Below are 72,089 nucleotides of genomic sequence, written 5' to 3'. Positions count from 1 at the left end.
CCATTGGATATTCTATATTCATTACCAGCAAACCAGGAGTGCATTAAGGACACACAGGGTATCTGCGTTCGCAGCCTTTTTTTGTGTGAGACTTTATTCTCCCATTGAAGAGGGCTTATGGAAGTCTGAGCGCAACCGTTAAACAAAATTCACTTATCTTATAAAAAAACAGGTATTGTTTTGCTTTGCAGAACTATGCATCCAGCATAACCACGGCTAGTAAATGGTCATCACGTAGTATTATCTTTCATTCAAAAGAAGGTCATACGAGGTGCGTTCAATAAGTTTCCAGACTGTTGTCGTAGGGGCACTTTTATTGATAGTACACATATGAAAATCTAGTCCCCTTCGAAGTAATCTCTTCCGGCTACAATGCATGTGTTGTACCGTTTCAACAACTACTGGAAGGCCTCATGAAAGTCCTCTTGTGTGAGCATGGCAATGACCATCGTCTCAACCCTTTTCATCTCATCAATTGTCTTATAACGACAGCCTTTAAGGTTTTCTTAGAGCTTAGGGAATAATCAAAAGTCACATGGAGCAAGATCCGGACTATAGGGAGGGCGAGGAACTGTCTTGATGCCCATCTTGGTCAAATAGTCTGTGACAAGGATTAAACTCCCTTGAGACAAACTTCACATAAATCATTCACATCTTGAGTTCCTCCCAAATAATTGTGTGTACAGTTCCCACACTGACATCAAGCTGTGCCCTTATTGTCTCTAGAAACGCACGACGGTCCTTATCCATGAAATTTTTTATTTGGCCAATCAACTCTGGCGTTCTGACTTCCTTACTCTTCCCACACCTCTCATCATCCCTCAAAGACTCCCTGCCTGCTTTAGAATTTCTCATGCCACTCAAAAACTGATGCTCGATTCATGCAAGATGGTCCAAAAGCAGTCTGAAGCATTCCATATATTCATATGGCATTTTCCAAATTAAAAACAAAATTTTATTACATACCGTTCTTCTGAAGTGTTTTCCCGTCCAGATTGCATTTCTGAAATTCACCAGCTGTGACAATCAGGTTTTAGTAGGGTGTATTCTAATTCCTGCTGTAGTTGTCCATTTGAACTTGAAATCATAAATATTGGTTAGTCATCTGATAAGATCTACAGCAATAACATACTGAATTTTCAAGAGTCTACGACAGTTTTACATGCATGTACAAAAAAATTTGAAAACTTATTGAAGGCACTTCATAAAAAACTATGGTAAAATAATTAATCAAGTTGAAATTGAGGTCAATGAATTGCTCGATTATATTCAACTGACGAATCAAACCTATACTCAACTGACAAATAAACACAATACACTTATATAATAAAATAGGTACTCTTTTGCTTTGCAGCACGATGCCTCCAGCGTAACCACGATGATCATCAATTAGTATTGTCTTACATGTGAAAGCAGATCATAACAAAAATGATGGTAAAATAATTCATGAAATTAAAATTGATGTTAACCCATTGCTCTACTGGCAAAAAACTTTTTTATTATACATCGCATCGTCACTAACGGTGCCAAATTATGACACTGAAGGCAAGTTCCTTCCTTACGAGAACACTGAGGTAGAAGGAACTAGGAAATGAAACGTGTCGTGTGAAATGGTTGACGGTGCAATTTCCAATATTTTTATTTATGTCATTTTAAGTTGTGAGGTTACAAATAAAACAAAATAATTTAATAAGTGAAATAACTCCGAAATTATTTATAGAGTTACTTCCCTTTAATTCATAGATTAAAAAAACAACATAATTTTCGAATTTTCAATCATCAATCTGGTTCCTGTTAACAGCAAGTGAATGAATATCACAGTAATATTTCCTCACCTAAATCTGCCTAAATGTGATATTATCGTAGAGCAAAGAAGTATCGCTTATTCAATCTTAGTTTGAGTCACCGTTGTAAACGTGCGCTATGTGCTTTCACTGCACAGGCCGTGATCGTTAGTTCGTCTAAATAAAACTAAAATCCAGTTCAAAACAAGTAACAGGATGTCATTTGTTGCAAGTAACAACGATACTCGCTTCGTCCTCTACTCAATAAAAAAAAAATGCTGTGGAGAATTCTAAACACGAACACATAAATATGTCAATTCAGTCGAGCATAAACAGAGTATAAGGCTTCAACTGTTGAAATGTAGCATCCCTCTGCCTGTTTTACAAGTATTTTAATGGTAGGTGTTCCGACGAACTACAAACCCTTATATACCCCCGACAAACCCGACAAGCAATAAAATCCCAGCCATACACAGTAGAAATCATCAGATGTAAGAAAGCCTTTCTACTCTAATAGTTTCTTCGCTAGAACTGCTAGACTTCCCTAACTGTGCTGGCATACAGAAATTCAAATGTAAATACAAACAGATATCTTGCTGCTCGACTCCCTATATAGTACATCTGTAAATTATGTCCCACATCAAAGTAGAACTGTGCTTTATTTGGATGCAAAATAAAAAAATACCCAACTGATAATCAACCCCCAGAAAACCAAACTGCCTGTATTACACCCAAGGGAGCAAGTCTAACTTATCTCTCATGCTCATCTCTTAGAATATATACACTTTCGACAGGAAATCCTAAATGTCTAGGTTTTTGTTTTCTTATTCGATCACTCAGATATCCACTTGGATAACGGCTCACCGGTATCATCTTAAAGAGGTTGCAGATATCATTTTAATTTTCATAGCTTGTCTGCAGATTGGCATTTCCCAGTATGAATCCCTATTTAATGAAACACTTTTTTAAAGAGAAATAAAATTTTGGGTGGCCAAAAATCAAATTAGAGACTGTCTCCTCTTTTTATCACAAACATGGCACCCACTAAACATGCAGTCTATTACATGTTTACAAGAAGCACTGTCTCGCAGTGATTGTAACGATTTACATTGCTTGAAGCCATGGAGACAAACATAAGAGCGACACATTACATAATACTAAAGCATTACAGACATAATTCCTTGCATAAAAGTCTGCATTAAAAATCTCTAAACACAATCGAAACAAGCATGAACTGCCAGGGTAAGCAACCAAAATACTATGTAAAATAAATACAATTTATCTTGTATTGTCTGGAAACTATTTCATAAGGATACAATTAAGAGTGAAAGTGTCATGCTGAAATGTATAACTCTTAGAGAGTGCCTTCTTATCTGATCACTCTTAGAGAGTGCCTTCTTATCTGATTATACTATATAAAAATGGAAAGTCAAGCAGACATGTCTGTTGACCAACAAAAGTCAACTAAGTAACAACACTAAGCGTTCTATTTCGAATCTCACACCATATGTGCTGGTTATTTTCATACTTTAAAATGTAATTTTAATTCATTCTAACTATAAATCAGAGACCAAACATGAAAATCTTCAAAGTGGCATAATCCTGAATATATACAGTCACAACAGATTGTAGGAAAATTGTAGTGGATGCGAAAATTACTTGCTTAAAAAAACTCATGTCTGTGTGTTTTGTAGGGTTCAGCTGCTAAGCATCATGGCGATGTGCAGTTATTTTTATTCTAAATAGCCGCGCACTTGGCCTAAAAATATGTAATATTGAAAAGTGATTGTGAACAGATCTGCACACAACGAGATATGAGGCTACTTTTACGTCACAGTAGATTTATTAATTCTCTCAAAATTGGGAAATGTTCCCGTTTCAAACAGAGCTGACACTTTAAAGAGGACGTAAAATTTAGTATAATTTTTGCTCGGTCGAAAAATATGCATAAATATTATATTTTAATTCATACGGAAACTAAGAGATGTGCATGAGAACGTTATATGTTGTATGATTTTCTTTCTATTCGAAATTTTAAGAATAAATGTTGAATTTCAAATGTAGTAAAATACACAACTAATAATATTACACGTTTGACTACTTTTGAAAATTTGGTCCGTATTTCGATGACCAACTCTAAAACATCATATGCAAATACTTTTTTTCTTTAATAAAATTAAAACAATGATTTATATTCACAGTACAATATCTCCGTTTTTAATGCGAATAATTTTGCAATATCGTACGAATATATATATATATATATACAGTAGAACCCCGGGACACGGCATTAAATATTAGTAACAAAATACAAATTTTTTTAAACTCTGACTCCAATTTTGACTCCTTAACATTTATTGTTTTGGGTTCAAATCAAATTAAAAAGTTTGATCCATGTCCAAATTACAAACATCTAAACTTTCAAGTGTTTAGACCCAAATTGGCAGAGGAATTTGATAGAGTTTTCAAAGGTCAAGTGGTTAAACTTTGACTCCTTGACAGCCAAATTTCTGGCCGAAAACCGATTAAAAAGTTTTTCCCAAATCTCAATACCACTTGTGTCAAATCTCGAGTCTGTAGAAAATTGACAGAGTAGTTTGACAGAGTAGTTTGGTACACGCAGACAAACACACACAGAAAATTGCACTTTTCTTTATATATATATATATATATATATATATGTATGTATATGTGTGTGTGTGTGTGTGTGTGTGTGTGTGTGTGTGTGTGTGTGTGTGTGTGTGTTTGCATATTTTAACTTTTATATCTTTTTAATTTTTTTTTTTTTTTACACAGTGATCACCACTTATCAAGGCCCGGAAGCCACTCAGGGATAAGGGTTATTGCAAGTACATTAAGTTAGTGAGGATATTTGCTGAAGTGTTTACTTAAGGGGGCGGTTCATTAGGAATTTGTTAACATTGGACTTGAAGACATCCAAATTGTAGTCTGGAGGGAAGCAGGCAACGGAACAGAGTTCCACAGGCGTGCAGTTCCAAGAAAGAAGCTTTGTTCATGGAATCCGCGTTTTGATTTAGGCACAGATATAGAGTGGGGGAAATTTTTCACAGTGGATTCAGCTAGACGGGTGTTTCTCGTGAAAGATTGGCGAGGGGGGACCAGAGATTGGAGTTCAGACGAGCATCTGCCATGGAAATAACGATAAAACAAGGACAGGCTCGCAACGTCTCTTCTGTGGGAGAGAGGTTGCAGGGTAGAGAAAAGGGCATCCCCCACTAAGCCACGCAGTCTATTTTGTACTCTGTCAAGGCAGGATAGGCTGTTTTTAGCAGCTCCTGCCCAGATATGGCAACAGTATTCCATCCTTGGACGTACTTTGCTTTTATATGTATATATTTAATAAATAAATAAGAATATAAATATATAAAGTACTAATAATAGCAGGGGTGATAAGTAGTTTTTTGGCTTTTTTATGGAGGTCACCACTTATCAAGGCCCAGGAGCCACTCGGGGATAAGGTTTATTGTGTGTACAGTAATCACTGAGATAGTATCGTAGTAATAGTTAGTATTGGGGATTTGATAAGGTGTCATTACTTAAGGGGGCGGTTAATCAGGAATTTGTTTGTGTTGGACTTGAAGACATTCAAGTTGAATTCGGGGGGTGGGGACAGGCAAGCGGCAGAGAGTTCCACAGCCGTGCAGTTCAAAGAAAGAAGCTTTGTTCATGGAATCTACGTTTTGATTTAGGCACAGATAAAGAGTGGGGAAAATTATTGACAGTGGTTTCAGCTAGTCGGGTGTTTTTCGTGAAAGATTGGCGAGAGAATGGAGCTCAGACGAGCACTTGCCATGGAAATAACGATAAAAAAGGGACATGCTCGCAACGTCTCTTCTGTGGGAGAGAGGTTGTAGGGAAGAGAAAAGGGCATCCCCCACTAAGCCACGAAGTCTGTTTTGAACTCTGTCAAGGCAGGATAGGCTGTTTTTAGCAGCTCCTGCCCAGATGTGGCAGCAGTACTCCATCCTTGGACGTACCTGGCTTTTATACAGATAGAGAATTGCATCATTAGTGAGATATCTTTTGGAGTAGTAGAAGGATCCCACCATTTTCCCAGCGACCTTGGCCACAGACTTGATGTATGTGTTCCATTTCAGACCAGGAGTAAAGGTCAAACCCAGAAGCTTATCAAAACATAGGGCCTCCCCTAGACGAGAGCCATTCATTTCAATCGATGCCAGATGGGGATCAGAAAGTTTATGATGCAATGATAGGAGCTTCGTCTTAGATGCATTAAAGGTAATTAGCCACCTCTTCCCCCACTGAACCACGCGCTCAGGATCTGAGGAGAGAGAATCAGAGAGAACGTTGTCATTTACGGCCTTTGATGTGTTGCCATAGATAGTCGTGTCATCAGCATAGATGTCAACGAATGATTTTAGTATGTGTTTTGGGAGATCATTAATGTAGATCAGGAAGAGAGTTAGGCTCCAGCATTAATACTGTGGGCCTCTGATTTCTGCCCATCAACCACTACTACTCTTATGAGCCTATCAGAGAGAAATGATTTAATGATAGAGAAAACATTTCCAGTTATACCGTAGCTGGAAATCTTGTGAAGTAGGCCCTTATGCCATACCTTATCGAAGGCCTTTGATATGTCAAGAGCAATTGCCCTAGAAATGAAACCTTTGTCGAGAGATTCGCTAATTCTATGTGATTATAACTATTAGCACGTCTGTTGTAGATCTAGCAGAACGGAAACCATATTGCGCGTCACTGAGAAGGTTATTTCTGTTGAGGTGGTTGACTACTTCTCTATTTAATATGGATTCCAGCAACTTACTCATGACACTCAGGAGACTTATTGGTCTGTATTGAGAGGGAGATGACTTATCACCTGAATTCTTAAATACAGGGCATACTGTTGAGGTTTTCCAGGGTGTTGGAAAGCACTTCTCTTTAAGGCAACGCTTAAACAGTTTCGTAAGTATGGGGGCAAGTTCTGGTTGAAGTTTTTTTAATACTATAAGTAGTCAAATGGATTAATCCTAATCTTATAAATACAGCACCAGTGAATTAAAAAAATATATCCATTTTGAAACTGGAGACAAGATCGAATCTCACAGATAAGGAAGACAAAATTTTGTAACATGAATAGGTTAGTCAAATTAATCATGATCAGGTAACTAGATCCATTATCTGGAACATTTTTTTGTTCTAGTGATTAAAGGAGGTGGTGTTTAATAAACACTGCAGGGATTGCTGATTTAATATACTGTTTATTTCTAAAATCCCCGTAAACAATTGATGATCCCTTAAATTAACATTAGAACTATTGTGAATTCGAGAAAGCAAGTTGATGCAGTGATTGCAGGTGATTAAATGACTCACCGACTAAATTGTTTTCCAATGAATGATAAAAAAATACAAAAATTAAGTAAGTTTTTTTCATATAGTTTTAAAGGTTAAAAAACTTCTAAGACTATGTACACACACACACACACACACACACACACACACACACACATATATATATATATATATATATATATATATATATATATATATATATACAGTCTCTTTTTATTAATTTGCTAGTTAAATGCGTGCGTGAAAAAGTGTATTTACTGTATCGTTTGTTTAAACCAAGCATTTCTCGCGTATGCTAAAATGAGAGGCGCGCAGACACGTGTTTTATGCGCAGTCGCCTCGAAAGGCGGCAAAGCGAACGGATAACCTTTTCATTTCATCGCCATCTCCCTTCTCTACTCATTTTTTAGAGCTCCACATTTGCAGGCAAAGATTAAGCCCAATTACGGACAATATTGTATCTCTTGGAACTACTTGCTGCGGAAATGTCATGGGAAAAGTACGCATAGAAAGTGGTGTTGGGGTGGAGCAGGAAAATATGGTGAAATGGTTTGATTTGTAAGCCTGAAGGCGGCCGAGGTTTGATCAGGCCAGTTGTGTGTGTGGTAATAAAAAATTGCAGAACTTTCGTGTTACATTCCCCAGTGTAGTATAATCGACATTAAATAAATTAGCAAATATATCGATACTGACTCCCAACGAGGAGATAATGCATGGGAGGATGATATAATGATGACGTATATATATATTACGCTGATACCGATAGAAGGAAGTAATGCTTAGGATGATGATACCATGTCGAACGTACAACTATATACTACACTACCCCTTCACCAAAATGAGGAGGTAAATCCTGGAAGCAGCTTTTCCTGCTTTACAAAGTCCAAAACCGATTCAAAATCTAGTAGACGATGCCCTCTTCTCCACCTTGCAGTATCTGTTTCACAGAAGAGACGTTGGTAGTCTTTTTCTACTCCATCGTTACATTCACGGCACGTGCTCGACTGAGCGCCAATCTATTGTTTCGCCTGTAAAACATTCACAACAAACACTCGTCTAGTTGTACCCGTTGTCAATAAATTTCTTTTCTCCCTATGTGTGCCTAAAATTAAACGGGACTTCCATAAACGAAGTTTATTTCCTAAATCTGACCGTCTGTTGAACACAGTACCACAGGGCTGCTTCCTGGCTGACTATAGCATTGCCGTTTTCAATTCTAATGTAAATAAATTCTTCTCGAGCCGTCTTCTTAAATAATCAGTTTTTATACGTTACAGCCATCATTACAAATTTCTTCGGTGTCCATCCCAATAACCCTTATCCTCAAGTGACTTTTTGTTGTGTGTCAATAACGCGGTTAACGCGGCATCAGCTTGAACCAACTTGCTTGTGTTCACGTTAAGTGTAGAGAGGTCGACAGACGTTTCAAACTTATTGACTTTGATTTACGGGCACGTTGTACCTACGTACTGGCAGGGGTCACAAGGTAGGTCAGTGCATGTTGAGGACAAGTTGTGCTGACGGGATTTGAGACCCCTTACCACACCTCAGTATATAAGATCGACACACGTGAGTTTTTGGATAATCACAGTCAGAGAGTTCATTAGTCAAACTAGGATCAGTCAGTCAGAACGAGAGAATCTTGAAAACGGAAAAGAAAGATCTGAATCGATTCAGCGATGCAGAGGCCCTCCCAGGGAACAAGGAAAAAAAACGGAATAAAGACTGTCTACAAACAATAATATCCGAGTCGTGTTTTGGGGAGAATGCACGAATCGTTGCAATGGGGCTCTGACTGAAGAAAGGAGAAAAATGTTCGTGTCTAAAGATCTCCTCATAATATTACTTCAGATCAAAGCGAAAACTTAGGCCAATAAATAATCGCCAAGTTAAAATAATACCAATATTCCCACGGCGACAATTTCACCATACGGGATCGCACTTCCACCTCTTGTTGTGAAAATTATATAGAATTTGATTATTTTAGTGGGAAGGACACCTAGAATTTGTTTACATTTGACTTTAAGACGACCATGTTTTAGTCAGCTGAGAAGCAAACAGCGGAACAGAGTTTCACATGCGAGAAGTTTTGAGAAAGAAGCTTTGTTTATAGAATTTGTGGTTAGATTTAGGCGCTGATAGAGAGTAGGGGGATTGTTGCAGTAGTTATAGTTAGATGAGTGCTTTTAGTGAGAGTTTGGCAGGGCAGGACTGAAGATTGAAGCTCAGTCGAGCACTTGCTATGAAAATAACGATAGAGTAAATACAGACTCGCAATGTCTCTTCTGTGGGAAAGAGGTTGTAGGGACGAGAAAAGGGCATTACTTACTTGATTACGAAGCCGGTTTAGAACTTTGTCAAGGCAAAATAGAATGATCCGTTCAGATCACTCTATTCTGCCTTGACACAATTCTAAACCGGCTTCGTAATCAAGTAAGTAATGCCCTTTTCACAGATATATTTTCAACGGTAAAAGGTGTTTAACGAATATTAGAAAATAATTAGTTAAAAATAAAACGCAATACTTATTAGAAAAATTGATGATGTTAGTTGACGAACGGCGGAAAGAAAAGATTATTAGATGTAGTGTCATTGTATACGGTATAAGGCCGTGTGTATTCACATATCTAGAGCTGATAACGTTGCACCAATAAGAATTATCTTCTTGTGTGTTCAGAATATAAATAAAAAGAGAAAATCTATTAGGCCTTACCTCTTCCTTCCGAATAAAGTTTGTTGTTTATCGTCTAGCACAACCCTACTGAGAATGCGAATTGGCTTATTCTCTACCGCCCATTTTGAGGCCTTGCGCCATATTTGGCCTCAATGAGAATTACGTTTTCTATTCTTTTTTCATGTGATTATTTTTTAATTAAAATTAATGTGCCCTACGGATCCAAATTCTAGGACCTGCTACCGTGCTTGGCCAAAGGATCAGCATGCTGGCAACCAACAGAAATGTGAATTGTTCAAACGATAATACGTATTCAAAGTAAAATAAATTGTTTTGGGGTTATTGAAATAATTTTCAACGTTTAGCAATTCATTTAATTTTATTACCGCTTGATTGAATGAATCGCTTACGTTTGATAGATTGATAACTCATAAATCTATAACATTAAAGCTAAAATTATTTTAAAGGTAATGCTTTAAGCTCTATTTATAAGAAAGTCTAAAATGTTTTTGTAAGAATATCAAATTAAAGATGTCCGGGGTTCGATTTCTGTTCATGGCATGATATTTACTAGTGATGCAATATTTTTCATTTATAAAACTAGTTTAAATATCTGGAAATCGACTTGCAGGAATAGTTCGACTATTAGAGTCCCGACCCACATGTTGAAATATATAAATATATATATATATATAAAATGTTGAAATATATAAATATATATATATATATAAAATATTATATATATATATATATATATATATATATATATGAGTATATATATATATATATATGAGTATATATATATATATATGTATATCTATCTATACTCCTATAAATGTGTTTCTTTTGTGTGTATTAATAGTCATATTAAAAACCTTTTTTTCTATTTATTGGCATTTATTTGCTTCCCCACGAAAGAACAATGTGACACAAGGTCGTTTTTAATGGGGAAAACCAGCTCCCCAAAAGAAGGGCAAAAGGGGCACTCTGATTAGGGACCAAAAATAATAATTGTGTCAGTATAGATAGTTTCCGCTCTACTGATTAAGGACAAATTACCTTAAGTGTAGCATCATAGCACAGCCATCGTTCATTGCTGGAAAACATGCATTGGGAATAATGGTGACTATGTAAAAAAATAAATTCTGGAGCAAAATATGTCGCTCGTTTTAATGGCACTACTCTAGTCCTCGTAACTCTTCAACTTTTAAAAACTTTCAACTGTTAAAAATACTAGGAGGCACATAATAATGATTGCAACGTCTTGTCAGACGAGTGCCACTCCCTCAGACATTTAAAATCCATGAGCCCAAATGCCTGAGGGAGTATCTATACAAATATGATGTTACAGAGTCTTAGCTTTGTACGACAGCTAAGTCTCTCTCTCGGTTCAAAATGTTGATACCCAGCAACAAGCAAGAGCAAGATAGCCAGCAACAAATTAAACTGCAGACCAGCTTAATGCGGGTAATGGTCTCCCGCTTTATGTTTTTTTTTTAAATCAGAGATTTGCTTCTCCTAGAAAGGTTGCCTTCACCACGGCTTAGGGGAGCCCTCTCCACCCCAAAGGAGGCACATACATACATACATACATACATACATACATACACATAAACACACACACACACACACATATATATATATGTGTGTGTCTGTCTGTGTTTATATATATATATATATATATATATATATATATATATATATATATATATATATAAATATATATATATATATATATATATATATATATATATATATATATATATATATATAAAACTTTGTTTATAATTTCAACCTCTGGTTCGGGACTCTAATAGTCAAACTATTCCAGCAAGTCTATTGTGCTGAAGGAGGAGATGGGTTCGTTAGGAATGTCAACGAATCCAAGGGCGGTAGTAGTCACGGTGGGGTGGGGTGTCTGTTGATAATGAGGAGAGAAGAGAAAGGTCGAGTTGGATAAAAGTGAATGGCGGGACATGAGAGGCGGCAGCGAGGTGGCTACAGCAGAGCTTTCCTGTCCAAAGTATTTTTTGGTTTGTCACCAGGAGGCGTTCGTCGCAAATCCTCATTTTAAATTATCTATTCGCGCACTTAAGTGTGAGATTTTCGTTCGTTGTTTTGTTTGCGACCGTTCTTGTATGGAAAATGTGACGTCATCGAGATTTGAAATTTGAAAGAAAAAGTTTTCAAAAGAGAGAAGGAAAATAATGATTTTTGGGTTTGCTTTTTGTTAACAAAGAAACGTGTTAGCTATGAAAGGACGTTTCCAGAGGTAAACAAATGAACAAAAACTAAAATAAATAAAATTTATATTTTTAACACGTCATCATCATCAGCAGCAGCAGCATCTGATTCAACATCTTTACTTACCCAAAGCACAGTCAACGGTTTCAAAGAATCTGTCCAAAGTGTTCGTTCCAGGAATATCCATTGATCCTGGTTCCAGGTTTTCGGATCATCCTTGGTATTACATGGGCGCCCCATTCTTCGTCGACTACGAGCAACAATCATGTAAACCTCGACGAATCCATCCATTTCTAAGGTCCACATGTCTAATCCACTATAATCTTATGATCCTGCAAAGTCGACTTGTAGTAGAAATAATTTTGAAAAAAAATCCTACACAAAAAATAAAATAAATATAATAAAAAAGTGAAAAAAAAAATTACATTTTTTTCTAGTTTGTCCAGGTTATTACTTTTACGGCAAATCAACACTTTTGGGTCATTTGATGTCGAAATACAAGTTTTAAACAATTAGTTGCATGCGATAACTTCAAGACAAGTTGTTATTTTATCCATAGCTGAAGTGCAATTGCAACTACATTTCATAAAAGTTTCGCACATAATTGATGGATGCTTCAGATAACGTTGAATCTATCATTGGAACGAGAGAAAAAAAATATAAGATTATTGCTTGTTCGATTTTCTTAGAAAAAAACTATAAAAAAAATAAAATGAGCAAATAAAAAAATACAAAATAAAACACAACAAAAATACATACAATACAATAATACAACAGCAACAAATGGATTAACAGTTTCGTCGCCTTCATCTTTTCTTGGCTTTTAGGATTAACGTGGCGGATTTCGATTTGCATATTTTTTCGAAATAATTGTTTCATGTAAGTATGAATTATAAAATGTTTCCATTTTCGGAAAAAAAAAAACATTTGAAAAATTGTTTATAAGGTTTGTTTGTCTTTGTGTTTTGTGACTTTTGGATCTGTGTGTGTGTGTGTGTGTGTGTGTGTGTGTGTGTGTGTGTGTGTGTGTGTGTGTGTGCGCGCGCGCGTGCGTGCGTGCGTGCGTGCGTGCGTGCGTGCGTGCGTGCGTGCGTGCGTGTGTGTGTGTGTGTGTGTGTGTGTGTGTGTGTGTGTGTGTGTGTGTGTGTGCTCGTTTTAAAAATGTCTTTTGGGATTTTTGTGACTTCTTTTCAATTTTTTTGAAACTTTTTTTTTGTGTGATTTTTGTAGCTGTTTCATTTTTGGTAACTTTGAAATGTTTTCTAATCCGAATCTTGTCTGATTACTAGTAAATATTTTGATTACTAGTAAATATTTTGATTACTAGTAAATATTTTGATTACTAGTAAATATTTTGATGAGTTTTTGTGCACAATATTTACTTTTCCATTCTGACCAGATTAACAAAAAATCAATTATTCTTTTTTAATGTTTTCATATGACGTTTGATTATTCGTATTATTTGCATTATTCGGACTACTGTTCTCATCTTCAGTGCCATTTTTGCGATGTTTCGGTCGATGTAATCTACGACCTTTTTAGACGTTTCTTGTCGAACTCTGACATTTTTCTGTCGAACTCGGGAATCTTTCTGTCGAATCCTAAAATCTGCATGGAATTTCGAACATTTTATTTAATCAATGACGGTAGTATGTTCTCGTCCCATCAGCCATCAAAGGTATTATCCATTCAGTCATCAACTGGCAATTTCCTCAATAAGCTTTCAGGCCTTACTAATCGATGACTAATTAGTATGAAAAACAGAACTGATACTGCCTTATGAAATTGTAAACAAACACAGACGGAATTTGATGAACGACATTATCATTATTATTTATTTATTTATTTTTTGCAAATTAGTCCACCAGGCAAATTATTCCTCGTAATATATAATAATCAATAGAGGATGGATTCTATAATAATACATACGCAATCTACATAAATTAAAATATCATGTTTAAGCGTATTGTACGACCGAGCAACGCCGAACTGCTAGTAAAAGATAAAATCTCACTCGATACAGATAAAAACATATAGTCTAGTTTTTTTTTTTTTAAGAAGTAAAAATTACTTTAAACATCAATTAGGTTTCTAGGTTACTACTGCTACTACTGCTACTACTACTACTACTACTACTACTACTACTAAAACGAATAGAGAAATGAATTGTAGAAAACTAAAGGCGTGTAATAAAAAAGATTCACCTGCTTCAGGTAAGTTAAAAACACAGAACAACTAAAACAAAAAGTAGAACATACTTGAAGAAGCACCAGGCGTTGTCCGTAAGTAAATGACGCTTTTAGTGTACACTTGCGCCTAACCCTGAACGCTATATTACCATTTTTATAATGTTCTGTATTTTTTCAAATTTTTCTTTTCTTCTTTATTTACGTCTTTTATTTATTTGTACCATTCTCTCACTCATTGCTGTATGTTGCTGCTGCTATCACTACTTTAAGATTTTCCTTTTCTTTTTATTTACGTTATTTATTTATGGCATTTCAATTCCCATCCTCATATGTCGCTGCTACTATTACCTCCCCTATTACACTCCTGCTACTACTTTTTTCTTCTGCTCCTCTTCTTTCACCACTTCTTATTTCATTAGCTATCCTTCCGATTATATAAACATTCAATAGGTTAGCAACCAAGCAAACAAGAATTTTCGTATCATACTAGACTGGCGGGACCGGGAAATTCCACAGTGGACTCTTTCATATGTAAAATATTGATGTTGGCATTCTGTGGATGTTTAGCGTAAATGAAAACGTCCTGATCTAAGCTAGCAGGGAGGCCCAGCGTAGCCCGGTCGTAAAATATGCTTAAACATGATATTTTAATTTATGCAGATTTCGTATATATTATTATAGAGTTAATTTTCTATCGATTCTTATATATTATTAAGTTGTAATTTCAAAAATAAATAAAATCTAGCCATATGACTTGAGTGCATCAGCTTGAATGGAAACCAAAACTAAAACTAATAAAGAATATATATATATATATATATATATATATATATATATATATATATATATATATATATATATATATATATATATATTACTTGAGTTCCTTGAGCTCTAACTGAACCCGAGACCAAAACTTATGAAGAATTTGTTCATAAAGTTATTTATTACAAGAAATGGAAGGTCATAACAATTAAACGACAGTCACTCGGAAGAGAAAAGATGTAAGCGTGACACACAAATAACACACACGCTATCGTGTTAATATATAGAAGATTAAGCCGAGACTAAGAAACGACATAGGTAAATTCTGACAATAAAAAAAGACTATAAGTTGAACCTTATCACCCCAAGCAGAAACATCAGTTGATACCACTGAAAGTGGCCGCAAAGGGCCCGAGGGCCCGAAGATATGTTAAGCAACATTGAGCCTGGTCAGTACTAGATGGGTGACCATTTTGGAATACCAGGCGTTGTATGTAGGAGGACGCCGAAATCTCTCTTCAAAAACTGCAAAAGTTAAATTTGGACAGAATATACATGCGATTGGGAACCACTTGTGAATTTGATATCCTTTAGACACTTCCTCCTTCGGGTGAAGTCTGTTTAACTAGCCTAGGGCGAATGTCGTTTGTTTTTTGAAAGAATGGAAAAGCGATGAGAAATGCAACCATGAAAACTGCATCAGGAAGCACATGTCGAATGCTACAATTTTAAGAAGGCTTATTGACACTTAAATTCCGGAGTAAACTACTGTTATTAGCGAGAAATGACTTGTAAGCAGTTTGTGTAAAAACATCAAGTGGGTTACAATAATAAGGGAATGGGAAGAAGATTACTTGCAACCTGGACATATATCCTGTTACTCAGATTCCAGGGAGCATCACAATTTGTTATAAGTGATAAACCACTGACTTATAATACATTGGCCTTTCAACAGATTTCTATTATAAACGAGTGGAGAGGATTGGGGCGATTGGTCCTACTACGTGAGATTTCTGTAACTGTTTGAGTCTATTAATGACGTGTCACACTGGAGACCATCGTGAATTGACTTGGTCTACAAATGCCTTTCCATCGCCGTTATTTGAAATTGAGCTTGCTCTCGACCTGTCAAATTAGCAGTACATTCGATGAAACTTTTTGTTCCAAATATGCGTTGTTTTTTAATCTGGCAGTTGAAAAAAAAAATGATTTAGAATAATACGGCAACAAAGTAAGTGTTTACATGAACGTTAAATGTAAATCTAATATTCATATTTTATCAAATACTAACAGATGTAGCCAGCGTTGCCCGGTATTAAACGTAACATTAAAGTTAGAAGTTTATTTCAGAACAGTTTCCGATGGTTAGTTGTTCTACACAAGTCCTGGAGGTGACTGGTTCGCAGTTGTTCTACACAAGTCCTGGAGGTGACTGATTCGCAGTTGGAATTCACAGAGCAAAAGATTATTTCCGTGTTGACACGAAGAAAACATATGCGAAGTTACTACAGAAAGGTTTAATATTTATGGAGCAATTCTGATTTCTGATTGGTTGGTAGCAGAATGTGAATTAATTCGATTCGTCAGTTCCTAGCAGCATCGTTTATAAATAGAATCTCCCGACTGTGCGGAATCGTATTCCATTATGGGGTTTCTTCTGATGAGATGTGTCTCCTAGCGTCTTCGGTTGGCTAGTGCTCGTCCGAGCTCAAATTTCTGCCCCCCTCGCCAATACTTCACGATAAACACCCGTCTAGCTAAAACCACTGTCAGCAATTTCCCCCATTCTTTATCTGTGCCCAAATCAAAGCGTAGATTCCATGAACAAAGCTTCTTTCTGAGAAGTGCACGCCTGTGGAATTCTCTTCCATTTGCCTGTTTCCTACCTGACTACAATTTGGATGTCTTCAAGTCCAACATAAACAAATTCCTGTGCCACATTTTGCTGCGGTGGACAGCAGATAAATATCTACCCCATTCCGGATTAAAAATATTGCAACATTTAATGCTTTTTTAAAAATCACAGAAAGAAACTGAGAAATGTACATGCGAGTATTATGTTTTTTGTTTTTTTCTAAACAGTTCACTTTTTGTAAGTAAAACAAAATACTCGTGCGGAGATCGAAACCAAAACCTACACACAGTGAGTCAAGTGCGATAACTATTAGGCCAGCTTGATACGAACATTAAGAAGTGTTTTCAAACCTACTCATTCAAAACATAATGAATCTTTCATGGAAACGATTCACACATGCGTATTTTGGAACAGTTAGCTAACAGATAAAATCCGCCGAGCCACACGGACTAATTTTAATTCCTTGCCATTTTTCCTGGATGAAAACCGATTACAAAGTTTTCCACAAGTCTGCATACCCTACATCCGAAATTTCAAGTCTGTAGATCAAAAATTCATTGAGTATATAGGTTGAGAAGTGTCCTCACACACGTACTCATTTTTATAGATATACAGATTGAATTACGTAATTATTATGACTAAAATGGTCTCGTTTTTTTTTTACATCAATCTGTATAATTTACTTAAAAAAATACTTTTTGAAATAATAAATGTCTTTCGGAAGCAATACTATTTTAAAAAAACAATACTATTTTAAAAACCAATATTATTTTAAAACCAAATATTATTGTAAAAATCAATACTATTTTTACAAAAAAATGACCCCTTTTCCGTAAAATATAATTGTCATTATAAGTTAAATATTTTGTAAACTCAATAAAACGAATCGATTATTTATTCGTTTAAAATTGTCGCGATTTAATTATTTTTAAACTAAAAACATTACCTTGTTATTGTAAAAATAATTGATAACAAAATATTTATCAAATCAATCAAACAGATATCAATTTCTGAAATGTATTTTTTATAATTACAGTTTGAATCGATGGGGCGATTTGATTTCTAAACAAATCATCGGATTCGTCACTAATCACGATCTCATATTTTTTAATGTACGTACGAACATGAAATGCGGTGTTGAATTATCATCTAATATTCTATTTGGATTTTTACTTACAAAAACGTTATAAAACATGTTTAAGACATGTTATCTATAAAGTTGAGTTTTTGTCTCGCTCTGACGTTGATATTAAAATACTAATTTTCTATTTAAACATTATTAATACGAACTTTTTAATATACTCAGTCATGGATATGTAAGCGACTACATGAAGGTTAACTAATTTGCACATTCTTTTGAAAAATGAGTGTTAATTAATTACTAATTCATTTTATGGTTTTGTAGAGGCCACAGGATCTAAAAGACGTTTTCGTATCCAAACCAAAAACTCATGGCTTTATCTTTCTCCCCCCCCCCTCTCTCTCTCTCTCTCTCTCTCTCTCTCTAAAACAAGATGCGAATAGACGTACGTGTAGGACGCTGTTCCACAAAAACCTATTTCTTTTGTAGACAAACGTTTACAATAAAATAAGCATTTAAAAGCCCAACTTCGTTACGTTCATTCTTCATACTTACTTGAAGTAGAAGAGAAAAATGTAACAATGGTGATCCGGCGTGATGTTTCTTTTCTCACCGGAGACGAGCGAACAACGTAACGAATTCTGGCGCCACGATACTGAAGATATAATGATCTGAAATATCTCGACAAATTATACGCGTCTATGATTCAACGCGGTTTACAAGTAAATACCGTGGTAAGTTTCCTAAAAGAAAAAAATCCTACTGAAAAATATATTTCTACAAAAAGTAACTCACACACACACACACACACACACACACACACACACACACACACACACACATACACACACACACAAAAGATTAGAAAAAAAAAACAGAATACAAACAAACAAAAAAATTTGATTAAAAAAACAACGCCAAATTTAGCTAACTAAAAACAAGCTTCCCTGAACAAAATCATTCTGTTTATGAAAATACAGTTATTTTCTCACAGAAAGAGCATGCCCTTAGTGAATAACATAAATGAAACAACGTTTATCGCTCAGCAAGCTGCTAAAAATGGATAAGAATAAGGACATCATGTCTCTTCCGGTGGGAATAAAACCATATTTCCCGGAACAGAAAACTAAAGTGTGTAGGGTACATATCTACTCCCCCGACCAAGCAAGGATTGCAAATCGTGGCGCAAATGGCTTAAGAAAGAGAATATAAATATGCTACTCAACTCGCGACCATGTACTCCTACACCAAACGACTCGGAAAACTAACTGCGCGAACGATATTTGTCCTCATGAGTTCGCCGCTACTAAAAACCACGTGATTAAAGGTTATAGTGGATACCGGTGCAAGTATTTAAATAATGCCAGCATCAATGATAAACTGTATCACACTAAATCCCAGTGTCCCTTTCTACTGCCAATGGAGAGAAGATAAAATGCTATGGATAAGCAAGCCTGTAAATTGGAAAACCAAGTCTGAGAAGATCCTTCTCTTGGACGTTCGAAATCGCTGATATCACCAATCCCCTTCTTGGATTCGATTTCTTAAACAAATTTAGTTTAATAATTGACTAAAAGAATAAAAGCATTTACGATCCCTTAATTGCAATCAAAAAGAATTTTAAATTGACTACAGTACCTCCAGTTAATATGATCATCAACAAAGTGGAACTACTTTCATTTATTCAAACCAGTCTGGATAAATACCCGACAGAACCATTAACGCAGCTATTATGGCCCGAAAGGAATCCTTGATTTCAGTCCTACCAATAATTGTCTTGCGTATGTCCAACTGTTTCAATTTTCCCCTTTTTATGCCGTTACACTTGCACAAATATTGTTGCCACAATTAATTATTATTGCAGAAAACACAGAGCCGATTACACAAAATTTTACAAAAGAGCTGCATAAAACTTTGGCAAAATTTGATCTGATAGACTTTTCAAACAGAGCAAGATCAGCAAAAAACATATGTGCCAGACCAACTTCAAACTTGTTCAAAAGTTTAGATTAATTGATCGTGTTCGAAAACCACTGGAAGCACCCTACTAGAACGAATACCAAATATTTCTTAGTAGAAACTAATCAAAACACGCATATACGAGTTTCAATAGATCGTTTGAAACCTTACACTGAAAACAAACAAAAATATACACAAAACACAACTTACAATACAAATAACAATATTAATTGTTTACCTCCTGAAAAAGTACATGAACACAAACTGAAAATGAGAACTTCAGGTAGGGCAGTGACATGGCAAACAGATAATGAATTTGCTTATTAATAGACAACATATTAAATAAATACTTAACAGACACGCATAATAATCAAAATTACAATCGTTCCAAAAACTTCCTTATCTTGTGGGGGGGGGAGTATTGTAACGGCTGCAGAAATAAAACAGGATCTATTTTATGATTCAAAATACGAAAAGACGTTTCCGTATCCAAAACCTAGCTTTATTTCGATTATTTCTTCCTCCCTCTCTCTCTCTCTCTCTCTCTCTCTCTCTCTCTCTCTCTCTCTCTATATATATATATATATATATATATATATATATATATATATATATATATATATATATATATATATATATATATCTTTCTCCCAAGCAAGATGCGAATAGACTATGTTTAGACGCTGTTCCACAAAAAATAACATATTTCTTTTGTAGACAATACAATAAGCAATTAAAAGGCCAACTTCGTTACGTTAATTCTTCCTACTTCGTTGAAGCAGTATTCAAAAAATGTAACAGTTTTTAATGAAATTATTGGCTCTATTTCACTATTACGTTGAATTCTATTTATGCATAGTTTCTAGATTCTGTATAATTGTGTAGAATTGTTGGTGTGTGTGTGTGTGTGTGTGTGTGCAAAAAGTCTACCAAACTCCTCTTTGAATATTTGGTCCAAATAGTTGAAATTTGATATCTAGAGTATTTGGACGTGTAATACACTTTCCATTTGACTTTTAGCAGGCACAAACTGCTTATAATGAATCAAAAATGAAAACAAATATTTGACCTTGGCAGGGTAAGTCGAATTAAAAATCACTCCTGCTCTTTCTTTTGCATGTGCTCAAAATTAAAATAATTAAAAATCGCTTGATTTTTAACCTTTCTTATCAATCTGTCCGTAGCTTAAGCGGTAACAACGCTGGAGAAATCAATAACGGCTAAGGTTGGAGAAATTATTAACGGCTAAGGTTGGAGAAATTAATAACGGCTAAGGTTGGAGGAATTAATAACGGCTAAGGTCGAAGAAATTAATAACGGCTAAGGCTGGAGAAATTATTAACGGCTAAGGTTGGAGAAATTATTAATGGCTAAGGCTGGAGAAATAAATAACGGCTAAAGTTGGAGAAGGCTAAGCTATTAATAATATTATTAATAACGGCTAAGGCTGGAGAAATTAATAACGGCTAAAGTTGGAGAAATTAATAACGGCTAAGGTTGGAGAAATTAATAACAGCTAAAGTTGGAGAAATTAATAACGGCTAAAGTTGGAGAAATTAATAACGGCTAAGGTTGGAGAAATTAATAACAGCTAAGGTTGGAGAAATTAATAACGGCTAAAGTTGGAGAAATTATAAACGGCTAAAGTTAGAGAAATTAATAACGGCTAAGTTTGGAGAAATTAATAACGGCTAAGGTTGGAGAAATTAATAACGGCTAAAGTTGGAGAAATTAATAACGGCTACGATTGGAGAAATTAATAACGGCTAAAGTTGGAGAAATTAACAATGGCTACGGTTGGAGACATTAATAACGGCTAAAGTTGGAGAAATTAATAACAGCTAAGGTTGGAGAAATTAATAACGGCTAAAGTTGGAGAAATTAATAACGGCTAAGGTTGGAGAAATTAATAACGGCCAAAGTTGGAGAAATTAATAACGGCTAAGGTTGGAGAAATTAATAACGGCTAAGGTTGGAGAAATAAATAACGGCTAAAGTTGGAGAAATTAATAACGGCTAAGGTTGGAGAAATTAATAAAGGCTAAGGCTGGAGAAATTAATAACGGCTAAGGTTGGAGAAATTAATAACAGCTAAGGTTGGAGAAATTAATAACGACTACGGTTGGAGAAATTAATAACGGCTAAGGTTGGAGAAATTAATAACAGCTAAGGTTGGAGAAATTAATAACGGCTAAGGTTGGAGAAATTAATAACGGCTAAGGTTGGAGAAATTAATAACGGCTAAGGTTGGAGAAATTAATAAAGGCTAAGGTTGGAGAAATTAATAACGGCTAAAGTTGGAGAAATTAATAACGGCTAAAGTTGGAGAAATTAATAACGGCTAAGGTTGGAGAAATTAATAATGGCTAAGGTTTGAGAAATTAATAATGGCTTAGGTTGGAGAAATTAATAACGGCTACGGTTGGAGAAATTAATAACGGCTAAAGTAGGAGAAATTAATAACGGCTAAGTTTGGAGAAATTAATAACGGCTAAGTTTGGAGAAATTAATAATGGCTAAGGTTGGAGAAATTAATAACGGCTAAGGTTGGAGAAATTAATAACGGCTAAAGTTGGAGAAATTAATAACGGCTAAGGTTGGAAAAATTAATAGCAGTTTAGGTTAGAGAAAGTAATAACCGCTAAGGTTGGAGAAATTAATAACGGCTACGGTTGGAGAAATTAATAACGGCTAAATTTGGAAAAATTAATAGCGGCCAAGGTTGGAGAAATTAATAACGGCTAAGGTTGGAGAAATTAATAACGGCTAAAGTAGGAGAAATTAATAACGGCTAAGGTTGGAGAAATTAATAACGGCTAAGGTTGGAGAAATTAATAACGGCTAAGGTTGGAGAAATTAATAATGGCTAAGGTTGGAGAAATTAATAACGGCTAAGGTTGGAGAAATTAATAACGGCTAAAGTTGGAGAAATTAATAACGGCTAAGGTTGGAGAAATTAATAACGGCTAAGGTTGCAGAAATTAATAACGGCTAAGGTTGGAGAAATTAATAACGGCTAAAGTTGGAGAAATTAATAACGGCTACGATTGGAGAAATTAATAACGGCTAAAGTTGGAGAAATTAACAATGGCTACGGTTGGAGAAATTAATAACGGCTAAAGTTGGAGAAATTAATAACAGCTAAGGTTGGAGAAATTAATAACGGCTAAAGTTGGAGAAATTAATAACGGCTAAGGTTCGAGAAATTAATAACGGCTAAGGTTGGAGAAATAAATAACGGCTAAAGTTGGAGAAATTAATAACGGCTAAGGTTGGAGAAATTAATAAAGGCTAAGGCTGGAGAAATTAATAACGGCTAAGGTTGGAGAAATTAATAATAGCTAAGGTTGGAGAAATTAATAACGGCTACGGTTGGAGAAATTAATAACGGCTAAGGTTGGAGAAATTAATAACGGCTAAAGTTGGAGAAATTAATAACGGCTAAAGTTGGAGAAATTAATAACGATAAGGTTGGAGAAATTAATAACGGCTAAGGTTGGAGAAATTGATAACGGCTAAAGTTGGAGAAATTAATAACGGCTAAAGTTGGAGAAATTAATAAAGGCTAAAGTTGGAGAAATTAATAACGATAAGGTTGGAGAAATTAATAACGGCTAAGGTTGGGGAAATTAATAACGGCTTAGGTTGGAGAAATTAATAACGGCTAAGGTTGGAGAAATTAATAAAGGCTAAGGTTGGAGAAATTAATAACGGCTAAAGTTGGAGAAATTAATAACGACTAAAGTTGGAGAAATTAATAACGGCTAAGGTTGGAGAAATTAATAATGGCAAGGTTGGAGAAATTAATAACGATAAGGTTGGAGAAATTAATAACGGCTACGGTTGGAGAAATTAATAACGGCTAAAGTAGGAGAAATTAATAACGGCTAAGTTTGGAGAAATTAATAACGGCTAAGTTTGGAGAAATTAATAACGGCTAAGGTTGGAGAAATTAATAATGGCTAAGGTTGGAGAAATTAATAACGGCTAAGGTTGGAGAAATTAATAACGGCTAAGGTTGGAGAAATTAATAACGGCTAAGGTTGGAGAAATTAATAAAGGCTAAGGTTGGAGAAATTATTAACGGCTAAAGTTGGAGAAATTTATAACGACTAAAGTTGGAGAAATTAATAACGGCTAAGGTTGGAGAAATTAATAATGGCTAAGGTTGGAGAAATTAATAACGATAAGGTTGGAGAAATTAATAACGGCTACGGTTGGAGAAATTAATAACGGCTAAAGTAGGAGAAATTAATAACGGCTAAGTTTGGAGAAATTAATAACGGCTAAGTTTGGAGAAATTAATAACGGCTACGGTTGGAGAAATTAATAACGGCTAAGGTTGGAGAAATTAATAACGGCTAAGGTTGGAGAAATTGATAATGGCTAAGGTTGGAGAAATTAATAACGGCTAAGGTTGGAGAAATTAATAACGGCTAAAGTTGGAGAAATTAATAACGGCTAAGGTTGGAGAAATTAATAACGGCTAAGGTTGGAGAAATTAATAACGGCTAAGGTTGCAGAAATTAATAACGGCTAAGGTTGGAGAAATTAATGACGGCTAAAGTTGGAGAAATTAATAACGGCTACGATTGGAGAAATTAATAACGGCTAAAGTTGGAGAAATTAATAACGGCTAAGGTTGGAAAAATTAATAGCGGTTTAGGTTAGAGAAAGTAATAACCGCTAAGGTTGGAGAAATTAATAACGGCTACGGTTGGAGAAATTAATAACGGCTAAATTTGGAAAAATTAATAGCGGCTAAGGTTGGAGAAATTAATAACGGCTAAGGTTGGAGAAATTAATAACGGCTAAAGTAGGAGAAATTAATAACGGCTAAGGTTGGAGAAATTAATAACGGCTAAGGTTGGAGAAATTAATAACGGCTAAGGTTGGAGAAATTAATAATGGCTAAGGTTGGAGAAATTAATAACGGCTAAAGTTGGAGAAATTAATAACGGCTAAGGTTGGAGAAATTAATAACGGTTAAGGTTGCAGAAATTAATAATGGCTAAGGTTGGAGAAATTATTAACGGCTAAAGTTGGAGAAATTAATAACGGCTACGATTGGAGAAATTAATGACGGCTAAAGTTGGAGAAATTAACAATGGCTACGGTTGGAGAAATTAATAACGGCTAAAGTTGGAGAAATTAATAACAGCTAAGGTTGGAGAAATTAATAACGGCTAAAGTTGGAGAAATTAATAACGGCTAAGGTTGGAGAAATTAATAACGGCTAAAGTTGGAGAAATTAATAACGGCTAAGGTTGGAGAAATTAATAAAGGCTAAGGCTGGAGAAATTAATAACGGCTAAGGTTGGAGAAATTAATAACAGCTAAGGTTGGAGAAATTAATAACGGCTACGGTTGGAGAAATTAATAACGGCTAAGGTTTGAGAAATTAATAACGGCTAAAGTTGGAGAAATTAATAACGGCTAAAGTTGGAGAAATTAATAAAGGCTAAAGTTGGAGAAATTAATAACGGCTAAGGTTGTAGAAATTAATAACGGCTAAGGTTGCAGAAATTAATAACGGCTAAGGTTGGAGAAATTAATAACGGCTAAAGTTGGAGAAATTAATAACGGCTACGATTGGAGAAATTAATAACGGCTAAAGTTGGAGAAATTAACAATGGCTACGGTTGGAGAAATTAATAACGCCTAAAGTTGGAGAAATTAATAACAGCTAAGGTTGGAGAAATTAATAACGGCTAAAGTTGGAGAAATTAATAACGGCTAAGGTTGGAGAAATTAATAACGGCTAAGGTTGGAGAAATAAATAACGGCTAAAGTTGGAGAAATTAATAACGGCTAAGGTTGGAGAAATTAATAAAGGCTAAGGCTGGAGAAATTAATAACGGCTAAGGTTGGAGAAATTAATAACAGCTAAGGTTGGAGAAATTAATAACGGCTACGGTTGGAGAAATTAATAACGGCTAAGGTTGGAGAAATTAATAACGGCTAAAGTTGGAGAAATTAATAACGGCTAAAGTTGGAGAAATTAATAAAGGCTAAAGTTGGAGAAATTAATAACGGCTAAGGTTGGAGAAATTAATAACGATAAGGTTGGAGAAATTAATAACGGCTAAGGTTGGAGAAATTAATAACGGCTAAGGTTGGAGAAATTAATAACGGCTAAGGTTGGAGAATTTAATAAAGGCTAAGGTTGGAGAAATTAATAACGGCTAAAGTTGGAGAAATTAATAACGACTAAAGTTGGAGAAATTAATAACGGCTAAGGTTGGAGAAATTAATAATGGCTACGGTTGGAGAAATTAATAACGATAAGGTTGGAGAAATTAATAACGGCTACGGTTGGAGAAATTAATAACGGCTAAAGTAGGAGAAATTAATAACGGCTAAGTTTGGAGAAATTAATAACGGCTAAGTTTGGAGAAATTAATAACGGCTAAGGTTGGAGAAATTAATAATGGCTAAGGTTGGAGAAATTAATAACGGCTAAGGTTGGAGAAATTAATAACGGCTAAGGTTGGAGAAATTAATAATGGCTAAGGTTGGAGAAATTAATAACGGCTAAGTTTGGAGAAATTAATAACGGCTAAAGTTGGAGAAATTAATAACGGCTAAGGTTGGAAAAATTAATAGCAGCTTAGGTGAGAGAAAGTAATAACCGCTAATGTTGGAGAAATTAATAACGGCTACGGTTGGAGAAATTAATAACGGCTAAATTTGGAAAAATTAATAGCGGCTAAGGTTGGAGAAATTAATAACGGCTAAAGTAGGAGAAATTAATAACGGCTACGGTTGGAGAAATTAATAACGGCTAAGGTTGGAGAAATTAATAACGGCTTAGGTTGGAGAAATTGATAATGGCTAAGGTTGGAGAAATTAATAACGGCTAGGTTGGAGAAATTAATAACGGCTAAAGTTGGAGAAATTAATAACGACTAAAGTTGGAGAAATTAATAACGGCTAAGGTTGGAGAAATTAATAACGGCTAAGGTTGCAGAAATTAATAACGGCTAAGGTTGGAGAAATTAATAACGGCTAAAGTTGGAGAAATTAATAACGGCTACGATTGGAGAAATTAATAACGGCTAAAGTTGGAGAAATTAATAACGGCTAAGGTTGGAAAAATTAATAGCGGTTTAGGTTAGAGAAAGTAATAACCGCTAAGGTTGGAGAAATTAATAACGGCTACGGTTGGAGAAATTAATAACGGCTAAATTTGGAAAAATTAATAGCGGCTAAGGTTGGAGAAATTAATAACGGCTAAGGTTGGAGAAATTAATAACGGCTAAAGTAGGAGAAATTAATAACGGCTAAGGTTGGAGAAATTAATAACGGCTAAGGTTGAAGAAATTAATAACGGCTAAGGTTGCAGAAATTAATAACGGCTAAGGTTGGAGAAATTAATAACGGCTAAAGTTGGAGAAATTAATAACGGCTACGATTGGAGAAATTAATAACGGCTAAAGTTGGAGAAATTAACAATGGCTACGGTTGGAGAAATTAATAACGGCTAAAGTTGGAGAAATTAATAATGGCTAAGGTTGGAGAAATTAATAACGGCTAAGGTTGGAGAAATTAATAACGGCTAAAGTTGGAGAAATTAATAACGGCTAAGGTTGGAGAAATTAATAATGGTTAAGGTTGCAGAAATTAATAATGGCTAAGGTTGGAGAAATTAATAACGGCTAAAGTTGGAGAAATTAATAACGGCTACGATTGGAGAAATTAATAACGGCTAAAGTTGGAGAAATTAACAATGGCTACGGTTGGAGAAATTAATAACGGCTAAAGTTGGAGAAATTAATAACAGCTAAGGTTGGAGAAATTAATAACGGCTAAAGTTGGAGAAATTAATAACGGCTAAGGTTGGAGAAATTAATAACGGCTAAGGTTGGAGAAATAAATAACGGCTAAAGTTGGAGAAATTAATAACGGCTAAGGTTGGAGAAATTAATAAAGGCTAAGGCTGGAGAAATTAATAACGGCTTAGGTTGGAGAAATTAATAACAGCTAAGGTTGGAGAAATTAATAACGGCTACGGTTGGAGAAATTAATAACGGCTAAGGTTGGAGAAAGTAATAACGGCTAAAGTTGGAGAAATTAATAACGGCTAAAGTTGGAGAAATTAATAAAGGCTAAAGTTGGAGAAATTAATAACGGCTAAGGTTGGAGAAATTAATAACAGCTAAGGTTGGAGAAATTAATAACGGCTAAGGTTGGAGAAATTAATAACGGCTAAGGTTGGAGAAATTAATAACGGCTAAGGTTGGAGAAATTAATAAAGGCTAAGGTTGGAGAAATTAATAACGGCTAAAGTTGGAGAAATTAATAACGACTAAAGTTGGAGAAATTAATAACGGCTAAGGTTGGAGAAATTAATAATGGCTTAGGTTGGAGAAATTAATAACGATAAGGTTGGAGAAATTAATAACGGCTACGGTTGGAGAAATTGATAACGGCTAAAGTAGGAGAAATTAATAACGGCTAAGTTTGGAGAAATTAATAACGGCTAAGTTTGGAGAAATTAATACCGGCTAAGGTTGGAGAAATTAATAATGGCTAAGGTTGGAGAAATTAATAACGGCTAAGGTTGGAGAAATTAATAACGGCTAAGGTTGGAGAAATTAATAATGGCTAAGGTTGGAGAAATTAATAACGGCTAAGTTTGGAGAAATTAATAACGGCTAAAGTTGGAGAAATTAATAACGGCTAAGGTTGGAAAAATTAATAGCAGCTTAGGTTAGAGAAAGTAATAACCGCTAATGTTGGAGAAATTAATAACGGCTACGGTTGGAGAAATTAATAACGGCTAAATTTGGAAAAATTAATAGCGGCTAAGGTTGGAGAAATTAATAACGGCTAAAGTAGGAGAAATTAATAACGGCTACGGTTGGAGAAATTAATAACGGCTAAGGTTGGAGAAATTAATAACGGCTAAGGTGTGAGAAATTGATAATGGCTAAGGTTGGAGAAATTAATAACGGCTAAGGTTGGAGAAATTAATAACGGCTAAAGTTGGAGAAATTAATAACGGCTAAAGTTGGAGAAATTAATAACGGCTAAGGTTGGAGAAATTAATAACGGCTAAGGTTGGAGAAATTAATAACGGCTAAGGTTGGAGAAATTAATAACGGCTAAAGTTGGCGAAATTAATAACGGCTAAGGTTGGAGGAATTAAACGTTTTTGGTTTCGATTCTAGTGGATGATATTCAAGTCATATTTTTATAACTTTTAAATTCATTACTAAATATTAGATAATTATGAATAAAGAATTTGTTTTATAACGATGAATATGAAATCTGCATGAATTAAATTATTATATTTATGCGTATTTTAGGATTGGGCAACCTGCTAGTTTCAATTAAAATTAATCAAAGAAGGAATTGTTATTCTAATAAAACGGTACTATAAGGACGGCTCTAAAAGAGGATCTTTTACGCGTCAATTTGGTCCTCTTAAATACCTGTCTTATCCTAATATGGGAAAATCTCATACACATTCAAATAAAAATGCGGAATTTAAATGCTTAATACAAGCAATAAATGCGTTATTTTCTTTTTACGTCAACAAAAGGATGACGCTCTGTAGTAGTTCAAACACTGTATATTTTCAGATAAAAAGTAATGTGTATATATATATATATATATATATATATATATATATATATATATATATATATATATAGAGAGAGAGAGAGAGAGAGAGAGAGAGAGAGAGAGAAATGATTGTTGGGACGATTAAATGGAATAGGGAATCGAAAAAAAATCGGAACTTTTGGAGGTATCGGAATTGGTATCGGAATCTGAAAATTAGTGCATATTTTCCGAAGCAAAAGCAATTCGATTAACTGCTCAATTTTTTTAAATTTTGCTTAAAACTTAATTTAGTCTTGTTGATACTCCAGATTAAATGATAAATATTTATTGATTTTAAACTGCCAGTAAAATTAAAATCTATAGATCACTTCAAACGTGTATGTTTTACGTTTGCAAAAATATGTGCATAGAAAACATTTTTGGTACTCATGCAGAATTTGAACCTGGCGTAATTAACCGTTCACTTTGCTTTGTTCGGAACATTTGCTCGGATTTGAGTGTAATCTGCCGGTAAAGGAGCAGACGATCTTTAGGGAAAATATGGGGGGGGGAATCAACTGGACCAGCTAGGAACTTCTCAACAGTTATCTTTTCGAGTTTATGCGGAGACAGAAATGTGATAACGATCCTTTTGTCTTCATCTTAAACCATTTATCGAAAAGTTACCCAGTTGATGAAGTTTTTTTCCACATCCGCTGTTTCTTCTCAGCCCACTTTGACATCGTCTGATGAGACTGTAGAAAACCCTAATCCTGCGAAAATATTTATGCAGATTTCGTATTCATCATTATAAAGCTAATTCTCTATTGATAATTAGCTAATATTTAGTAATGAATTTAATCCTTGTCCTCGAGTCGTCTCTATGTCTTGATAAGTGGTGACTCCTTTCTAAAAAAAAACTAATGAGAATGAAAGATGATTATCACAACAACAAAAGATGCTTATTGATTTTAGTTTTGAAAATACCAGCGTTGTAGGTAGGAGGAAAACAGTGAGCAGGAAGAGAGTTCCATAAACCTTTGCACTTTCTGAAAATAAATTATTGGAATAAGTTATTGGAATAAATTATTGGAATAAGTTATTGAAATAAGTTATTGGAATAAATTATTGGAATAAATTATTGGAATAAGTTATTGGAATAAGTTATTGAAATAAGTTATTGGAATAAATCATTGGAATAAATTATTGGAATAAGTTATTGGAATAAGTTATTGGAATAAATTATTGGAATAAATTATTGGAATAAGTTATTGAAATAAGTTATTGGAATAAATTATTGGAATAAATTATTGGAATAAATTATTGGAATAAGTTATTGGAATAAGTTATTGGAATAAATTATTGGAATAAATTATTGGAATAAATTATTGGAATAAGTTATTGAAATAAGTTATTGGAATAAATTATTGGAATAAGTTATTGGAATAAGTTATTGGAATAAATTATTGGAATAAATTATTGGAATAAGTTATTGGAATAAGTTATTGGAATAAGTTATTGGAATAAATTATTGGAATAAATTATTGGAATAAGTTATTGAAATAAGTTATTGGAATAAATTATTGGAATAAATTATTGGAATAAGTTATTGGAATAAGTTATTGGAATAAATTATTGGAATAAATTATTGGAATAAGTTATTGGAATAAGTTATTGGAATAAGTTATTGGAATAAATTATTGAAATAAGTTATTGGAATAAGTTATTGGAATAAATCATTGAAATAAGTTATTGGAATAAATTATTGGAATAAGTTATTGGAATAAATTATTGGAATAAGTTATTGAAATAAGTTATTGGAATAAGTTATTGAAATAAATTATTGGAATAAGTTATTGGAATAAATTATTGGAATAAGTTATTGGAATAAATTATTGGAATAAGTTATTGGAATAAGTTATTGGAATAAGTTATTGAAATAAATTATTGGAATAAGTTATTGGAATAAATTATTGGAATAGGAAGCTGTATTACTTGGCTTTTTGGCCAAGATCAAAGTGTAGTATCTGTTCTTCAGATGCGGCACTTCCATTTCTCGTTCTCTTTCAGTGGAGGAGAAATCCTTCACGACTGAGACAATTTTTATTTTTGTACCTTTTCTCCACATTAAAAAACGACCCTGGTGTCTAACTCTGTCCCGTGGGGAGGCATTGTAAATAGGTACAATGAAGTATTAAAACAGCAACCTGGAAGAAAGAAAGCAGGAAATAGATCAGACAATTCTGGAGAAAACATGCCAAAATAGTATTTATGAAAAAAGACTGAGACTAGCAACATCACGTGTGAGGTTGTAGTGTTACTGCCAAGTCTACTCTAACCCTAATGAATAGTAGAACCTGCTAGTATCACATCTATGGATTAGACTCTTAACTTTACAAACTATTTACAAAATGCATTTTCAAATGAAATTGATATATTTATGAGAATTAGGATTGTGCTATCGGCGGAATTTTCCGGTCAATTTACGTAAAACGCCGGAAGGTGCCAAAACGCTGAGTCAATAAAATCGCAGCCTCTAAAAAAAAAAAACAAAAAAAAACGTACAAAAAATCTTTAAATCTTTTATTTATTATCTTTTGTTTAAATATTTATCTTGGTTTTAACAAAACGAGGCATAAAAATCATTAACAAAATCATTTTAAAAAATCTTAAAAAATCATTTTAAAAAATCATTCAAAAATCATATTTAAAAATCATTCAAAAATCATTTTAAAAAATCATTCAAAAATCATATTTAAAAATCATTCAAAAATCATTTTTAAAAATCATTCAAAAATCATATTTAAAAATCATTCAAAAATCATTTTTAAAAATCATTCAAAAATCATTTTAAAAACAACAAAAAAAATAAGATTTTGGTTTTCTATCACTTGTTTGTTTTACAAAAATAAATATTTTTTATAAAACTTACTTTACAATGTTTTTTTCTTGATTTGCATTTTGATTTTCTTAAAGTTTCATTAAAAAAATTATCCATTTCATTGTATTTTTTCCTAAAAACAGATGGATATGCTTTCATTTTTTTCATGAGTTTATCATTGAATTATCGTAATAATATGTTTTTCATTAAAATGATTCTTCGGTGTTTGTACACACACACACACACACACACACACACACACACACACACACACAAAAAAAAAAAAAAAAAAACTTTCGTTCGGTCCCTTCCGGCGTTTTACGTAAACTGCTCGGAAAATTACGACAATCACACGATCCTTATTCTGCAAAAGTACTGAAATGAATTAGTGAACGTCATTTTGTAGTATGGATCATGGCCTGAATAAAATATTGACGGCAAGCATGTATTTGAAAATGTACCAAGGCCCATGATAGCAATTGAAATGGTTATAAGTGGCGAATGAGGATAATAGACAAAAAAAGTGTTATAGATGAGATTGAAAAGGGTCACGTATTAAGGATGTTCTAAATGGTGGAAAAAAAAGCATGCAAAACATATTTCTGGAATATTTGAGATGAGGATTTGGATTATTTCATCCGCAATTACTCGTGATGTAACGTATATAAATTACCGAATAAAAATCTGTTCTAATCAGGTTGAATGTTCAATTCTTAGTGCGATCTATACTAAGAATACATTTGTGAATTACTAAAGATTTTTACCCGGTCATGGCTGACAAAACGAGAGCATGCTACCCCGTGAATTAAATAAAAAGTCCCGTTTGAAATTGCGTACAGATTTCCGATTTTGACAGAAAAATTCCCGAGTTTGACAAAATACACCTGAAGGTCGAGGGTTACATCGACCGAAGCGTTGTGAGAATAACACTCAAAATGGGAACAGTGGTTCGAAAAATCCAAATAATAAGAACATATTTATATATTTATAAACTTATGCAACGTGAAAAATATTTGGAATAAATACATTATAAGAAACGTTAATATTCCCGTATTTAAATGAGGAAAAAATACGAATGTTAGAAACGTGTATATCTATATTTTATTTTCTGTAAGTTTTAATATGCGTATATGAGTAAAAGGCAATGTGGTTGGTTCGTCGGTTGTCAAGTTTACTGTTTTTTATTAGAAGTTGGTATTCTATATTGTCTCGCTATATTTATTGTTTCAAACGAATGGGAATCCTTTCCGTTGATCGTATTGTGTTCGCCCATTTACATGAAATCCTGTTATTCATTATTTCGGGGATAGTAAAATTAAGGGAGTAAGGCAAACGAACGGAGGAAAAAGAAAATTGATTTTTTATTTGATCGCATATTTAGCTTTTTTTAATAAATACATAATTTGTGATACGTAAGTTGTTACAAAAAGTTAATAAAAATTAACTATTATCTATTAAAAAATCAAAATCTGGAAACAAAACTTATATTTAACGAGAAGAGCTCAGATTTTAGAATTCTTAAAATGTTACTTCATCTACAAGGTATGTGTTCATAGTACAAAGAACGAATAATAGAGAACAGAAGCTCGATCGAGTGTCGTCCTTTTTTTAGACGAGGATTGATAATTTGCGTTATTTGGGTTATTCGGACTATTGTTCACATCTGCAAGGGCTCATGGCGTAATGGATAAAATACTAAGTTTCTGTTGTAAGGAGGTTATTTGTTCGATAATTAGTGCTATTAGTTGAAAATATTTTGAGTCAATACGTTCCTATGAAAACTTACTTGAGTGATGAAGAAAGCAAATTCCGACGAATTAGAGAATGAAAGGGTGTAGCAATTAGAGATATTTGAATTTTAGCGTTCATAGGAATCACTTCTCAGTCTTATTACAAGTATGTTTCGATATTAAAAGCGAGTAAATGAAGGTCTCTGGGTATGTCTGCTCCTATCCCTGAACCATATATTACCATTTTTAGAATGCTTTGAAGATTTAACTTTTTATATTTATATCATGTTACGGCATAATCACGTTGACTTACTGGTTCCCATTCAATTATCAAATTTAAGCAATGTTGAACCTGGTCAGTACTAAAATTAGTGACCATTTAGGCTATTTACTTAAATCAGTATTGTTTCCAGTCGTCCTGGATTTTTCCTTGCCACTGGAATCGGCAGAGTCGAATCAGGATAGGTGTGGTTGAAATTGTGCAAACCTTGCTTCACAATTACATGTGCAACCACACTTACAGAGGCTATCTATTCTCTCTCGAGACTGACGGGAGACTATGAATTATATCAAGTATTTTCTCTTATGCTGTTACTACTACTACTACTACTACTACTACTACTACTACTACTACTACCACTGTTCTCCCCCCTTCCTATAATTCCAGCACTTCTTTTCTCATTAGTTCATCCTCTCAACATATGAAACATTCAACGTGCAAACAAAGAAGCAAACAAGATTATCAGAGTTTTAGTATTTCTGAACAAGAGTATGGATTTAGGCGAGTCCGTTCTAGATATCGTAACTGTAATTTCTGAACGTATATACAATGCACTGCATAAGGAAGGGGAAGCTAGGGCAGTAGCCCTAGATATATATATAAGGCCTTTAACAGGGTTTGGCACAATGGTTTCCTTGTGAAAATTAAATTATATGGTATTACTGAATGAATACTTAACATAATCAAATATTTTTTAACTAAGAGAAAAATCCAGCTTATCTTCGATGATCGTAAGTCAAAACAAAATGATATAAATGCGGGTGTGTCTCTGGGTTGATTCTTGGAAATTGATTATTCTTGATGACTTTGCTGATATAATTGTCTACGAGGTATATTTGCTAACGACACCACACTCTGTAACAGACACGAGGGGAAAACGAATGAACACATATCTGAGGAAACGGCTGAAATCCTAAAGGAAGCCCTCCAGTATATAGTGGAATGGGGACAAAAATGAATAGTAACATTCAATATTGCTTGTTTCTTTTAATAATTACAAGAAACCTTCTTCTTCTTCTTCTTCTTCTTCTTCTTCTTCTTCTTCTTCTTCTTTTTCTTCTTATTCTCAACTACTGATAGTCATGGCTAATGATACATTACCTTCGTTCAAACATTCACAGAACAGATAACATGAATTGGAAAACTACATTGAGGTAATTGGCATTGGCTGCTGCGAAGAAGTTGGGCTCTCTCTACCACGCTAGAAAGTTACGCCTGAGAGTATTCTGTACCTCTACAAGGCCAGCATTCACCCATGCATGGAGAACTATTGTTGCTGCATCTGGGCAGGCGCATCTGCTACTAGTCTGTCACTCCTAGTCAGGGTTTAAAAAAGAGTCGTCAACGTAATAGGTTTCACACTGTTAACCAAACTTCAACCATGACAAAATGGTGCATCCCTGTGCCTATTTATAAGTATTTAAGGAAAAGCGCTCCGACAAACTCGAAGCACTTATACTCCCTTAATGTAAATACTCCTGACAAACCCAACAAGCTGCAAAATCCCACTTTTACACTGTAGAAATCCTTAAATGTAAAAAAAAAAAACCTTCTACTCAAATAGTTTCTTCCCTCAAACTGTTAGAGTTTGGAATTCTTTCCTGCGCCCCTGCTTCCTTGACTCTACTCACATGAAGAAATTCAAATGTAATGTGAACAGATATCTCGCTGCTCAACTCCCTACATAGTATCCTTACAAATTTTGTCCCAAATAGTAACACTTACGTCAAAGCGGCACTGCGCATTGTTTATGGTGAAAAAGCAATAACAAAAATACGCTTCTTTTGTATTTACGTCATTTATTTATTCACGTTATATTATTAGGTTGCTACTAACAGTAGTAGTAGTAGTAGTAGTAGTAGTAGTAGTAGTAGTAGTAGTCCGTCTACCCCCAGTATCCCTTTTCATATTCCTCTCCTATTCTTGGCGTCTAATTCGTTCTTCCCCACAATCGAAAATATTCAATGAGTAAAAATTATCTGATTCACTTTTGAGCAACATACAGATCACAAATCATGAATTTATAATAAAAAAAAATAATAATTGATGTGAACGAATTCACAAATTAATGAAATCCTCCACCTCCACTTTATAATAAAAAAAACAATTTGTGTTTATTTGTAAATAAATATATATCTTTTCCGTCTTAAAAAAAATTAGTGAGTATATAAAATCCATTTAAAGTCTTTAAGAAATTAGAGAAAGCAAATAGCAAGTCCGACAATCCTTTCTCCCTCAGCTGAAATGAATTTGGAAAGAAATCTTTCACTTTATTTCCATGAGAATTTTTTTTTATTATTTTATTCCTTTCGGCTTTCTATGCCGATTCATACGTTTTTCTTGTTTCATTTTCTTTTTTTAAACTTTACTGATTGAGACAGTATTTTATACGACTATGAATACTAGTGCCAACATTGACGGCGCATACTTTTTCTATCTTATTTATACACTCATATTTAAATAATTTAATTTCCTTGAAAATAATTTGAACACACATACGTTCTCCTTTTCTCCATAGCCTTTCTCTTCCCCCACTCTCTCTCTCTCTCTCTCTCTCTCTCTCTCTCTCTCTCTCTCTCTATTAGATGCTCACGCTCTTTCTCTTATACACACATTTCTCTCTGTTTTTCTTTCCTTCCTTTTTACTTATACTTTTCAAAACCTTCCTATTTTTATTTAGTTTCACTTCCTGTAAAAATTATTGCCCAATATATCATTTCTTTACCATATAATAACAAGAAAACGAATAATAATCCAGGGGCAGATAACTCATAACTAACTAATTTTACAATTGGAGTTGAATTGAATCGCCCCTCACTTGTCTCTCTCTCTCTCTCTCTCTCTCTCTCTCTCTCTCTCTCTCTCTCTCTCTCTCTCTCTCTCTCTTTTTTTTTTGTAGTTTTCCATTTTTCTCTTTTTGTGTGCGCCTGTGTTTTTTAGGGTTTTAAATGCCCGGATGATTACTGGTATGACATAACCCTAACCCGACACGGCATCTTTCGACGACGCCTTTCTGAAAATATCAAAATTACATTTAAAAAAAAAAAAAAAAAAACTTATACTAACTATACCTATTCGACCTTGCCCTAGGATGATGTTTTACAAAATAATTTTTAGAATTTGAAACTTTAAATTAAATATTATAATATCATTTATTAATTAAATCATTAATAAAACCAACTTGTTCTAAATGTATTTCGTACGAATACAAGCAACTTACTCATGACGCATAGAAGACTTATTGGTCTGTACTGAGATACTAAAGACCAATCTCCAGTGTTTTTAAATACTGGACAGACTAACAAAGTTTTCCAAGGTGGTCTGAAATATAAGACTTGCATCAAATGTGTTGCCAAGATCGCCGGGAAAATGTTTGCATCATTCTACCGCTTCAGAAGGTATCTCTCACTCCTAATACAATCCTTTACATATATAAAAACCAAATAAGCTCTAAAATGGTGTACTCTTAACACATCTGGAGAGGAGCTGCTCAGAGTAGCATATCCTACGTTGACAGAGTTCCCTTTCTCCTCCCCGCAACCTCTTCCCCACAGAAGAGACGTCATGAGCCTGCATCTGCTTTACCGTTATTTTCACGACAAGTGCTCGTCTGAGCTTTATTTAATGTTACCCTCGACAAACTTTCCCAAAAAGCACTCGTTAAGCTACAACCGCTGCCAACAAGTTACTCTACTCTCTATCATTGCTCAAATCTAAACGCAAATTCCATCAACAAAGCTTCTTTCCTAGAACTTCCCGACTGTGGAACCCTGTTCCACTGACCTGTCTCCCAATTGATTACAACATAATCGTCTTCAAGTCCAATGTGAACAAGGTTTTGCTATCCTGTTCCCTTAAATATTCCAATTCTGTCCAATTCCCACCAAAATCTATCGCTGAGCTGTTGTCGCACCGACCACCTTATACTCACATCCTCGAGTGTCCTCCAGGCCTTGATAAGTGGTGATTCCTCTGTAATATATATATATATGTATATATATATATATATATATATATATATATATATATATATATATAAATTGAATGTATAATGAATAAATGACAAAAGTCTATATTCCAAATTTCATGATGTTGACCATCTTACAATTTATTCCTTTAACTCAATTGACGTTACAGTATCTGTTTCCTAGCACAAAATCAATCGCTTAATTATTATATCAATCAATGAATCTATTTTGCCCTTTACTCATCCAAAGAAATAGCAACTATCAATCCACCAAAAGGAAATAAAATGCGTTTGGGCATAATTAAAAAATCTGAAAGTTGGAAGAGAAGCTGCAATTACTTTATTGTTTGTTTATTACTTATTGTTTATTACGCCATTTTGAACTCAGATTTTCACGCATATGAACTGATTAAAAATTTAAAATTAAGTAAGATGAATGTACAAAATGTATAAAGATTTTTTCAATTTTCACCCATTTTTTACATCTTAAAAACTAGTTTAACCTTAAAAACTGTTTTAACCTTAAAAACTAGTTTAACTTTAAAAACTATTTTAACCTTAAAAACTAGTTTAACCTATAAAACTGTTTTAACCTTGAAACTAGTTTAACTTTAAAAACTATTTTAACCTTAAAAACTAGTTTAACCTTAAAAACTGTTTTAACCTTAAAAACTAGTTTAACTTTAAAAACTATTTTAACCTTAAAAACATATGATTTTGAAAAACAATTTTTAATAGAGTATATTTATTTTTTTAAGTCGGTTTCTGTTTAACCCATAGTTGGGACCCTAACAGGTACTACCACTCCGGGTCAGGGTGGACCTGGGAGCAATGGCAACTAAAGGGTGGCTCCACACTCCCCAAAGCCCGCAAGCTGGGGCCTCACCATCAGATATAGTTTAAGGTTATATCGAGGACCTGTAGGTTTCGTGTAATCTCATTCAAAACGCAATCCATTAATGAAGAAACCGGTTCTAAAATTACTTTTGTAGGGGGCTTGGTCGATATTCACCGATGCCTGGTATTACAGTCGTGATGTGAGCATAGATAAATATTTCCTAACCCCTAACAAAAAATAAAAATAAAAAGGTTATCAGAAACAGCATTAAGGTAAAGACGATTTTAAAAGGTCAATATATGACTTTTATTTAACAATAGAAAGAAATGTTTGTAACTTCTTTTATGGTCGCTAGGATTCTTGCTGCAGGAGAGAAATCTTTCTCTGACTGAAGCAAAATGTTTTTTAAGATATAAAATATTTCTTATTTGTCTGTTTAAAACGTTATTAAAATCCGTTCTATTAGTTAATTCAGTCTTGTTAATCCAGTGTGATTTGGACGTTAATATGAAACAAAATGAAACAAGAAGATAAATGTTAATTTTCGCTGGTCTGGTGCTTCCATGTGGAGAATTTAGATGTGTGACATGCGCAAAACGATGTTGGTTGTTTAACGTCGGACCCGACGGGGTCGATCTGGTTGTTATTTACAGCATGCTTACTTCACTACGACTGATTGGTTTTGGCGCGCGTGCCTTTTTTTTTTTTTTTTTTTTTTGTAGGTTTCAAACCGGCTCCAACGAAAGCTGTAGGAAAAAAATATAGTTTTGAAATTCGCTTTCTTCGTAATCCGACTGGCCGAAAAAAACAACATCTTTGTGACGTGGGGTGCTTTGAAATACGTCCGCGTGAAGAAGTAGAGTTTTAGTTTTATACAAGGAAATTGCATGGCTGTAGACAGCAGCTGTACGCGCAACCGAAAAGTTCCTTGCATGGCCACTTTTAATATTTGTAGCGAGTCGCTACACTTTTTTTTTTGGAACTAGAGTTACGACAACACTCGAATTATTACAATTAACAAATTTTATATATGATTAATTGAACACAAGTTGCGGTTTTTACGTAAAGCTGAGGAAATTACGTTATTAATTAAACAACCATGACTATCCATTAAAGCAATCAGACACTTTTTATAATTCATTCAATGTGATTTTTTACTTTTTAAAAAATTATTTCGATGTGTTTTTTTTTTACTTATTTTTGAAATGTTTGGAAGGGATTCTAAAATAACCAATACTTCGCCCCCCCCTCTGTCTGTCTGTCTGTCTGTCTGTCTGTCTCTCTCTCTCTCTCCCTCTCTCTCTCTCTCTCTCTCTCTCTCTCTCTCTCCCAATAAACACACAAAACAAAAAAGATTGACACCGATCTTTTTTCAACTTTTGGAATAACGAGGAGATACTGTTGGTCAAGTAGACTTCCGGTATTTAATGTTGACTCATCTTCAGACGAAATTAAGTTGTGATGAAACGAAATATTTTATGTCATTAATCAAGAATGAAAAGATTTTATAAACATTAGTTCGTTATTCTTTTCGAACGTTGTATAAATTCTAATTGAATCATATTGATAAACATTTTGATGAATGTCAACATTGATTTTTGAAATATGGAATGAGGATAAATGACCACGTGGTGTAATGGCTGTCAGCACAGACTATGAATTGATCAAACCGAGTTCAAATCCAGTTGGATCTATTACATTTCGTAAAAATACATTTGTTGAATAATCAAAGTCGTGTGTAGCGAAAATCTCAAGAATAAGCTAACAATTCGACGTGAAACAAAGCAGATATAAATTTGGAAAAACCATTTGGATATAATATGGCGATTGGAGCTGACGACAACTGAACATCAAACAAAAATAACAAAAAAAATTTCAAAATAAATAATTTAATAAAATAATGGCATGTGCACCGGATATAAACTCGGAATCGATCTTCAAATAAGATATGTCAAATGTCGAAGGACATAGGCGATTACATAACAGCGGACTGAATTGAGTTGAGACTTGGTATTTTGTTTTAGCGAGCAGTGGCCAAGAATGAATCGCCGAATTCCTATGTGCGCGTCTTCTTCCTATCAACCCACCACCCCTCTCCATTTATCGAACTCATCGCTTACCATCAAAACCCACGGTGACTAAGTGGTCAAGGACACTCACTGACAACCTAAGTGTGTCACGTTCGAATAAAGTTCGTTCCAGAGAAACACTTTCACTTAGGGATGTTGGCAACCTTCACATGACCCCTTCTATAATTAACCGGTGTTTTTTTATGAAAGAATTCTAACTAGAAAGATATCACAGAAACGAATGCCAACAATAATCATCTAATTCATACGAAATAAATGAATAATGCTCAACAACAGCAGCAGTATTACTATTGGTTCACAAGGAACTTTCACACAGATCATCAAAGATCTCTCCTTGATAACAATCTGTGGTGTTTCCTAAAAACTGAGTGACAGCAAGTCTCCCCAGATTTCCAGTACTCTCTACCTTTTTCGGTAACATTTGCAAATGGTTTTGCATTATCGCAACAGCCGCTTACCGTTGATTTCTCATTGGCAGCGGCCATTAGTCTTCACTGGAATTTGAGTGGCAATAAGCCTCCTCAAGGTCCCAGTTCTCTTCACACTATTATTATTATTATTATTATTATTATTATTAGTAGTAGTAGTAGTAGTAGTAGTAGTAGTAGTAGTAGTAGTAGTATGATTAAAAAACGATAACCCTAACAGTAACAAATAAGAAAAAAATACAAAAAATAGACAGAAAATAAGAAAGGCAATAACAAAGGAAGAAAAACGAAAGAAACAAGAAAGAGATTAAAAATATAAAAACAAACTGGAAAGAAAAAAAGAAAAGGCAAAATACTAATAAAAAAAATAAGTGGGACAAAAAAAATGAAAGGCAAATAGTCACGTGACATTAATATTAAACAACAAATTAAAAGTAAAACAAAAATGGCAGAAACATTTGAAAAGGACAAAAAAAAATAAATAAAAAATAGAAGAATGAAATAACAACCGAAACATCCGAAAAAGGCGAGAAAATATCATTTTTTATGTAACTCAAACATTTTTCTGTTCAAATTTCTTTCTGTCTTGATGTGAAAACGACCTTCGACGCCCGCGCCAAGTTTCTGACCTTTGAATGTCATGGTTGTCTCTGCGTCATTTAAAAGGACTTACTCATTTTTTTTTATTGAAAGAGCAATTTCGTTTTTTACAGGAAAAAAGAGATCAAAAGCCGGAAGGAGGCAAAGTATTTACATCGAATTCACATAACAATTGACACTGTTACGATTTGTCCTACAAATTGTTACAACAACAACAACAACAACAAAAATAATAATAACAATAACAATAATAATAATAATAATAATAATAACAATAACAACAACAACAACAACAACAACAATAATAATAATAATAATAATAATAATAATAATAATAATAATAATAATAATAATAATAATAATAATTGTTATACCGGCCTTCCTTGAACAGAGGAATTTACACCGATTAGCACTATAAATAGTGCTAGTAATTCCAACACCGGTGAGAGAGATGCGACTGCACTTCAACTGCTAGCCAAGTGCCTAGCAGATATACACGCTTTCCTATCTTTGTACATTATTGTTAATACACTTGTTCCTTAAACGAACCTCGACTTGATTGTTCTTATTTTCACTGTTGTTCCACAACACAAGAACAACAACAATAATAATAATAATAATAATAATAATAATAATAATAATAATAATAATAATAATAATAATAATCGAGGAGAGTCAAGGAAGATGGAAATAAAGCACTAGCCAGACCTCCGCTGGATGAGTGTAAAGAGGGCTGGGACCCTGGGGAGGCTTATTGCTACCCAAATTCCAATGAAGACCAATGGTCGCCGCCAACGAGAAATCAATGATAAGCGGCTGTTGCAATAATGCAAATTCACCAGCTAAGGTTATCGAAAGAAATGGAGAGTACTGGAAATCTGGGAAAACTGATTGTCACTCAGACTCCAGTGAACACCACAAATTGTTCTAAAAGAGAAATATTTGGTGATGACCCGTGTGACTACTCCTAGTGAATAAATAATCATAATAATAACTCAACCAAGCGGAGATGAGGGCACTAGTTGAGCATGACAAATATTTGGGAGTTCTAGAAGCAGAAGGCACCATCAAAGCAACTGAAATGAAAGAGATAGTTGGAAAGGAATATCCTAGAAGCACAAGAAAACTCCTAGAAACTAAACTGTATAAACATATGGGTAATATCGCTAGTAAGATACTCCTGACCATTTATAGATTGGACCAAAGAAGAACTGAGACATCTCAACCAGAAAACCAGGAAACTTATGATCATGCACAATGCACTAGATCCTAAGGATGATGTTGACCGACTTTATATGAAAAGGAAAGACAAAAGAAAAGGACTGGTTTATATAGAAGACTGTGTGAATGACACACAAAAAATAGAAAAATACATAATTCAGATCAGCGAAAGAATAATTACTAAGGCAAGAGACACTGAAAAAAATGATCAAGACAGAAAGCAGAGAAACAATGGATAAGACGATATGGGAAACGAAGCAGCTACACGGACGAAAAAGTGAATATACTTCTGCCATTAAGAGAAATTACCACAGATCTAAATAATTTAATTCATTTTAAATTAAATGGAAAACATGTTTGGAAACCCAGATCAACATAGTAGAAAAATGAATAAAAAAGGTCAATAAAAAGAAAGAAAATATTACAGAGAGAAGAAGACTAAACAAGAAACACAAAGAACTAAAACAAATGATACTAGCGAAAGCTGGAAGACCAGACGAAACAGATGGAAGTCAGAATAGCATAAATAATATAGGAAATTTGAAAACAATGAAAGTTATTTTTTAATAAAACGACAATGAAGGGAAAACAATAACCAGACATTAACAGAAACAAAAACCTTTTTTGAAATATATGGAAAAAGTAATGTTGTTTTAATTTCTATTTATAAAAATTATTGAATGTCAATATTTTCAAAACATTCAATCTTTAAACTAATGAGAATTTGCTAAGATTTTCTTTTAATTAAAAACTGATTTTCTATTCAAAAGTTTCATCCCATCTCATCATCTAGTCATGATAGTGTTATAGATCTTATTGACTATCACATCGCCTCACTCTCTTACCCATTACACCAGTTAAGTTTTTGGTGGTCTGGAGATTAAAAAATACAACTCTTATCTACCAGCTTCCTAAGTTGCAAATAGAAGAAACCCTCAACTGCAAATACGCATTGTCAGACAAAACCACAGGTTGCCCTCTGGTAAGTCATAACAGCCGGAACCCAGCTTATCGGTATTACAATGAAGCCAAAGGGGCTAACTCGCTAATTTAATCAGTGGTGGGCACTAGTTCAATAAAGAACTGTTCCGCTCTCTTGAATGCGCGTGCAGAAACAAAAATAGCAACCAGTTGAAACATTAATAAATAAATTGGATAATAAAGGCCTTAATATCATAAAAAAGACATGTTGGCCATAATTTTAAATGTGATATTTGTTGAAAAGAAACCTGAATACAACTACAAATCAATTTTTATGACATATCTTAGTTAGTACGCCATCGCATATTGACCCAAAACATTTTAATAAAACTATTTAAACGATTTTTTTATAGCCGGTAATTAATTTTTTTAAATAAGGAAAAACCTGCTATTTCACTCCACAGTATTCCATTTTAAGAAGAACAAACTCCTTAAAATGAGACACTGCTGGATTGATATTTTTTATTTTTGTTTTGTTTTTTACATTAAAAACTTACCTTGTAATTTTACTTTGTCCTTCTAGGGAGACAATCAAATAGCAAAGTCTTTTTATATAAAAACTAGCAGGGGTACCCGGCGTTGCCTGAGTGTTTGTTTCCGGGACGGGGGGGGGGAGTTTTAAAAAATGTTATGGTAGGTAAGTAGGAATGATCAAACCCAGAGTCATGAGTAAAAGTAGGAAAATAAAGTGTGAAAAAAAACAAAAAACATCTGCAACGTTAACAGTTCGGCCACCAAGAAAAGTCCATTCCAGTTGTTTAGGAAAAAAAAAAGAAAAAAAAAACGACTACGGTAGGTCGGCGCGAACGTGAAAATATAATGTGAATTGTCCAGCACGCTAACCACTACGCCACAGAGCACTGCAGCTTAGTTTAGTGATTTTAAATAACTTAACATGAAAGAACTACAAAGCCAAACCGGTGTTCTCTTCTCAACTGTTCCTTGTGAACGATCCCCAAACGGTGTTAAGTGGTGGCAGGGGGAGGAGGAATTTATTAGAGAGAAAATATTTTACCACTTCCATTGATCTTAACCGATTTTGGCCGTGACTTCTCAGCAGAAAAAGTATAGAAATCTAAGATTATCGAGGAATTTGAGAAATAATAAGCCTATAACACACCTCAGATATTGTTCTGCCGTTTGTGCATATTATATTTGCATGAAATATCTTGATTTTTAATCCTATTAATGTCAAAATCAGACGGGAAAAAATGAGTTCATTTTATTTATATAGAAAGAAGATAGATAGATAGAAGATAGAAAAGAGAAGATAAAACTTTAAAAAGATAAATAAAATTATGTATTTTATTCTTGATTACTCTTGGAAACACTATGTTTTAACAAGCTTCTGTTCTGAAATGGAGCACATATATCAAATCCGTTGTCATGGTTACTAGAAAAATGGTTGGATCATTCTACTGATCCAGTAGATATCTCACTGCCGATGCAATTCTCTATTTGTATAAGAGTCAAGTACCTTCTAAGATTGAGTACTGTTGCTACATCTCGGCAGGAGTTGCTCGGAGACCCTATCCTGCTTTGACAGAGTTCAAAACCAACTTTTTAACCTAGTAATTCCTTTTTCTCTTCCCTGCAACATCTTTTCCACAAAAATGTTGCTAACCTGTCTCTGCTCTATCATTATTTTAATGGCAAGTGCTCATCATTATTTTAATGGCAAGTGCTCTATCATTATTTTAATGGCAAGTGCTCTATCATTATTTTAATGGCAAGTGCTCATCATTATTTTAATGGCAAGTGCTCTATCATTATTTTAATGGCAAGTGCTCATCTGAGCCCCAATCTATGGCTTCCCTTGCTAAACTTTAACAAAATACTCGTCTAGCTAAAACCACTAGGAATAATTTCCCCCACTCTCTATCTGCGCCTAAATCTTAACCTGGATTCCATGAACAAAATTTCTTTCCTAGAACTGCCTACATGTGGAATTCTGTTCGACTGGCCTGCTTTCCAGCTGACTACAATATGATCGTCTTCAAGTCCAATGTAAACAAGTTCTTGAAGAATCGTGTGTTTCAATAATAAAATAACAAATTTCCACTACTAACGATTACTACAATATTATCTCATTGACTCCCTTTCACTCATAAATCTTATCCTCGAGTGGCCTCTAGGCCTTGATAAGTGGTGACTCCTTTGTACATTTTCTTTTAAATGACCAGGGAATGGCACGATGGTCTTCCAGAGAAAATTAGATCATATGGAATCACTGGAAAAATACATAATGTAATTCTTAAGTAAGAAAAAAATCCAAGTTGTCCTCGACGGTCGTACATCTAAACAATATAACATAATTGCGGGAGTAACTCAGGGGTCTATCCTTGGACCTTTATTATTCCTGATATTCATAAATGACCTCCCCGATAAAATTGTTTTGGAGATGGGTATATTTGCCAATGACACCACTCTCTACAACAGATATGAGGGGAAAACAAATGAACACATATCCAAGGAAATGGCAGAAACACTAGAGGATGACCTCCAATCTGTAGTGGAATGGGGACAAAAATGGATGGTCACCGTGATGCTCGGTGTACCTTGGTTGTAAAGTAACCCTAAATATGATATTTGAATTTATGCAGATTTCGTATATATTATCATATAGTTCATTTTCTATCGATTCTTATATATTATAAAGTTGCGATTTCAAAAACTAAAAAAAATATCTCCATATGACTTGGGTGCATCAGCTATAACCAAAACCGAAACCAAAACTTATGAAGAATTCGTGGTAAAATTATTTATTACAGGAAATGAAAGGTCATAACAATTAAATGAAAGTCACTCGGAAGAAAAAAGATGTAAGCGTGACACACAAAATAACACACACAAAATATCGTATTTATATATAGATACTGTTCTTATCTTGAGTGTTATTTGCACAATATTTCAACTGATGTAACCCCCGACTTGCTTCACATATATCTGGTGAAATAATCCAAATGATGCAAATTATCAATTCGTCACTTAAAAAAATTCAGAAATATAATTATTTAGGTTTGCAGTTATTAAATCAGGGCTGATGATAATGCTATTTTTTTATACATTTTCTAAAAATTAAAGCTATTTCTTATGAAGTTTGTAGATTTTGTTGCGGTTATTTCAAGAGAAATATTGAAGTTAATTTTCTATGAAAATACTAATGAAATTTACAGTCAACAAAATTCAGAAACAATATAGTTTTTTTTGTTTGTTTTTTTTTTCAATTTATAATTTCATTTTTTTTTCTTTCTTTTTGAAGGTATGTTTGCTGATTCGAATATGAAATCATCAGCCTTATTTATCCCTGACATCAAGACAATATAAAAGAAATTATTGGGATTTCAACATATTAACACTGACGTCACATCCGCTGAATTATTGCGCAGTGATACCGGAAGCAGAAAATTTGTCAACAGACGAGACTGCTAAAAATCTCTAAGAATGATCGTCTTTATTCAGAAAAAATAAAGAACAGTGAAATAAGTAAAAGAAAAGAAAAAAAAATATGATAACCTATATAATAATATTATATAATTGAATTTTAAAACACTTTTAAATAACTAATCGACAAAATAATTTATTTTTTTTAATATCAATTAGATATCTGTTTAAATATTGTTTTCGTTTCAATAATTTGGGATTTAATTTAATCCAGCCAATCGGAGTGGAGATTGTGCCACAAATTTTATAAAGGATTTAAAATTACTTTTAAAGAAAAGATATGAAATTATAAACATTAATATTTATATAAAGACAAATTTGGTTTCCATTAACTTCGATTTAATTAAATAAGGAAAATATAATTGAATAGTGCAAATAATTATTTATAACCGAATCATATATTACTTCTATAGACTCTTCTAATAAAACTTTTAAATTTTATGAATGTTTATTATAGGATTTTAAAAATAGGTTTTATTTCAATAATAACCAAACTCATTTAATAGGAACAATATTATTAGAAAATTAAACATAGTATTCATAATTGAATTTGAAAGTATTTCTAAACAATTTACTACTAAAAATGGTGAATAAATATCCATTATAAACTTATAAAATAACTTTTGTTTCAATTATCTTTGATTTAATTTAATAGGGACAATATTATTCGATAGTGTACCTAATTATTTTTAATCAAACCATACATTTATTAATGTCTTTGAAAATGGTAAATATTCATTTAATCGATGCATAAACATTAGACATTGTACCACATCATTTATCTATTTTTTCAGCAATAAACAGAACTATCATCTGTTATTGTAATATTTCTTTAAATTAATGAAAAATATGTCATTAATACTTAAATATTCGCATAAATATATTAGTTCTTATTAAACCGTTTATCAAATAATTCGATTACACTAAATTTCCACTACAAACGATTATTAGACTACTATCCAAATGACTACAATACAAAGATTGATTTTAAAAGATTGATATTGAAATTTTCATAAAAATCCAGTCGTTAATTATGATGAGAAACTGTAAAGAAATAAACAGACAAAACATGGTTTTTACTTATTGTTAAGACAGACAAACTATGATTAAACACAATTTCAAACTCATTTTAAAAGTTAACCATAATTTTTTGTTAAATATTTCAATTATTTGTCGTTAAAAAATGCGGGATGCTTTAAATAGCTATGATATGAGATATTACAGCATAGAATTTGTAATAAATGCAATATAACAATATTAAACGCTTAAGTAAACTATTTTATATACGACCTGCACTTACTTGCAGATAGTAAGATGGCTACTAATATTCATAAAGTATAAATATATGATTTTGAAAGAAAAGGATACATAATCATTATATGCCATGGAATTCTCCAGATTTTCTCAGATCGTGTCAATCACTCTTGTCTATTTTGTAACAAGCTGCACGATATTTGGTAGACGTTTACCTATTTTTGAGTATCCGTGCGCCGACAAGGGCGTGTGTGACTGTTCGGAGGGCGTCTACACCCCGATTTACACAGGAATAATTACGATCGACTGCCGACATCGAAATCTCACCCGTGTCCCAGCTCTTATTGGTATCCCGAATTTAAAATACTACCGATTCATTCTCAGAGACAATTACATCACATTGATCGAATCTCGAGACTTCCGCTACAACATGTTCACCGAGATTGACCTGGGCGGAAGTAACAGATTAATCCGCGTCGCAGACAAAGCCTTCGTGGCCACTAATCGCTATTTAAAACGGCTCACGTTAAATGTGGATCATTTCAACATATATAAATTGCGATTCTTACATGCTGTCCCGAAATTATTAGAATTGACGCTGGAAAGCAACGATAAACGAAAACAGACTACGCTTCCCAGTCGACTTTTTCCGGGGTACAAGCTAAAAGCTATGTCCAAACTTACCTTGACTGGATTTGGTATCACAAAAATTGCGTGGGACGCCTTTCTCGGTGTTAGTAATTTGAAAATCCTTCGCTTGACGCATAATAACTTGAGTGTCGTGCCTAGCGTGGCTTTAAAAGGTCTGCGATATCTTACCGAGTTGGATCTAAGTCACAACCGATTCTCGACATTACAAAAGAATCCATTTGGGCAGATGTACAAACTAATAAAGTTAGATTTGAGCCACAATTTATTCGACAGCCAGGAGGCAATCGCACCGGATGCGTTTACAGATTTAAAAAGATGCTTAAAAACTCTCATCATCGTCAACTCTTCGCTTGCCACAATTCCGACGCAATCGTTGCGGAACCTTAAAGAACTGTCACACTTAAATCTAAGTGATAACCGACTAGAAAACGTTGCCAACAATTCGAATCCATTTAAAGGAAATTACAAATTACGTGAATTGGATATCAGTGGAAACCGATTAAATCTTTCGACCGAACTCTTCGGGGGATTAAACCTCTCCCTCCACAAATTAATCGTACGTCGAATGAGATTAAAAGAACTACCAAGGCAACTTTTAGCCGGTTTCGTGCAGCTTCATTACTTGGATATGTCCAGCAACTTACTTAAGCGTCTACCGGCTGACTTCAACAGGGGACTTCATATCAGACACTATATCCTAAAAAACATGGACATCAACAATATCTCGGGCCGGGCGTTTGTAAAACCAGCCCCGTCAGCCAAACTCCACGTTGACCTCAGCTCCAACCGACTCAGCAGTGTGAAGTTCATCAGTGAAACGGAACCATGCACCTTTCACGAAGTGGTGCTCTACAGCAACCCAATGCTGTGCGACTGTTTTCTTTACAGTGTCATCTCTGATGACACCATCAACGCGCGTGGACGTTGCAGCGGGGGAGGAGTGCATTTCCAAAATGTCAGTTTTTCCGACCACGCGTTGATAGACACCTTGCGACGGGTGTGCATCATTCCGGAATCGAGCATTGCTCCTTGCCGGAAACTTGATGCTCTGTGGAGAGCACATAAACAGTTTTCGGGGGTGCGGTCTCTATGGCAAAATGTTCATGTAGCTACTGTCTTAATTTGCTCTGTGGGTCTATTCATTTTTTGAAGACACTTTTAAAAGATCTGCAATGGTTGATATATTTTTGTTCTTCCATTTGGACTAACTGGACCGATTTTGCAGCGGGGGGGAAAAACGGGAAGTTTTTACAATCGAAAAAGAACAAGAGGGATGAAAGAAACATATTTATTCATAGTAATTGAAACCTTAAAACATGCCATTTAAAAAACAATGATGATTTTCTTTTTAATTAAATCCTGTAGACGGCGTCTTCCTATACGAATGCAGTCTTGAAATCTGCGGTTAAGATTCCTCATTGATTGCTGCAAAATCTTGAATTCTTCGTTTTAACTCATCTAGTTGAGTTGTGTAAACCTTACTCTTGAGATAGTCCCACAAGAAAAATCACAAATGGATAAATCAAGCGATCTAAAAGACCATTCAACATCACGGAATCTTTAGATCGCACGGATACTAAACAATTCTCGTGCAGCCTTCAATGATTATCGTGCAGTCTGGTGTTGCTCTATCCTGTTGGAACTTGTGATCCATTGTTACTAAGATGGTTACTAAATATTTACTTGCTGAAGGTAATTGTCATGCAGAGCTGCTACTTGTTCATGTCCGATAATACGTACTTCAAAAGTTCTCCTTCTTTTGGAATCACCCAGTATATATATATATATATATATATATATATATATATATATATATATATATATATAAATATATATATATATAAATATATATATATATATATATGACGTGAAATGTTTGAATTTCAAATCAAAAGATTTTGTTAGATAATTTTATTCTGAAGTATATATATATATATATATATATATATATATATATATATATATATATATATATATATATATTTAAATAAGGGAGTAGTCACCAACAATGTGTATTTTTTAACATTATTTTATTATTCTGTGTCTTGGTTTTTCATGAAGAATTATGTTTGGATCATTGTAATAATGTTTGTAAGTCATTGAAATCGTTTACGCGCGTTTCAGACGGTCTGTGATACTTTAGAATAAAATTATCTAACAAAATCTTTTGATTTGAAATTGAAATTCAAGCATTTCACATCATAAATTTTTTGATTCATTGAATGACTAATATTTTATATATATATATATATATATATATATATATATATATATATATATATATATATATATATATGTGTGTGTGTGTTAATCATTTACTTGAAAAGCCTCAGTTTATACCAATCATAAAGGATTAAAAAAAACTTTTATCATAAATAAACATAAATAAGAAGGAATGGCAGGGCGTGTTGGTTGCATGGATGGGCCATGTAAGTTGCCCATAATGGTGTATTTTCCAAGATTTTAAGGTAAACATCTGATAAGTACGTGACTAAATATGCAGCAGTAACATAATTTTGCAAACTTGTTAGTCGCAACACGAAACAATATTGTAATGGCTACATTTTGAAAAGTAATAAATGACCACCTGAAAAACCTGATATTTGGAAATTGAAAAATCATTATATTACATTATATATATACATATATATATATATATATATATATATATATATATATATATATGCGTGAGTGTGTGTGTGTGTTATTTAACGAAGGATAACTATATTGCCGAATCAAACAAAAATGTTTATTCTGTGTTGAATATGTGTTTTTTGTTTGTTTGTTTTTTTCTTTTGTAATATTTAATCTATTAATATACTAGCTGGCAGTTTGCTATCGTTTCGCGAATTCATAACTTAAAATACGTGAAACATTAATTTAAAATAATAAACACAAAATCTTTCCTTACATTTTATTTTAATCAAATTCTTCTTTCAACTGTTAATCTTTATCTTCAGATCATGGCGCTCCAGTCCCCTCTGCATTCGGTCTTTCTGATGAGATCTATACTTGTTTTACTGTTGAGACTATCAGTGAACTTTTTTTTCAGTGATGTTTCCTAATATCAAGCTTTTTAACAAACGGCCCACCCACATTTAATGGCCGAAGAACTTTAAGTGTCTGGTATGGACGGTATTGAACAGCGATCTGCTGTACTCTGCCTTACGCATGACTTCTTCGGTTGTCTTCCTTTCTGCGCATAAGATTCATAGAATTCGCCTTAAAAAAATCCATATCTCCACTGCTTCCAAAAGACTCTTCAACATTCAAACCGTAAAGGAGAATTGACCATATGTCTTCAAGATTCTGATATTCTTGTTCAATTTTTTTATTTCTACTTTGTGAGCTACACTCCATGTTATTGAAGGTGGATTTACCATCGTGTTTCTTTTCTTGATCTCCAAGTCAATCTTACCATCAGATGTAATACTACAACCCGGGCATTTGAGTGTATCTACTCGTCCGATGGTTTCACCTTTACATTTGATATTGCGTTTTGGTATTTTAGCCTTTTTGAAGATAACCATGCACCATGTCTTCTTAGCATTATGTTGCAGCCTTTTCTTCTCATTTTCATCCGTCAATGTTATCAGTATTTGTTGCAGTTTGTATTTGGAGTCTGCGATGAGGACTGTGCCATCCGCATATCTTAAATTCTTGATGTTAACGACTGCCTACGCTAATTCCTTCTTGATTTTCAATTTTTTGTAAAATAATTCGCTGTAAATGTTGAAGAGATTAATATATTATAGTAAATTAAACTGATATTTTTGTATTGCATTGGAAGGTAAGCTGCCGATCAAGCATCGTTTTAGCGATTGTAGTGTGAATGTCTATTTCTATTATTATCGGGGTGTAATGACTAAGGGCTAACCTCTAAGTGCTTCCCAAATATCCCAAATTGATGCAACACCAGTAAGTTTATTACCAGGACGCATAAGAATCAAGATTACGGATAACTTAAACACAGCATATGATCACGTGGATACTTAGGAAAATATCTCTTCTATCAAAAAGGTTAAACAGGTATGGAATGGATAACGGGAAGACAGTCTAATCACAATGGTGTTAGAGAGTATATGAAGCCAAATATATCATTGAATCAGAAATGCAAACATTAAAAAAAGACTAGATGTGATTCATTGTCGACAAGACTTTCAAAGCACTTATCAAACTTTTGGATCAAATAGATTTGAAGTATCCCAGAATTAATAACGATGGAAAGTATAACATATTCAAAAAACTGTTGTGTTCATAAGAATGATATCAGTTGTTGTTATTTATGAAAATACAGGCACTTCATATGAGCATGAAACTTTTTTAACAATAGAAATTATTGTAAATAATGTGTGTCCGCCATCTTGATTTCTTCTATCCAAGGTAAAGAACACTATTCCTTTAGGAGTTTTCCTTTTATTTCTGGTTTTAACACCTCCCCTTTAAAATATGATCCTTGCAGGATGCTTGATGTGGATATACTTGTAGGGTTAAAGTTGGCTTGCACCTTCGCTGCATCCTTCTGGTTAGACTTTTTTATGAGACTTGATTTGTTAAAAACGTATTGCTTGAGCATTTTTCGGTGATTAAAATTTGTCCAGTAAAACATTTAAGGGAATGATTTGTCATTTGATTGTCTCTATGAGTGATGAAGTTCATTTGCATGTCTGACCTAAACAGATTTACATCATAGATTATATTCCAGAACGACGTACTATCTTATCTTGTGTCTATTTTTCATTGTCATTGCGGTAGTCTGTTGCCAATACAGGTTGTCCAGGTAGGAATTGTCGTGACCTTTTCCATTATGGCGATTGTACTAGTTTTTCGATCGTTCTGTTTCTTTGGTAAAGATTATTTGATGATGAACGAAAAGCATCCATTAGGAAACGTATTTTTCTGTTTATCAGTACTTCAACAGGGGACCTTCCATTTAACCAATTTGGATGTGGATTAGCTCTGTAGCTACTTTATTTATATGATCTCTCGAGTAGTTCCTTTCCGTTTTAACTTCAAGACTGCTCACTTAAATGTGTCGATAAACCATTCAGCTTGTTCATTTAATTGTGGATTGAAGGGTGGAGATCTGAAGCACTGAATACTGTTTTGTTTACAAAAGTCAGAAAATTTTGCTGAGGTAAATGCGGCAACATTATCAGAAGCTAAGATTTCAGGGGCGTCTGATTTGCTTAAAATTTCTTGCAGTTTCTTTACAGTTTCATTCGAGAAAGTACGAGTCATCTGAAGGACTTCTAGTCACTTACTGTAAGCATTAAACAATTTTAGATAATGCTGTCCATTTATTAGTCCTGCAAAATTAAAATGTAGTCGTGAGCAAGGAATTTTTGGAGTAGACCATGAATGCAATATTTTTTTCCGAGGAAGTTTTACTGCTAGTTGACATTTGGTACAACTCTTTACAAGTTCCTCCAACTGCTTGTCCATGCTTGGCCAATATAAATAGCCACGTTCTAAGGCTTTTACCCGATTAATCCTCTGATGTCTACAATGAAATTGTTTGAGAACTTTGTTCTGGAGTTTAAATGGGACAACAACACGTTCAGCAAAAAGGAAAGTTCTATTGATTTCGGATAAAGATCTTTGCTGAAAAATAGTTACAAATTTTGGCCAGCTTATGAAATGAAAATGTCGAACTTTCTGTAATAATGGATCTGCAACTGTATCCTCCTGGCTCATCTCCGCAGTGACAGGTAATGATCTTACTGTGGAAAAATTCCGGAGACAACTTCAGGTTCCACAGATATAGCAGTAATGACTGTGTCTTCCACTGATTTTAGATTAAAAAAAAAGCATGAGTCTGGATAACGCATCTGTCTGGCCAAATTTGCTGCTTGGTTTGTATTTTATGGAAAAGTCATAATCTAAAAGCATAGTTGTCCATCTTTGTAAGCGGTTTGCTGTATTGACTGGAATTCTTTTCTTGGAACCAAAAATATTGTTAGAGACCTGTGGTCTGTGGTCAGAGTAAAATGACGCCACATAACATTTTCTGATATTTCTTTGCAGCGTAAATAATTGCTAGAGTTTCTTTCTCGATTTTCGTTCAGTGGGCGTCAATGATTTTGATTTGTGTGTAATGGCTTTTTCGTTCCCATCAGGAAGAATATGTAATATTACTGCTCTGAACCTAACAGCCAGCCATGGTTCTCCCCAGAATGTGCTGCTGCTATCGCGCACAGAAATCACTTTTTCCATTACTACCAACGTAATAGATGCACTGAGACTAAAGCTGCTTTCAGGACTGCCAGCAACCACTGTAAAAGAGTAATAAAAAATGCAAGAGAGCTATATGCCCAGTCTGTTAAATCCAAGGTAGCTGATCAGCGGCTTGGTTCCCACCAGTTTTGGCAAATAACAAATAGGATCCTGAACAGAAGTGTGCGTTCTATCCCAACCATTATCAATGGACCAGAGGTTATCTCGTCAGCGTCAGACAAGGCCAAACTATTTGCAAAGAACTTTGCAGCTAATTCTACCCTATGCGACGAAGGCCATCAACTCCCCATATTTCCTCCTATAACACAGAACAAGCTAGGTAATATACAAATATCCGTGCATGAGGTCGCCAAGCTAATAAAAAACCTAGATTCCAGTAAAGCAACTGGCCCTGATGGCATCCCAATTATAGTGTTAAAAAAGCTTCAACCAGAACTTGCTCCCATACTTACGAAACTATTTAAGCGCTGCCTTAAGGAGAAGTGCTTTCCGACCCCCTGGAAGACCTCATCAGTTTGCCCTGTATTTAAGAATTCAGGTGATAAGTCATCTCCCTCTCAATACAGACCAATAAGTCTTCTCTGTGTTATGAGTAAGTTACTGGAATCAATATTAAATAGAGAAATAGTCAACCACCTCAGCAGAAACAACCTTCTTAGTGACACACAATATGGTTTCCGCTCTGCAAGATCTACTGCAGATGTGCTGACGGTTATATCCCACAGGATTAGTGAATCTCTTGACAAAGGCTTCCTTTCTAGGGCAATTGCTCTTGACATATCAAAGGCCTTTGACAAAGTATGGCATAAGGGTCTACTTCACAAGATTTCCAGCTACGGTATAACTGGAAATGTTTTCTCAATCATTAAATCATTTCTCTCCGATAGGCTCATAAGAGTAGTGGTAGATGGACAAAAATCGGAGGCCTGCAATATAAATGCTGGAGTCCCTCAGGGGTCAATCCTTGGCCCAACTCTCTTCCTGATCTACATCAATGACCTCCCTAAACACATACTTAAATCATTCGTTGACATCTATGCTGATGACACGACCATCTACGGCAACACATCAAAGGCTGTAAATGACGAAGTTCTCTCGGATTCTCTCTCCTCTGATCTCGAGCGCGTGGTTCAGTGGGGGAAGATGTGGCTAGTTACCTTTAATGCATCTAAAACCAAACTCCTATCCTTACATCATCAGCGCTCTGATCCCCAGCTGGCATCAATTGTGATGGATGGCTCTCGTCTGGGTGAGGCCCCATGTTTTGACAAGCTTCTGGGTTTGACCTTTACTCCTGATCTGAAATGGAACACGTACATCAAGTCTGTTGCCAAGGTCGCTGGAAAGATGGTGGGATCCTTCTACCGCTCCAGAAGATATCTCACTACTGATGCAATTCTCTATCTATATAAAAGCCAACAAGGATGGAATACTGTTGCCATATCTGGGCAGGAGCTGCCAAAAACAGCCTATCATGCCTTGACAGAGTACAAAATAGACTTCGTGGTTTAGTGGGGGATGCCCTTTTCTCTACCCTGCAACCCCTCTCCCACAGAAGAGACGTTGCGAGCCTATCCTTGTTTTATCGTTATTTTCATGGCAGGTGCTCGTCTGAACTCCAATCCCTGGTCCCCCCTCGCCAAACTTTCACGAAAATCACCCGTCTAGCTTAATCCACTGTGAAAAATTTCCCCCACTCTATATCTGTGCCTAAATCAAAACGCGGATTTCATGAGCAAAGCTTCTTTCTTAGAACTGCACGCCTGTGGAACTCTGTTCCGTCTGCCTGCTTCCCTCCGGACTACAACTTGGATGTCTTCAAGTCTAATGTTAACAAATTCCTAATGAACCGCCCCCCTAATTAAACACTTCATAAAATCTCCTCACTAACGTGATGTACTTGCAATAACCCTTATCCCTGAGTGGCTTCCGGGCCTTGATAAGTGGTGATCACTGTGTAAAAAAAAAAAAAAAAATCCATAGTTTGAAGCATCCGTCACAACAGCAATGTCCAATTATGAATCATAGTGTATAAGAACGAAGAAGTTATTTGATTTTTTCAAATGATTTTTGCGTGTGCTTGACCAGTTCCATTTAGTATCTTTTAGTAAATGATTATTAAGAGGCCCCCAAAACTTGTGTAGTTCTGGTAAAAAAGAACCACAATGACTTACAAAACTCGGAAAAGATTGTAGTGTTAAAACATCCCTTGGAATTGCTATTTCTTTTATTGCCTGAATATCATCCAAATCTGCTTTTTGCAACAAACACTTCGTATGAGCATGAAACTTGAGCATGAAACTATTTATTAACAATAGAAAAAAATAATAACTTTACAAGAACAATTATTGTAAATAATGTGCGTAAACCGTCCTTGTTCCTTCTGACCAAGGGACACAATACTACTTTTTAGAACTTCCATGTCGGAACGTGTGCTTCAATTGCTGCTTTGAACCATTTAGTAGGCTGATTTGCACACTGTTCCGCTGGAAGAGAAAAGATGTTGTGTATTTTTTCTTATCTACTGTGTGTTATTTAACTGTTTATTTACCGAACTATTGTGCCCGTGTCCTAAATGTCTATCTTAACGGCCCTGGATTTGTCTAGTGGTCGTATGCGTGTGTGTGTGTGTGTGTGTGTGTGTGTGTGTGTGTGTGTGTGTGTGTGTGTGTGTGTGTGAAGCATATAATACGCATACACATGAGAACATACTTGTCTGCTGCTTCTGGGGGATTCGCCAACTATCATTGGGGAGCTGGAACCTGCTGTATCAGAGACACTTTAAGAAAGGGACCCAAGATGATTTGTGTTTATATATATATATATATATATATATATATATATATATATATATATATATATATATATATAATTCCAAGGCATCTCGTCTTCCGCAGAATGGAGTGAAATCGACGATCTCGGACTTGTGGGTTCTCTATTGGAGACCGTCACCTCCCTCATGAGGAGGCCCTCTTAACCCATCTTGCTCGTACGGCGCCCAGAATCCAACTCAATAAAACTTAGCTCAGCTTACTCAAACCGGGGCACATGACATGTTACGTCCAGTCCCCGCTTTATACTTCCGGTGCAAACTGACGAATCAACCCAGTTTAATACATGTCAAAACATGACCTTTGACCCTTTCTGCATCTGCATGCTAGCTCAACTTATTATTTCCCACGATTCAATCTTTTGTTTACTCGCTAGATAGATAGATAGATAGATAGATAGATAGATAGAAAAATGCTTTCTAACCGGCGTTGCCTGGCTAATACCTTACATCTACACCGTGGAGCATGTGTGATACGATTTCTTATAGCTTCCAATTCAGCCTTCTTATAGTACCCTGTCGTTTTAAGTAATGACTCCTCAACTTGGGGTTGAGAAATTAAGGAGATTTCTAGCATTATCACAATAAGATTGGCATTTCCGAGTAGGCTATGGACATTTGTTAAACAATCTTCAGGATCTGTAGCCAGAAATAGATCTAAAAATGGGGCTTACTGATCCTGTCGATCAGGGAGATGGATTGGGAACATAGGGAATGGGATGTAAACAAGTTATGAGTGATGCTACCAGCTGCGTTTGTGTAACTAGAGAAACCAATTATTGTGGTAAACATTAAAGTAAATTGTGTTCTTCTTCACAACGGCAACTTATATGAATCAGTTTCTCTAAGCCATTTAAGACCCTCAAAGAAAAATATGATGAAATTAAATTTGATCTGGAAAAGATTTCATACAGACAGCACCAATTGATCATATTGTTAGGTAAATGCCGGGCAACGCCGGGTAGAAAGCGTTTATTCAGTTATCTATCTACCCATCGATCAATCTATCGGTCTATCTAATTAGCTACCTGTCTAGCGGAGTAAATAACAGATTGAATCGTGAGAAACAATAAGTTGGGCGAGCATGCAGGTGCAGAAAGTGTCAAAGGGTCATATTGTGACATGTATCAAACTTGGTTGACCGGTCAATTTGCACCGAAAGTATCCGAATATTGACTGGACGTGACGTGTCAGGTGTTCCAGTTTGAATTAACTGAGTTAAGTTTAGTGAGTTGGTCAAAGATGCAGAGAAAAACAGAGGGGCTAAAATGGCTCTCCCCATGAAGGAGGGACGGCCTCAGGATGGAGCCATAGAAGAACGCAAAGGCCAAGATTCACTCCAATTCTGCTGTGACGAGATTCCTGAGGAGTTAATAAAATATATATTAAAAACACTAATTCTTCTTAGGTCTATGTCTTGAAGCTTTTCTTTTAAACAGAAGTGACAAGCAGCAAACAGGTATGTCGTCAAGTTACATGAATTATATGTAATACACGCATGCACCCATGACAACTAGATGAGTTAGACATTAAGGGATCTGAGGCCAATAGTCCGTTAAATAAGCAGTTAGAAACGCACATTTAGATAAGAATACATAAAAAATAATTTAGATAAGAAAGAATATGCAACATTTGGTTGCCGTGTGACCTTCTGTGGTCTCAAGCTGCAGATCACAAAAGCAACAAAAAAAATGAGAAAAAAGTAAAGAAGAAAAAACACGAGAAAAAAGAAAAGAAAAAACAAAGAAAAAATAGACACAACGAAATACATGGAGATCGCATTTTGAACTAGACGCATAGAAAAAATAGACAACGGCAGTCAAAATAAATCTTTAATGAAAAAAACCACACACACACACTCACACACAAAAGAGCTAAGAAAGAATTTTTTTTAAATATATAATAGTATACAAAAAGAAAGAAAAATACAGAAGCAAAAATGAACACGCGTGTTGTCGAAAAAAAGTTAAATGTTATAAAATGGTGTTTTTTGTTATCTAAGCGAAGAAAAAGGGTCCAATGTTATTGCTCGTTTTTATTTTGGTGTGTGTGTGTGTGTGTGTGTGTGTGTGTGTGTGTGTGTGTGTGTGTGTGTGTGTGTGTGTGTGTGTGTGTGTGACGAGAAAAAAACAATTGAAAATTTTGAGTTTGGAAGGATCGTTTTTTGTTTTGTTTTGTTTTAAAAAAATGGTTTTATGATTGTTTTTAAATGATTAGTGATTTTTTGTTGTTTTATAAGAATGTTGTTTAATTTTGTCGTTTGTTAATTGTGTATTAAATATATGCATTAAAAAAAAACGGAGGGAAAAAAGAGAGAAAGAAAGCACCGGACGAGAGTTGACGGAAAAAAGAGAAAGAAGAGTGTTTTTGTAAGCAAGGTACGGCTGCTATGGTGTGTCTATATGCTTTTTGTTTTATTTTACTTCAGTCGAAGTTCTCAGAAACTATGGGGCCCACAACCTGGGGCTAACACTTGAACTCTATATGAGATACATAAATATTCGAATGTTCCATTAAAGTTCTTGAGTTAGTAAAGAAATTGAGAACATAATTTTCCCCTCCCCAATTAACCATTTTTATACGTTGTAGTATATCTTTCATGTTGGTCTCATGGTCTTACTGGATTCCAGGACAAGAATTTATCTAGTCTGGTGGAGTATCCAGCTTTGTACTATTACTTGAGATAATATCACTTGGAGAAGGTGCACCATTCCTCGGAAAAGCTGTGGGGTAGCCGTAGTGAGGAAATTTTATTTGGGCTGCGAATACTATGTGATTTTGAATATTTGGTCAGGGTTTACTTCTATGGAAAAAGTATCCTCATGAGTGCATATGTGCACGTGCAAGCTGATATACAACGAGGCAGCAATCGAATCTTTTATATAGCAGAGGTGTGGGCGAAGATGAATGTTTCAATTAAATAGTGTACTTAGCGTCTCCTGCAATTTTTTTTTTGTTAATTAAAAATAAGAAACTTTTTGCATGAACCATTGCGATGTTTTGAAATGTGAATGACTTCTAAGGAAAAAATCATAATGAAGCGGTTTCTGATAATATTGTTTTTTAATGTTTTATTTTGTTTTTATGTTGTTTTTACGAGAAATTGTGAATTCTTATTGCTGAAAATATTTTAATGTTTTATTGTATTTTTTATGGTGCTGTTTTAAAAGAAATTTCGTCGCTGAAAGCTTTTAAATGTTTTATTGCGTTGTTGATCGTTTTCTTTTAGGGAAGAAAGAAGGAAAAAAATAAGAAAAAAGAAAGAAATTGAAGCGAATTGATCTAGGCTGTTTGGTGTCACCCAGGAAAAATATTTTGTTTCGTTTGCATTGAGTTATATTTTTGTATTTTTCTAGAAAAAAAACAGGGAAGAAAATTGTTTTTTTTTTCAGATTTAAATCGAACTATGCAGTGCAGTTAATTTGCTTTGTGATTCATGGACATCATGTAATGTTGAATCTTGTTGACGTGAAAATTTTGTGTTCAGGTTTTAACAGAACTGTTGCTTTTTTGTTTGATGTGAGAAGGACGGTAAATGAAATGTACTTTAGTGAAATAATTGTATTTTAAATGTTTTGTTAAAGGGAATCATTTTATGTGAACGACAGTATATGGTTTTTACACCATTTTTGTACAATTTTGTTGTTGTTTTGTTTCTATTGTATTGTGTCGCGGAATGAGTCGAGTGAACCTTGGCTTATGGCGTACTTATTATTAATTAAGAGTAATTATTAAAAAGAAAAGAAGTAAGATGTAACAGTTAAGCAGATACGAAGAAAGCAAATAGAAAAAAAGACGGACTACCGAGAATGAGAAAAGTGTCAGCGAGTTTATCTTAAGTATTGGAAGGGTCAGAGTTAAGTCGGGTTTTATTCTGATTTTAGAGAGGGTCGCAAATTTTTTGTTTGTTTTGTTGTTATTTTTTGTTGGATTTTTCTCCGAATTTGTGTAGATTTGGCGGAAGGCATAGGATGAAATGCTCTTGTATTGTTATAAGGAAAATCCATTCTAGGAGTCATGTGCTTATAGAAAGTGTGTTATAGCTGTGATGGGATGGTTGTCGAAATCTCCGCATGACCTTAAGATGCAAGATGGTGGAACCAGATCAGTTTTTGGATGTTTGTGAAGGCTGATTCTTTTAAACCAAATGTACCCCAATGTTATGCGTAGACAACCACGATGGCACTGGGCCATTGTGTTGCAACCACTCAGGTGTGTCGATGATGTAGAATAAATGGGATCGACATTTTAATCAATTCTTATGGGGGAGTGGTAATATCAAGATACTTGGTTAGGGCCTTTAAAGTTGTAAGAGAGAGAGAGTTCCCTGATTTTGGTTACCTCGACACTTCAGCAGGGGATGGAATTGCCACATGACACTTCACCACTTGCTAAGGATCCGCTAGGTACCGTGGGGATGGTGCAAATTGTTAAGTTAGTTAAGGTGTGGATTTCTATGGTCGGATGGTCATAGCCCCCCGGTTCTGGTGAAGTTAAATGGTATCTTTGAAAATTAGTGTGCTGACCATCAGATAGGTTGTAGCTAAAGGTTTTTTTCTGCTTTGTTCCCCAGAATTAGTAGTGTGATTGAATGTCGATAATGACAGAGGGAATAAGGCCTGGGATGTTGAAGTTTTGTGGTGTCACCCGCAGAAGAAGAGCTTGTCTGTAAAATTAGGCTGATGATTTGTACATGTCGATGAGGCAAAGGGTCTCAATTTTTGTTTAGGCTGAATGCCAAGGATTTTATCGACCATGAATAGTGTCGACAAGAGCAGATGCTCCTGGAATTGGAAATTTGGTTTTACTAAGAGATCATGGAGATCATAAGTGACTGAGGCATAATTCCGACATGGCACAAAGATTAGCACCATATGGCATAAATTGTGGATTTTGTTTTACAGTGGATTATGGTATGACAGCTTCCTTTGCTAGCGGGGTAGGTATATTTGGTTCCTCTTAAATTAAATGGGAGCATTAGAAAATGTATGTCTTCAACACCAGGTAGAAAGCATGTATTCAGTAATCGGTTTGTTTATCTATCTATCTATCTATCTATCTATCTATCTATCTATCTAATTATTATCTGTCTAGCGGAGTAAATAACAGGTTTCAGCTCCCACAAATTCCCCCCCCCCAGCAGCAGATATGTATGTCGTCATGTTACATGTATTATATGTAACACACACACATGCACCCACGACCACTAGCCGAGTCACGGGCTGTTAAAATAGACATTAAGGGATCTGTGGCCAATAGTCCATTAAATAAGCAATTTGAGAGGCACAGTTAAAAAGAATACATAAAAACGATTTAGATAAGAAAAATACGCCACATGTATCGATTTGTAAATGGTTGGGTTTCTCCTGGGACTACAAGATGGCTACACAAAATTTCCTTGATTATTGTGTTTGTGGGATAGCAGGGCAAGAACAGAGCACTAGATAAAAAAAGATTGGCTTGTGTGAGTGAACTAATTCCTGGCTCTCTCAATGTTTTGGCTTCTCCTTTGTGGAGTGTTCAAAAATTGTGTTTCCTCCTCTTCACATAAAGCTTAGCGTCACGAAACATTTTGTGAAGGCTCTGGAGAAAGATGGCGACTGTTTCAAATATATTTGCATGAAATCTCCAGGCCTAATCATAGAACAATTAAAAGCTGGAATTTTTTATGGACCGCAGATTCGAAATTTAATGAATGACACAAATTTCTGTAATTTTATGAATCCTGCAAAATTGAGTGCTTGGACAACGTTTAACAATGTGGTAAAATTCTTATTCGGAAAAATCTATCGACTGGGTGCAAATATGAGCATCAGCCTACATTTTTGCGCAGCCATCTTGCCCATATTCCAGAAAATCTAGATGGTGTGAGCGACAAGCAAAGGGAGTGCTTCCATCAAGACATCAGTGACATGGAAGTTCGCTATCAAGGTCGTTGGAATGCCACCATGCTTACATGTTGGTCTATCAAGCGCGATGATGCCGGAGTCCCTCATTTTAGAAAAAAAATTTTTTTGTTGTAAACTTCAAGTTTTAATTGTGAATATAAAAATAATGGTTTGAGTAAAAATTAAATAACGTAAAAATAAAATAAATGTTGAATTGACAATGAAGAGATTTTTTATGCATCAACTGGGTTCTGGTTTTTGATTGCATTAAAAATAGCCTCAAGTGGGTTGTTCCTGAATTTCTGCCTCCACATAAATTCAGAGAGATAGGATTTGACCATTCATGTGAGTACTATATCCTGCCTTATTGCACTTCTTGGCCTCGAGCCACATGCATTTCACGTAGTTTGTGCTGGGATTGACAAAATAGTATTGGTGATTCACACGCAAATTTGGAATCCTTCAGTAGACAAAGAGTTGTATGCTCTCCTGCAATTGGAGACCATTGTTATCCTTGGTTGGATGAAATGTTTGATGATTGGGATCAACGTTTCTGCATCTCTGCGTGGAACAGTCATGAGGAAATCTGCTTTATTGGCCTTCTCATAGCCACCAAAAACCAATAACTTTTGCGGCATCCACCCTGTGTTGCATTTTCGTTTGGTGAATAGGCTTGCGTCGATTTCCACAACAAAGCCTTCAGCACCAGTTCTCTATGGGTGCTTCACAAAATAGTTAATACACAACTCACGCATTAGCAGTCGGTAATGCGTGATAGTGCTGTGGAATCCCATTTGACATTCAAGAGCTGTAGTTTTATATGTAGCTTTTTCATGAGCTCACTTGTAGATAAATAACAAAATGCTTTGCAGATCAAGATTTGACCTGGAAAATATACTTCCCCTTCATACGAATACACTTTTGTTGTATTTGCTATCACTGCACCTCTAGTTAAATTCGTCCTGTAAATCGGGTTTGTGTCTCGTTAACATCTCCCTCTGACAGAAACACATTTGCGAACCTGCCAAAAGTCCATGGGCATGCAGGAAATCAAAAGTACAGATTTATTTGAGCAAAAATAATAAATATCACATTGATTCAATTTCCTCAGGTCCATTTGAAAAATTCAGAAAACTTTTCCTGAGTTTTCCAAGAATTATCGGGAAGAAATTACTTCCCTTTTTAACTCTCCTGTGTCTTCCATAAGCAAATACTATCGTTTTGTTCAACTTCTATTTCTTTAATAAATTATTTTCTAACTTATCGATTTTCGTAATTTTTGTATATAATCATCTTAAAAATACAAGGAATACGTAGATACCATTGTTTTCATGTGAAATTCTGTTTTACGATTATGTTTTAAATTTCGTTCTGATACTGTACAAGCGCCAAATATAGTTTCTTCGATTTGCCTGTTTTTATCGTAGCTATCTGCTTCCTATAGAGAGCAGCATATGATAGCAGAAAAACAAGACCTGATTGAAAAAAAAATTGACAGCATTTCTAGAATCAGTGCCTCAAGATAAAAACAGTTGAAACATCTTAGGTACCATAACAATTTTTTTTTTGTTGGTCAGTGAAATAAACGACTCGAGGCTAACGCATTCATAATTATCCATTTCTAACTGCCATGTTTTTGCCGACAATCAAAAATAATGTACATAATTTGATTGGGTTTTTATTTTGGTGCTTTTTTTTTTTTTAACGTTTTGCAAATTTTTCTCTCCCTATTTTCACCGATTTACCTCGAAAACTGTAAATGTCGAACGCATTTTTCAGTTTATAAAAAAAGAAGTTGTTCATAAAAATCGTTTGACTTGGGCATCCAACTGAGATGGCCTCGATTAAATATCAACGTTTTGTCAGTTATTTTGTTGTGACAATATTTAGTGCCACCGTTGACATCGCAATTAGATCCTCAGCCGCTCTAAATACATTAACTATTATTATTCACTAGCAGGGCTATCTGGTGTTGCCCGGAACAAAAGTGTAACATATTTCTATGAAAACTTCTTTCTCTACTCCTTATCTCTTTACCCCCTCTCCCAGTTTCCTCCTCCTTCTCCCCACCTCCTGTTTCTTCTCTGTGAAGCCTATTCCTTTCTTCGGATATGCACATAAACCACTCGTTTTTATAAATTCCTCAAGGAATGAGTCAATTAAAAGGTAAGTCTTTAATTAAAAAGTTAAAGTTACAAGGTGTCTTCAATAAGTTTCCCAACTTTTTCATATGGCCACTTTTATTGATAGTATATACATGAAACTCTAGTCCCATTCGAAATAATCTCCTGTGTGAGTGTATCAATGACCCTTGTCACAGTCTCTTTCCTCTCCTCAATTGTCTCATAACGACAGCCTCTAAAGTTTTCTTTGAGCTTAGAGAATAAGCAAAAGTCACAGGGAGCAAGGTCTGGACTATAGGGAGGGTGAGGAACTGTCTTGATGTCCACCTTGGTCAAATAGTCTTTGACGAGGATAGAGCACTCTTGGAACAAACTTAAAGCAAATCTTCTGCATCTTCAGTTCCTCGCAAATAATTGTGTGTACAGTTCCTACACTGGCATCAAACTGTGCACTTGTTGTCTATATAGACACATGACGATCCTTATCCATGAAATTCTTTATTTGGCCAATAATCTCTGGTGTTCTCACTTCCTTACTCCTCCCACACCTCTCATCATCTCTCACAGACTCCTTGCCTTCCTAGAATCCTTTATGCCACTCCAAAACTGATGCTCCATTTATGCCAGATGGTTTAAAAACAGTCTGAAGCATTTCATACGTTTCTATGGCATTTTTCCCGAGTTTAAAACAGAATTTTATTGCATGTCGTTCTTCTAAGGTGTCCTCCTCACATCCAAATTGCATTTATAAAATCACCAGCTGTGACAATCAGGCTTTAGTAGGGTGTGACCCAATTCCTGCTGTAGCTGTTCATTTGAACCTGAAATTATAAAAACTGGCCAGTCATCTCATAAGATGCATAGCAATAACATACTGAATCTTCAAGAGTCTACAACAATTGTAAATGCCTTTACAAAAAGTCTGGAAACTTATTGAAGGCACCTCGTATGTACTTAAACAGTGCCACTTATTCAAAACACTTGTGAAAAGTGAATCAGGTACAATTCAGTTTTTTGTGTACTTATTAGCATTGCATATCCAAGAAATGTAATGGAATTGGTTAAGAGAGGATAACCAATTTATGTACAAGAAGTGTAAAATAATGGAGATGGATGAAAACTCAGATATGGAGAAAGTATATGTGGATGACAAAGCTACTGAATTTGTCGGGAGGTTTTGTTATCTTGGTGATAACATTGAAGCACAGGGTGGAACAGGTGCTAGTATGATTGCAAGGATTATGAATAGATGGAGTAAGTTCTGCCATTACAGCAAATTGTTACCAATGTCGACCAAAGGAAAAGTCTATTAGGCTTTATTTTATTTTATTTTTTTTTTCTTTGTTTGCACATGGTAGCATGACCTTCAGGTCACGATTGTAGCTAATTGATTTTATGGAGTCACAAGTAAATTTTTGACTATTCTCGCAATTTCAGGATTTTTTTTTACCTCCTCTTTTCATGACCTGTCGTTTCAGATATTTTTATCCATGAAGCCTATGAAACGAACTTATTTTCACACATTTTTAGGAGAGATAGATTTTCCACATTAAAAACTACGCTCCTCCCTCTCCATGATGCTTCCCAAATTAATTTATAAATGAGAGCAAAAACAGGGAGATTTTGATACTTCCTAAAAAATAAAGCAAGAAATAAAAATGATCCCTCCCCCATCTAAAGAAAGAAAGAAGAAAACTTTCCTTGTGTAGACGGGACTCTCCAGTGGCGAATCCCCTCCCCCCATTCCTAAAAAAAATTACAAGGCCTGCAAAAATGGACAAGACGGCAGTCATCTTGATTGGAAACTAAAAGCCATAAAGAGAGTTAATATTTGAGATGAAATAAAAAGCATTTAAAAGTACTTTTAAAAAATCACCAAAAAATGATGCAGGTAGGTTGCAAAGTAACTTGTATTGGTTATGGTAACATTTATTTGTTGTATATTTGATTTTTTTCTACCACTTTTTTGAATCGCTGTGGAGTGTAAAAAATACCATTTGACCTTGTGTGAAGACAAGTAAAATAAAAAGATATTTATGAAGAAAACGAAAAGTTTTTATGCGAATGGATATTCCTGCAGCTTAGGTAAACCAACAGAATATGCTGAGCGCTGATCAAATTTGGAAACACTACAAATATGGAAAACATTTATTGTATTGTAATTTCAATGAAAGGAAATGATAAAAAAATGTAGAAATTTTTTAGTTTTCAGTTGAGACATTTGGAGAGTGCATAGCAGGGGTAGACAGGACTGAATCGAAAAATTCATAATAAATGTTTTGACTTTATTATGAAAATTTAACATTTTGAAAGAAAAAAAATAATTTTCTCAAAATTCACATGCATTTCAATAATATATGTTCATGTTTTGTTAAAAAAATTTAAAATGGCCATTTTGTTTTTATAAAAAAAAAATAAACTCAGTTTTGTGTTATTATAAGTTTCTTATATTTATTTGTATTCAATAATGTGTTACAAAAACTTTATGTTCATGTTTTTTAAAAAATAAAAACATCTGGACCAAACAATAAAGGGTGGAACGATAAAATTGTCACCCTAAACAAAACAACACTACAGATTTATTTTAAAACTTTTATTGAAAAAAATCAATTCAGGAAACTAGATTATGTCGTAGATCTGACATGAATTCTATGTAGCCACCTTCAGCCTCAATCACTGCTTTGATACGAGTATGGAACTGGGAACATGCCTTTTCCACAAGTGCCTGCAGGAGCTCGGCGAATACTCGGCAGATAGCGGCGATCAGGCTGGCTTTGGTGCTGTGAGAGGTCATGTTGGTGATGTTCTCGATGTATGATCAAACGAAATAGTCCAGTGGGTTCAGGTCATGGAAGGAGGGGGCCAGTGAAAGAAGGGTACAAAGTCATACCACTCTTTCTGAAGCCAAGCCTCAGTCTATTTGGACTTTTGAGCCGGTGCCTAGTCCTGCTGCCACACCCAAGCTTTGCCAGCAGTCACCTAATTGCACCAGGGGATCACCACACTCTTCAGCACATTCAGGTACACCTTGATGTTGACTTTCAAGCCAACTTTGAAAATGTGAGGTGGCATGATGTGGCCCTCACTTGAAACCATACCAAAGACCATAACCGTGGCCAGAAACTTTGTTGAGCTGTGCCCTCAAGTATTGAACCATCCGGATTTGCATTTTGAGGGTGTTGGCAATGGTCCTGTTGTCATAACTTGGATCAGTAGAGAGCATATATTGTACAACGGCACATTTCTAAATTCGCTCGTTGAACATTGTGTCACCTTCAGACATGATAGAAAGCTCCTATTGCTCTTTGGATTTGTACACAATTCGCCAACTAGTAGATGGTTTGAAAGAAAAAAGAAAACCCGTTTTCATCAAACAGAAATGGAATCGTGTTGTCTTTTCTATGGCAAAAATGTTATTATTCCACCCTCTAAAAGAGGAAATAGAAAATGGAATTGTGCTTAAATATTTTGACCCGAAATCCATATAGAACTAGATGCATCATCAGCTGGACTAGGCACAACTCTCATGCAAAATGGAATGCCAGTCACTCTAACAAGCAAAACCCTGTCAGAGACAAGATACTTCAATGAAGAACACGAAATGCTAGCAGCAGTTTTGAGATTGGAAAAATTCCACCATTATATATGGGGCCAACAGTGACAATATAAACAGATCACAAACCGCTAGAATTAATAGCCTTAAAGAACCTTACTAATGAACCACTAAGGTTAGCAAGAATATTACTTAAAATCCAAGGCTATGACTTTACAGTCAAATACAAGTGAGAAAAATCCATCTTGATAGCCAATTGCATTTCCAGGATGTTACCAAGCCAAGGGGAAATAATCAGTGATGTAGACGTCAACATCAACATCAACTTAACACATACCTCAACATATCCTCAACAAGATATTAAGGCAGAAACATTCACAGATCCAGTACTAAAAGAATTCACCAACACTGTTACATCTGGATGGTCAGCTGACTGATTCAACTGCCATCCTCATGTACAAGTTTTCCGGAACTATAGGGACGAAATTAGTCTCCAGGATGAGATACTTTTTAAAGGCAACAAAATTATTAGACACCTTTCATTCCAACTATACATCCTACAACAACTACATTCATCCCACTAGAGGACAGAAAAAATATGTTTAATGGCCCGAACAGTTACCCACTAGTATGGCATCGAGAGGCCCTACCAGAAACTACTGCATGGTCCAGTATCCATTCACCAAATGGCAATACAGCAGCCCCGGTACTTTGCACCTGCTGATAGGACAGCCTCCTTAGTGGTTAATCCAAGGTTCGGGTCCCTGACTATCAGGCAGATAACATCAGCCCCCTTACTAGTGACATGACCACAAGGATAGACATAAAAACAGAAAATTTCCGACGTCTCAGGCTACTGTTCACGAAGTACTACTGACCTGGAAAGCAGCTTTTTCTTCACCCTTTGTCAGAAAAATCACTCATTGGAAATGAGGACTGAAAGACAAAAAAGGAGAAGCGAGAGTTACTGGAGCTGCCGATAACACATCCACATGAATTATCTACTCTGCATATAAAAAAAAAAGGTGAGAAGGACTTATTAATATCTACTTAGTATAAGTCCGTTGCCCCATTCCCAGTTTAGGATAGTACTTGAAGATAGTCTCCCCTCCCATATTAATGCATGGATACTTTTTGCCTTTATCTACCTCGAGCTAGAATGTTCGAGCATTCCAGATCCACCCCGTAATAAATATGGAACTTTTATCAAATTGGAAAGTCTGGTCATTTTGTATTAATTTAAATTTAAAGAACTCATTTAAAAAACTTTCTTTCTTTTTTTTTTTTTTACATAGGCATCACCACTTATCAAGACCAAGATGCCACTCGAGGACAAGGGTTAAAGAGTGTACAGTAGAAATTGGACAATATAGTAATCGTTAGTAATAGAAATTTGGTAAATTTGTTAACTTATATGGAACGGCTCATCAAAAACTTGTTTACGTTAGACTTGAAGACAACCATATTGTAGTCAGCTGGAAAACAGAAGACAATTTCATAGTCATGCAGTTCTAAGAAAGAAGCTTTGCTCATGGAATCTACGTTTAGGTTTAGGCACAGATAAAGAGTGGGGGAAACTAGTGATAATGTTTTCTGCTAGACAGGTGTTTCTTGTGAAAGTTTGGCAAGGGGGGATCATAGAATGGAGCTCAGCCGAGC

The 72,089-nt window shown here is 34.7% G+C and overlaps 1 protein-coding gene across 2 annotated transcripts; it reads left to right on the top strand.

Annotated features, from left to right (window-relative positions):
• Window positions 1-12,054: 12,054 nt before the first annotated feature.
• LOC145302281 (uncharacterized) lies at window positions 12,055-51,620 on the top strand. Of its 2 annotated transcripts, none has more exons than XM_080144644.1 (2): window positions 12,055-12,915; window positions 47,713-51,620. In XM_080144644.1, the coding sequence occupies exon 2, from the start codon at window positions 49,279-49,281 to the stop codon at window positions 50,947-50,949; it is 1,671 nt and encodes a 556-aa protein (XP_080000770.1). In that variant the 5' UTR covers window positions 12,055-12,915; window positions 47,713-49,278; the 3' UTR covers window positions 50,950-51,620. The 2 variants fall into 2 exon arrangements, with proteins under 2 accessions (XP_080000770.1, XP_080000771.1); XM_080144645.1 differs by lacking the exon at window positions 12,055-12,915 and adding an exon at window positions 14,193-14,318.
• Window positions 51,621-72,089: the final 20,469 nt, after the last annotated feature.

Source organism: Euprymna scolopes, chromosome 2, assembly GCF_053919585.1.
Source record: "Euprymna scolopes isolate OS-2025 chromosome 2, ASM5391958v1, whole genome shotgun sequence".
In the NCBI taxonomy this organism is placed as follows: domain Eukaryota; kingdom Metazoa; phylum Mollusca; class Cephalopoda; order Sepiida; family Sepiolidae; genus Euprymna; species Euprymna scolopes.
The sequence above is the reverse complement of the archived record's forward strand: the minus strand, read 5'-3'. Positions and strand labels throughout refer to the sequence as shown.

Bases quoted from the DNA above. Each gene is read 5' to 3' on its own strand.
- LOC145302281 (XM_080144644.1), top strand. From the start codon at position 49,279: ATGGAATTCTCCAGATTTTCTCAGATCGTGTCAATCACTCTTGTCTAT.